The sequence below is a fragment of the Orcinus orca genome, chromosome 2, assembly GCF_937001465.1.
Source record: "Orcinus orca chromosome 2, mOrcOrc1.1, whole genome shotgun sequence".
NCBI classification, from domain to species: Eukaryota; Metazoa; Chordata; class Mammalia; order Artiodactyla; family Delphinidae; genus Orcinus; species Orcinus orca.
Genome location: NC_064560.1, coordinates 71,762,680 through 71,834,768, shown reverse-complemented (window position 1 = coordinate 71,834,768; position 72,089 = coordinate 71,762,680).

Genomic DNA, 72,089 nt, shown 5'->3' with positions numbered 1-72,089 from the left:
CTCAGACACTTCACCTAAACTCCCTGAGTCTCCATTTTTGTGTGTACAGTAGTGATGCATATATTCCCCACTTCACAGCATAGCTGGCAGATTAAGGAGTTGATATGTGTGAAGTGAGAGGCACATGGCAGGCACTCAGTAAAAGGACTATATTTCTATGATGCTCATCTATGTGATTGCAGATGTTTGTGTTGTGATTAACCCGATGATGGTGTTTAGGCTCTATAAAATATAGCCAGAGTTTAGAAACAGTTTCTGGACTTTATTAACACATAAAACCTTTTGTTAAATCTACACTAGGTAATATTAACTTTTACTTAATTAAAAACCTGGCTGGGTATTAAAATGTCTTACTGTTTGATTAACGGAAATAGATTAGAAGGCAATGTTTTGTCATACTAAAGGTGCATTCGATTGCACAACCAGAGAGAGAGCAAATGACATGGGACACCATCTAAACAAAAATCAGCAGCTACTAATGAGGCTTGTTAGTGATGCTAATCTATGTAAATGTTATTAATTGAGAACATCTATCTTTTATCTCCAACATTTGGTAATCAGGCAATTAAAAAACAATGACATTCCCGGTGGTTGTTCTTCCTGGGTTTTTTTCTTTTTTTCTTTTTTTAAGTGATCAAAGAGTTCAGAATAAGAAAAAAGAAAGTCCCTTATCAAGAGGTAGGCCTTGCCTTGGGCTACTAGGCCTCATTAAAGGCAGAAAAGCTCTGTTGATCACCAATTAACCTGATTTGTAGGAACTCTGATAAAGACCTCGAATAACAGGAGATTTCTTACTATGGTAAATGACACAGTTTGTTGACAAAAATAAAAGCAATGCATTGAAGAAAATAAAAGAAGACTATAAAGGAGTCATTGGAATTGAAAGTCATTCTACATACATGGAGAGAGGAGGTTTTGCCCCTCTGGTGGTTTAATACCACATCAAGGGAATCACTTCCACTTTTAGTCACGTAGAACCAGAGCCCAAAGATGCCTTTCCCTTTCCACCATCCTGTAAAATCTCTGCCTGCTCCTCCAGTTATAGCAGACAACAGACTCAATTTTTTTAAGGGTGGGTGGGCACCCCATTCCTGGAACAGTGGAGTTCATATCCAGGGTTGCCTTGAGAGCCAATAGTTGAAGTTTTCGGGTATTCAGTTTTGAAATCCAACACAGTTTTAAATTACACTAGACAATTGATACTGTGTTTTTGTACATTGAAGATGTAGTTAATAGTAGAAATAGCAGTAAAGATGGCAATAATAGGAACTGTTGTCTGTTGGTCACTACATACCATGCACAGTGCTAAGCACTTTGCACTGGATTCTCCCTATTGATATTGACAATATAACCTCATGATGTGTATACCATTCCAAAGACAGGTAAGTAGGGAGATAGATAGATATCCTGCATTTGGCACTTCACTCAAAAAGTTCCTAATTCATCAAATATACTTTAAAACCATTTATTTTAAGCAGCTATATTTGGCTCAGCCTTTCTCTTTTTCCAAGGCCTTAAAGGTCTTTGAGAAACCCTTAAATAGATAGAGTTAAACTCCAGTAGCAAACTGAATTTCCCAGTCGGGTGGTGAGCATGCAATGTAAATACCCAATAAGCGTGTCAGCTCTCCAGGGAGGGGTTAGGCAGCCAAAGCATAGGGTGGCTGTGTCACATGTAGGCTACGGGACTCTCTAAGGGGTATAAAGCTTTAGTGAAGTCATTGACATGGTGTTAAGAGGAAATATGTGTGACTGTGGTGTTTTGGGCTTCTTTTTCTTTCCCAAGTGATTCTCCCAGTGGTACCTTCACTATGTGGAGTGGTCCCAGGTGGCCCAACATAGGCCAGAATGCAAACAAGATAAGCACTGCCCCCTATGGGTATAAAGATGGTACATTTGCTCTATCATGATCCACTTAGAACAACATAAAAATGAACATTTTATCAGAACAGTCAGAAACCTTACTGTCATCCTTCTTAATATTAATGCTTATTATATTGTAGTTGTTGGTAGTTGTTAGCTTCAAATCAGTATACCTTTGAATGTATTGTCATTTATATATATTGTTTTTTAAAATATGAAGTCTCTATGAACTAAAAATTGTTTAAAATACTTGGTGTTGTATGCTGTTTGATTTCTTTCACTTGATGGTCAAGGATAGGATGTCAGGCTTGAAAGAGAACTAAAGATACAAGTTAGCTCACTAACAGTCTGGACCACACTGAAAGTGACTCTGATTTTATTCCTGTAATGTGACTCTGATTTTATTCCTATAATGTGAGTAATGGTGAAGATTTGGTACAAGATTAATTTCTCAGAGTCTTAGTAACTGCATACTATAGGATGTCGGTGGAGATGCAAAATGTAGGAAAAGGCTTTAATTAGATACCCATTTTATCTAAGTTGATAAATTATGAATAAAATTTATAACAGAGTACATCTGAATATTATCCTAAAGCAGTGGTTTTCAAACATTAGTGTACATAAAAATTCCTCAGCAGATGTTAAAATTCAGTAAATCTAGTGTGAAGCCCCATAGCCTGAGCTTTAACAGACGTGCCCTAAGCACACACACACAAACACACATACACACATACAATCCTTAACCAGTGATCCTGCTACTAGTAGGCCAAGGGACAAAAAAAGTTTAAAGGACGGTTCTACTTCATCCCCCAAAAATGTATTAAATGCTTACTATGTGTAAGGAAAGATGTCTAGAGGCTACTTGATATGTAAGATGAATTTCTTTCTTCCCCTTTTATCTGAGGGACAATTTGGAAACAAACTCAAAACAGGAGATGTGGTGACCCATTGTCAATTGCATTTGGAAACTAGAAAATCCATCTCAGGAGATCTGAATTCATGTTACAATAACAATTTGGTTCTTGGATCTTTTTTGACATATTTTGCAACAAGAAATTAATCACATTAGCCTCAAATCTACGGCATTGGATTCTATTTCCATTTTAAAGACTTACTGAGTAGTGGTAAGGAAACGTGCAAGAGGAGAGTGAGGACAATTGATTTATTGATTAATGATTTGGGGGAACCACCAAGTGACCTGGATAGAGTTCAGAGAATACAAATGACACCATTTGTGCTTTTTAAATCCCATTCTCTTTTGGTCACCTCTACATATTTTGAGTTCGATGGGTCCCTGAACAATTGCCCACTGACTTTCTGAATGTCCTCACGCCAGCAAAACCCAGTCATATGATTATAAAGCACCAGTAGGTAGCTGAGGTTTTCCAGAAGAGTGAAACACTAGGATGATGGAAAGGATGGCTGAAGACAGGTGGGCATAACCTGGAAAGTTTTCTCCAATAGGCTGAAGCAAGCGGCTGTTCAGAAGAAAAGAGAGACAAAGTGACAAGGATCGCTTGGTGAAGATGATTCTGACGGCCACAAAAGGAGCAGGAAGGGGAGAGATTAAAAGTAACACACAAAAGGATTGCCTGACTAAAGGTCTTGAAACCAATCGGTGATAATTTGAATATGACACAGAAGCGAATGGGAAGTCATTTGAGGGTCTTGAGAAGGGAAGAATGGAAACAGCAGGCATAAAAAATTACCTGAGGGCTTCCCTAGTGGCGCAGTGGTTGAGAGTCCGCCTGCCGATGCAGGGTACATGGGTTTGTGCCCCGGTCCGGGAGGATCTCACATGCCGCGGGGCGGCTGGGCCCGTGAGCCATGGCCTCTGAGCCTGCGCGTCCAGAGCCTGTGCTCTGCAACGGGAGAGGCCACAACGGTGACAGGCCTGTGTACCGCAAATAAAAAAAATTTTTTTAAATTAAAAATTATCTGAGGCACAAAAGATTGGGCCAACTGGAGGATGAGAGGCAGAGAACCGAGAAAGGCTGGTAGGGAAGCCCAGACCGCTGTAAGGCCCTGAGGCACCTGGGGCCTTAATTACAATGAGGAATCACAGCCAGGCAGGTTAAGTGGCATGTCCAGGGCCCTCTTGCCAGTTGTTTTGTTTTTATTTTCTTTGCTTATTTGTATTCTGTATGTATATATGTATATGTATATGTATATATATATTCTGTCTTATTCTTAACATACAATTTAATATAGTTTGTTTCTTGTGTAATTTTACTCTATCAGCTTCTGAAAGGGTTTACCAAATTAGCCAAAATTAATTAAATCAGAATGTCTGGAGGTGGATCTCAGACTTCAATATTTCTTAAAAACTGCTCAGAAAATGCTAACTTGCAGCTAGGGTCATAAACCAGCTTTCCAAAGGCAGCAAAAGAAATAGACGCTCTCACATCCTTGAGAGGCTCAGCATGGATGACAAATTAAAGATAGCTTCCTGGTAGCTGAGATCCAACAGGACATGCATTGGCCGAACCGTTTTACTTTTCTGCTAAAAGAAAAGTTAAGCATCAGTTTTCAGTGGCAAAACTTCTTCTGGAAACTAAACTCGTCAGAAAGTAGGGCTGGTTCTTTTTAAATGGTCTTTGTGAAAAAGTCACTATCTATTAGAGTTTTAATAAAGCAGTACACACACTTTGTCCAAATGTTCCCTTGTAGATATGCATGCGTGACTAGGTTCACACCATTAATGGGCAATTCAGGGAAGGTGTGACTCTAGGAAGATGGACAAAATGGCCTGGCTAATTTTATTTTTTTAATTCTAGAGGAATATGAGATGTTTGAACAAACCTCTAGCAGATGTTGAACTGCCAACATCTCATGAAATAATTCTCTAACAAGAACCTAGGGTGAGGATATTTTATGATCTTATTTAAGCTAAGAACTGTATGCTTTAAACACCAGACACAAAGAAGGAAAGATTATTAATCCATTGCTTGTGTTTGAAGGGTTAGATTTTTTCTTCAAGTTCAGCAGGAGGTTAACCCTATTCAGACAAAGACCAAGGGCTCTTTCTTCAGGGAGATTCAATATTTTCATCTGAAAGTAGGTCTAGTTCTTTTTGAGAAAAGCAGATACCTAGTTGAGACCCAAAGTAGTATGTCCCACAGCATAAAGATACAACTAACTAGAAACCCAGCCAGAACCACCACTCTGCTCAGAGCTCATTCCCACAATGGTGCTCCCCACTCTGCCCCTCCCTGCCTTCCATCCCACAATTTCATAGTAGTTGTTAGGATTGGAAGTGCAACCCGAACACAGAGAAGAAGGGGAAGAAAAACAAAGAGACTGAAAGATTGGATAACAGAGTGGAAAACAGGACAGAGGGGCGGAAGTCAGAAATTAAATGGGTTGCCTAATGCCAAACACCCTGATGAAAAATAATTGCTTTTAAGTCAGTGATCTGGATGCTCTTCCTCCATGCTACTAAACATCTGATCACCTGGGACGTCTGGAAGGTTGTCCGAATTCTTCATCTTCCATCTGAATGTTTGGTGTCACTTGGACACAACCAGACACCATTTATGGAGAGCATAGCTGAGAAGATGTCTAGAGAAAGGAAAGAGGAGACGGTTTCCTTTGTCAGAATCAAATTATTCTTATTAATAAGGTAGAAAAGTTGAAATCCAAATAAGGGTCTATCTGGTTAAATCTGGATCAACGGAAAATATGCCACGAAAAACACTAAACAAAGAACAGCAGTAATTATGCCCACATGAAAGAGAGGCATGAATTAGAATTACACCAGCAGACCAGAAAGCATGGCTTGCAATATGGCGAGATTGCTATAGTTGTATTAAGACGTCTTAATTATATGATTGATGTGGGCTTCAAAAGAAAACTCAGAAGCCACATTGACTCTGAGGGCATGAGTATTATCGAAAGGATAAAGACAGCTTCCCCAGAAAAAAACCACTCTACGAGGAAGCCTGGGAGGTTTCCATGGCAGAACTAATCAATAATGTCTTGGTTTTATCTATATTAAGTTTAATAAAATTTGATGACATCCATGATTGAAGATCACACACACAATTATGGCAACATCAAAGGTATTCAGTAGCATACGTTCAGCCTGAGAAGTATAGCAAATCAGAGCCTGAATGTATATGACACTGCACACCCCGGGGACACACAGACAAGGGGACAAGGACTGGTTGAGTGACTTCTCTTTCCATGTTTACCAAAAGAAGTATAAGCTTTCTCACCAGCCAAAACCAAGCACACTTGCCTCTCATTCTGCAGGCTTTCTGATCTCAGGATTTTTTTAAAACAATAAGCGAAAGAGCATGCCTTCCAGGGTAGTTCCTAAATCTGCCAAGTAAACAAAAGTCTACACTGGATTGGTTTTCCCTTTATCTCATTTCATGAGCCAAAGGAAACCAGAGCATTTCAAAGGAGACACAGCAGAGAGGAAAGGGGGAAATCTGGTGAAATTTCCACCTAGTCCTCTGCAAAAAAAAAAAAAAAAAAAAGTGGGAGGGAGAGAGGACTTTCTTGTCAAATTTCAAATGTGGCTCTGCAGAACAAAAGAGGAAAATGAGACCTGCAATTACCTCAGCTTTAAGAGATTAGTACAAATCACCTTAATCCCCCAGACTCTGTACCACTGTCATATTTTATTTTCTTTTCAACAGGTGTACAAATTGTTTGGACTGGAGCTGGAAAACACCATTCAGACTCTATCGGCTGAACCAAAAGCAGAGTATTTCATAACTTTAGTTGCTGTTGGTCATCTGGTATTTCCTCCAGGAAAGAGGACTTTACTTGCATCACTCTGATTTATTTTAATCAGATTGTCAGCAGAAAATACTCTGACTTTCCTCACAAAAGGGATTCAATTAGATGAGCATTCCCTTAGTTTAGATCTGAGAGGTAAAGCAACTGTTGCTAGCTTTAATTTGATTTTAACAGTTCGACTGTGGAAAATAATAAAGTTCAGCACAGTCTGTCCTATACCCATGTTGGATGCTGTTTTATACTTGAGGACCTCTTTATAAACTCGAGACCTGACATGACGCATGATGGAAGCTGGGTTTTTCTATTTTTACTTTGCTTTTTAACAAGCAACAAGTTTCAGACAAAAAAAAAGTCATAAGAAGCTATTAACAAATCAAAAAGTAACTTTGCTTCTGCAAGTAATTATTTTCCTAAAACTCTGATTTGATTCCATTTTCCTCTCCTAACTTGCAGCAGATGAAAATTTTCTACACAAATGTGAAGTGGTCTGCTTTTACCAAGTACTACAGCCTCAGTTCCCTATCAAATAAGTAGAAGTTCCAGAACTCTGAAAACAGGGCTTTTGACTCAAAAGCTGTGTTGTTTCTGTCATACCACACTACCTTTAGTTGAAGAAATCAACACAATATCATATTTGAAACACCTTCATTTTACTAGACTTATCTGTGGTATTTTCTACAGCTATTTAACAGAAACTTTCTGAGGTCGTTAAGTGACCAAGGGGAAAGGGGACCCTCTCCTACACCACAGCCATTGCCCACCCTGAGAGCCAATATTCACAGTGGTAAAAAGAATCTGCATCAGATCAGGTCCTCTGAGAAGCAGAAACTGAGACGAGATTAGCCATACAAGAGACTTGAACGGTTAAGTGTGCCAAGTCAGGGGCTACTTCAGTAGAAGCAGATCAGATCCTGAGAAGGTCACCACCAATCTGAGTGTTGCTTCACCAAGAAGACTTTGCATCTCTCTGTCCCCAAAAGAAGTCGGCTGCATATGGCATTTCCTTGGCATGTTTGAAAACTATATTTTGAACTCGCTGGAGCCGCATCCCCAGTGAAGAGGGATATGATTACCTCTGATTGACCAGGTCTGACGGTAAGAGAGTGAGAGTTAGTGCTCCATAAATTACACAGAGTGTGTATCAAGATGAAAATAAAAGCTGCAATGTGCAGACAGGAGGGGTGAAGGGTCCATTGAAAATCAGAGACATTAGCAACTCATCACATTATTTGTGGGTTATCAGGAGACAGACGTAATGAAAGTGAGACCTATATTCTTGATCAATAAGAGTTTGACTGCATTTTGAGTTCATTTTCCCCTGCCGAGAGAGACAGCAGGATTTACTATCGATCACCATGCTAATCCATAACCAGACTGGGCCTTAGCCTGGTGGAGCAAGCAGGAAAAATAAGATAATAAGCAGGAACTCTTGATCTTTTATTACGGTGTGCTAGATAAAGAGAGTGTGGGAGTTCAAGGTGGAATACTTTATAGTTAACCCTTACATTCCCTCTTAATTTGGAATGCATGAGAAGAAAAATTGCAGCCCACCTTAGTCTGACTTTTATTTGACCTTATTTTGCCTGCTTCCTAACTAACAGGCACGAAGGACCCTTTTTAAAGATTGGAGGCAGATAGTAACAGGGCCAAGGGACATTTGCAACCATTTTAGGCCCTTAGTGAGGAGGATGCACGCCCAGACCCCACTCACAAAAGTCAAATCAGATGAAGTGTTAATTGTACATTTTGGGTTATATTTTCTACATTTGTCGTGATATTTCAGAGTCACTGAATCTCAGCATCCTTATATAAGTGAATTGGTAATAATATGTTTCACTCTGCTAACTCAATAGTGAGCATAATTTAGCTTGTGTTTAAGGAAACAGGAAAAATGAAGACATTAGAGTTCTGTTGCCGTGACTCTGTGATCTCAAAGAAGTCTGCTGGGTCCCTAAAACCGGCATTATAGAGGATCTAGAACCATCTTAGAAAGATAGCAGTCCACCTTTTCTTTCAAAACCTCCGGATACACCTCCTTGATTTAACTTAAACCCCTGCTATAATTTAGGTATTTCCTGCCCTGCTTAATCTACAACAAAAATCAACTCTTTGTCAGTGACTCAATATTTACTCACAGTTGTTTTTGCTGAAATGTAGACTAGCTCTACCGCTAACCCATCTGATACCTTTGTACAAATTAGGAAAATGTGACCCCTCTCACAAGCACAGGCACAAGCAAAGGGGTAGGTTTCAGCCTTCCTTTCTCTCCTGTCTTCCCAGGATCCTTGCACACCGTCCTAAGAGGTGGCCTTGATATGCACACAACAGCAAAGAAAGCAGGCTGATGATGCGAATTTAACCAATCCTCTTGAACCTTACACAGACACCATTTAGTTTTCACTCTGTGTTCTTGTCCCAACTCGGCTGTTTCTCATTTTGATATTTCCTGTGCTTTTCCAACTGAGTTTCCAACTGCTTCTTAAAAGATACTCATCCTTCCACCTAATATGCACCTATTAAGAATGGCAGCATGTCACCCTAGAGTTAAGTACAGATTCATAACAAGAGGAGGAATGGTGTGTGTCAGCATGTCAGTATGTGAGAGAGAGGGCAGAGGAAACAAAATGTTCTACTTCAGAAGCATAATACTTAAGCTGCTCTAATTAAAATAACTGGGAGATCCATTTGATAATAACAAATTTAAGTATAAAACTTTTTAAAAATGAAATGCCTTGTGATTACTTAGCCCCTTATTGTTGGATAACCAGGGAAGTTAAACAACTTGAACAAGCTCATACCGTTATTATGTGGGGAAAATGGACCCTAACCCAGGACTTCTGAAGCTGGAACCGGAGTTATTTTTATAAGAGTAAATTAGGCGGGATAGGGAGGGTGGGAGGGAGATGCAAGAGGAAGGAGATATGGGGATATATGTTTTTGTATAGCTGATTTACTTTGTTATACAGCAGAGACTAACACATCATTATAAAGCAATTATACTCCAATAAAGATGTTAAAAAAATAAAATAAAATAAAATAGCAAGAGCTGGAAAGAAAAAGAAATTTTAACTGAAACAGCATAGGTTACTAAGGAACTCATTTTCAGAATTAAAAACACTGGCTTTGAACCACCATACTCACTGCTTATGATAAATAAGTAGGTAACTCCCTCTGAAGTGGGCAAGACACTGAAAATTCTCCTCCTGTCTGAGAGTTAGTATTAATTTACATTTTGTATGAAAAAACGATTGTTGAGGAAAGATTTCCCTCTATCTTAAAACGACAAAAGTCAGCCACTATTTACCTGAAGCCTCTACTAAACAAGCCCTTCAAGTCATGTCACATGATTTGGGGATGTGGAAATAGAGTAAATGGTTTGTGGAGTCGGTTTGGAATAACAGACGCTAGAATATCTCAGGTAGGTCAGCTGACGACTAGTCATGAGACCTTGGGCAACTTTTCTAAGCTTTTCTCTCTTCTGGAATGATTCACATGATCATTCTAGCTTTAATATTCCATCATCTCCCACAATAAAATCATCCTCCCAATAATAAAATAATCCTCTTCAGCACCATGTGTAACCACAGCACTGGTTCTTGGTCTTTGCAGCAACATGATCAAAACCATTTTGATTGCCACCAAAATAAGAAAATGAAGTTTGTTTTCTGATCCAATGGGATGTTCCTATGGGATTGAGCTGACTTTTGTTTGTGTTTTTTAATTAATTAATTTATGTTTTGGCCGCATTGGGTCCTCCTTGCTGTGCACGGGTTTTCTCTAGTTGTGGCAAGTAGGGGCTACTCTTCATTGCAGTGCTTGGGCTTCTCATTGAGGTGGCTTCTCTTATGGAGCACGGGCTCTAGGCGTGCAGGTTTCAGTAGTTATGGCACACGGGCTCAGTCATTGTGGCTCGCGGGCTCTACAGCGCAGGCTCAGTAGTTGTGGCGAATGGGCTTAGCTGCTCCACAGCATGTGGGATCTTCCTGGACCAGGGATCGAACCCATGTCCCCTGCATTGGCAGGCAGATTCTTAACCACTGCATCACCAGGGAAGTCCTGGATCTTATTTTAAGAAATCAAGAATAATTTAACAGTGTAGATGTCACCCAAAGGAGAATTTATGAAAGCAAGGGACAACTTATAATGGCTTTATTAAAATCTTTGTTTTTAATTTAATAAAAATCAGGACTCAACTTAAAATGGAAAAATAATGTGTTTGAAGATGGATGCAGAAACTGAGAAAGAAAATTCTCTTATAAACAACATTTTTTCTGGTTATAAAGAAAAAATATGTTCCTTATAGAAAATATGACAAATCCAAAAAATGTGTAAAGTATTCATCAAAGCCATGTACACATTTTGTAGCACAAACTCTCAGCTTTTCCCTCTATGCTCATATGTAAATGCAGATTCTTGACAAAATTGGAATCACATTCTAAATAATAATTAAGTTGATTTTTCCCTTAACTTATATGCTTACTTCTCCACATTCTTTAAATATTGTTTAAAAACTAAAGAATAGAGTCTTCTAAAATATAGCCTCTCCTCTAAATCAAAGATAAAGTCTACTTTCCTTATTGTAAACAGGCTAGTGTCACTGGACCAAATTCTGAAAGACAAAGAAGATTAATTGTCATGTAGCCAGCATCATTTTAGTAATTAGAACATTCATTTCTTTAAAATTAGCAATGAAATGATAATTTCCAGTTTTTTGTTTTTTTGTTTTGCAGTACGTGGGCCTCTCACTGTTGTGGCCCCTCCCGTTGTGGAGCACAGGCTCCGGACGCACAGGCTCAACGCCCATGGCTCATGGGCCTAGCCGCTCCGCAGCATGTGGGATCTTCCCAGACCAGGGCACAAGCCTGTGTCCCCTGCATCGGCAGGCGGACTCTCAACCACTGCGCCACCAGGGAAGCCCAATAATTTCCAATTTTTTAATCTAATAATAATTTCAAGTGAATCAGAATATAAGAATATATATATTCAGGCTGGAAAGATTGCTGGAAATATTGCTATATGCTCTACCTTTGGGTATTGTCTTTGTCCATTCAGAGTGATATAACAGAATTCTATAGACTTATAAACAACAGAAATTTATTTTGCACAGTTCTGGAGACTGAGAAGTAAAAGATCAAGGCACTGGCAAATTCAGTGTCTGGTGAGAGCCTGATTCCTGATTCCTATTGTATCTTTACATGGTGGAAGGGGTGAGGGAGCTCTCTGGGGTCTCTTTTATAAGGGCACTAATCCCATTCATGAGGATCCCACCCTCACAACCGAATTACCTCCCAAAGGTTCCACCTCCTAATACCATCATATTGGGGGTGAATATTTCAACATCTGAAATTTGGGAGGACAAAAACATTCAAACTATTACAGGTGTAATAAGACACTCTCTTATTCACTCCATGTAAATGTGCAGAGACACCTCCAGAGCAAATAAAATAACCCCTCTGATGGATTTTTGGCTTCTCTTTTTACTTAGCTGTTTTTCCTGGATATATAACAACCTGATTTCAAGTGCCTAATTTATTTTATTGTTTTTCCTATACCTGTAAAAAAACAAACTCAAGATTGATTAAAGTGTTCACCTTTGCATTTGATCATCCAAGCCTGGACCTGCCCTTCATCTTGTGGTACTCTTCTCCACCAGGATTCCACGATTCCTATGATGAAAAGATGTTTTATTACACTAAGCTGATTAATAAATACACATTTTCAAGTAGCCCAGGAATCCTGAAGTATATTTAAGGCTCATATCAATTGATGCATCAAAATTTGGATTGGTAATTTTCTTTTTGCAGTCTAGGGTAGCTTAGCAAGCAAGCAGAAACCCCTGTAGCAGGTTCATGAGCAAGCAGGTAAGACTTCTGCCACAAAATTTCTCCCTTAAGGATAGTGTCAGCTACCACACTCTGTGCTAAGCATTTTTTTATTCATTCCAACTCTTTAAGCAGCTCTTCACTAGCTCCATTTGACAGATGAGAAAACGAAGCCTCAGGGATCTGGAAGCCATAACTAAAATTCATGTAACCCACAAAATGGTACAACTGACACTCTTGATCTTTTACTTAGAAGGCTCAATTGAGTCAAAGAGCAAGCCCACCGCTTAGGGTATCAGGAGAGAGAAGGGCAGCCTGGAAAGGGAAATCTGTGGTTCTCACAGACAACTTTCACCTGACTATATTCAGGAATGTATTTGCACTGGAAGTCTTCAATCTCCACCCACAAAATGTCTTGGCATTCATGTGATGGATATTACCTCAGCATTTGATGGCAGCTAGGTTGGACATCTCCTAAAAGCTCCTCCCACCCTGAAATTCTAGAACCCCTAAACCATCCCACAAATGCATTTGTCACCAAGGTGGCTGATCATCCCAAATACTGCGAAAACCACATACAGCCTGTGATGTTCCAAACACTTGGGTGCCTTTGGAGAAGGCACATTGGCTCCTGAAGAGAAAGAAAGAGTGTTGTTGGGTCTGCAGTTCATTATTTCAGTAGAAAAGTTAGCATTACTTCTGAGATCAGACTTTTCACCATGGTATTTCTAGTTCTATTTCACTTGGTTCCACAATCCAGGACAGCAACCCCAATCCCATCTATTTTTGCATATTCATATGCCATGATCAGAAGAGAGAGGATGAGAGAGAGAATGGTGTGATCTGTTCCAATGCATCACACAACCAAAACAGTACTCCTCAGGACTGTAAGAATAAAATATTGTTCTTCATAAAACATCCAAGATCCCTGATTTCAGTGATGTAACAGTTCTCCAAGTTCTTTTTTCTCAACCAGAAATTGGAAAGAGGGAAATAGAACATGAGCTGAAAAGCTTATACATTCAAACAGTTTTGTTTTTTCATTAAGAAAATAGTTTTTGAATATGCTTTTAATACTACAGTTTGAATAATAAAATATTTACAATTATAATACAGCAAAAATCTAGCAGTAAGAAAATGAGGAAGCATTCCAAATTCTTAGGTAAATCTTTTTTACCTAAGTAAATAAGTATACTTATTTACTTAGTAAATAAGTATATGTAAATCATATACATATATTTTCACTCACTTCCCTAACCAACCAAATGTTAGAAAAGAATTTTTTAAAGATGTAAGCCTACAAAGACAGGGAGAATGGAAGATAACATTAGAGCAGTTAAACTTTTGAATCTAGAAAGCAGTTGGAAGACTGATAACTGAATTAGCAGATCCTAGAAAACTGAATCATAAGTCAAGCATGTGAACCAAATATGAATTATATGGCAGGATCTCCAAGAATGCAAATATGCGTCACATCAAGTATTTCTGAAAGTAAGAGAGAGGGAAGGAGAGGAGATTAAAACAGTAAAATAACAGAAATTGGCTGAAAAAACACTTTAAGAATAAGTCAGTTTTCTAGATCTTCTCCCCAGATCACATAACCAAAAATATCCCACACTAACCCTAGGAAAAAAAGGACTAGAAGTTTATTCTCTGGAGTAGTTTTCAAAAATTTTAAGGCAACTGATTTCTAACTTAGACTTCTATACCCAGCCAAACTAAGTATAAAGTTAAAGGCTAGAATAAAGACATTTTTAGATATATCTCTAAAACTTTCCTCCTGCACTCTTTCTCAGAAAGCTATCAGAGAATGTGTTCCATTGAAATGAAGGAGTAAACAAATGTAAAAGATGTGAGATAAAGGAAACAAGAAATACTCCAAACTGAAATGACTTTAAGAATGAAGATTTTTATTTCTCTTTTCCATAACAATATTGAGTGGGGGGAGGGCTGTTGAGCTCCATTTGGCCATTTGGAGACCCAAATTCCTTTCCCCTTTCATAGTCATTATTTCAAGGCCAAAGTTCAGTCACAGCTACATCAGTTTTCCAGCCCTTGGGAAGAGGAAAGAAAAATAAGAGGAGTGTAGGTACAACGTTTTAAGGCCCCAGCATGGAAGTGGCATAATATCACTTCTGTCCTACTCTGTTACTCACAAGGGCATATCTACCTGCAAAGGACCATTGGAAAATTAAGTCCCCTCTGGGCAGCCACATGCCTAATATGCTTACTAGCAAAGAAGAGGAAAATGAATTGGGGTCACATTTTGAGGCCAAGAGCAAATACCTGAGACTAAATATTCCAACAGAGAACACAGGAATACTACTCCAAAAGAACCAAATGGGAACAAAGACCACTAAGAATATAGAGGATGTCATGTAAAGCCCCCCTCCCATCCCTGGCCACCACAAAGTCATCCTAGATGCTATGTTGGAAAGGAGCAGAAGGAAAGGAAAGAAACTCAAAAGACTTGCCATTGGCCCCAAAGAGGCAGAGTTTTCCAGACAGTTCAAAAAAACGGATAAGACTACAAGTCCATTCAATGGTCCATTGAAAGTCCAATCCCCCACCACTAACCCCACTACTACCTTTGCCCTCCAATAAGTTAGGGCCTCATGAAAACATCCAATTAGCTACCAAGAAATTAAAAGCCTGCATTTTCTTTTCCTGTCAGTGGTAAGTGTATATCAGAACCAGCGCCCGTTGATGGACATTCAGTATGCTTCCAATTTATTGCTGTTTTAAACAATGCTATGATAAATACATGTGCGTGTATATGTGTGTGTACCTGTGTGTGTGCATTTCTCAGGGTATTTTTCCCCCTTGGAATAGCATCCTAGAAATGAAGCTACTGGATTGAAGAGAATGAATTTTTTAAGATTGTTGATAACTCATACTAAACCGTCTCCAATAAGGTTGTACCAGCTTATAATTCTGCAGCAGTATGTAAGAGAACTGAGCTCTCCTCATCCTGAGTGTTGGAAATACCTCATATATTTCATAGGATTCTTATCCTAAAGGAATCTACTAGATAATTTTGCTTTCATTATGCATTCTATACATTGAATCAGGGTCTAAATTGAGAAAATAGTCAGGGAGTGTTAAACTCAATAATGAGTAATACTTCTTTTCTAATCATTTAATATGTTTTGTGGTAGATGCAGTAGAAGGAATACTGAACTGAGTCCCAGAGTCACTACATTCAATAGCCACTTCAAGCAGTAGCTAGCTGTGTGATATTAGTAAATGATTCAACCTCTCTGGGTTTTGATTTCTTTGTCCTTACAAAAATAGAAGATAGAGTTAAATTTATTAATTTCTTGCCCCATAATATAACAGAAATCTTAATGAGAATAAATTCTATACTTTTCATTTGTATCAAAGACACTTGCCTAAAGACTGTGCCATGCATGACTGAAACAGAAAACTCAAAGGAGAAGGAATATTTCATTTTGTACTGTCACCAAAATAATCTCACTGAAAACATTATTAATGATTCCCCTGTGCAAGATAGCAACTGCTGGCTAAAATTCAGATGAATGTGTATAGCTAATGTGAAATTTTCAGCATATTTCACTTAAATTCAAAATTCAAATTCAACATACCTTCATTGTGCCAGGAGCTATTCCATATGAAGATTATAAAACAATGACCCTGTCCTAAAGAAGCTGACAACATAGTTAAGTCATTTTCTCCCCATAGGTTCTTCAAACTAGAATCATTTCTGCTTACATAAAAGGACCAAGACTAAGACAAAGAAATGCTAAAATAAAATAACAAACTTTCCAAACTTATCTCAAAATTGAGGCTCACTTTTAGAAGTTATTTTCAGATTTTTCTTAATATTTAATATATTTTGCATATATTGTAAATAAATGTTTTAAGAAATATGAGCTGTGTGTGTTGTGTGTATAATCTTACTAATAACCTATAGTAATTTTAGTATTAAAATTAACTAGTTATACATTTAATAATGTTTGAGTCACAGTTTCAAAATTAACAAAGAAATATGATTGACATCAGAACTGTAACATGTTATAAAATACAATTACTTAATTTTAAAACTTAACTCCATATAATTAACTAATACACCAATTAAGCAACATGTAATTAAGTAAGTTATAGTCCCTGCCACTTAGTCATTTAATCATAAAAGCGAAGCATATTTTTATAAACAAATGAAATAAATATGAAATCTATTAATTAAATGTGTGGTTGGAGCTAAGAATAAACATTAAGAATAAAATTATTTCCACAATCTGTATAATCAGAAAACAGGTCTTATGATCCAGTGCATAATTATTATATTAGTGTAGCATAGTTAGTGTATAAAGTGTGGCTTGGTACCTTACTTTGGATGCTGGCTCTGCCACATAACAGCAACTCACTTAACCTCTCTGAGTATATTTCTTCATCAGTAAAATGAAGATAATAATAGTATTTCACTGTGTTGTTTTCAGAATTAAATGAGATAATGAATGGATAGTGTTTACCATAACACTGGTTATGACACCTGGAAAATCCTAGGTACGATTATTATCTAGATGATTTGGGAAATGGTCAGTTTCATGCATTATTTGATATTAAATCAGAATTCTGGAATATCCTGTATATATACAACCTACTTCTTCTTTTTTTTTTTTTTTTTTGCGGTACGCGGACCTCTCACTGTTGTGGCCTCTCCCGTTGCGGAGCACAGGCTCCGGAAGCGCAGGCTCAGCGGCCATGGCTCACGGGCCCAGCTGCTCTGCGGCATGTGGGATCTTCCCGGACCAGGGCACGAACCCGTGTCCCCTGCATCAGCAGGCGGACTCTCAACCACTGTGCCACCAGGGAAGCCCAACCTAGTTCTTCTTTATGATTGGTAGGGAAACTTTAAGAATGGAAATGAAAATATCATTACTTTAGTAAAAATCCTAGACCCCTCTCCTCCCAACAAATTACCCCTTTCTTCTCAGGGGAATCAGGGTATTGTTATGAAAGTTCCTCTCAGTCCAACAAACAAACTACTTCCACAAACTTGATCTGGTGACTGTGGGTTCATGTTTCTAAAAGAGAACTTACATAGATGGGTCCTTTGAGGGAGGCAACAAAAAAATTACTCTGGCTAATGTCAAGTGAAAAAAATCTGTTGGAAGGAGATTAGGAGCACAGGATATTTTCAGGAGGGTTGTAGAATCAGGTTTGGAAGCAGACGGGAACAGAGGTAGCTCTGGACAGTAGAAGCAGGCCCACGAGGACCACCCTCACTGTAGGAATCACCTGGCCAGAGGCAGCCTCTGGGGAGGAAGAAGTCTTACCTCTTCTTCCATCTGTCTGCAAGGCTTGGGACACATGCCCAAGCCTGTCTGTCCTGGGACAGAGAAAAGGAAGATCTGTCCCTTTGGACTTCTCTGTCAGGATACCAGTTCCAGAACACTGCCTAGGTTGGGTACTTGAGGACTGTGAATGGATTCTGGACAACCTCAGACATGGGGTGGTCACAGTCAAATACATGAAGAATCCACAGAGCTTCATGAAGCTAAAATATAATTGTATCAATGTTACTGGGGGGAAAATGAGAATAAGCTCCCACTCAGGGGGCTTTAGCAATCACAATACTGTGAAGGATTTATATGGGGAGAAGGTACATAAAACCAGAAGATAATTATAAACTAGCAGAATTCTAACATTTTTATAGGATTGAATAATGCCGTGTCTGTGAAAATCCTTCATAAAACACAGCCCACCATGAGGATGCAAAGTGATAGCAGTGTCAGCAAACTCCTGTTAGAAAAGCAGATGCCATACTTACCTACCATCGGTGGGAGACAAGACATTCTCTTTCCTCACCTATTATTCCCTTATCTGCTAGCTCTCTTTCCTTTTAACATTATTATGTTTTAATCACAGCAAAGGTAGAATTTTAGAAATTTTAAGAATTTTTTTTTAATTTTAAGAAATTTTATTCAGAAAGAATATGTATCTTCTTGCTGTGCTAAGTGCAGGCCCCATTTCTTAAAGCTATTCATAAAGTATCCTCCTACAGGTTTAACTGGCAACGTTCAGGTATTGCAAAGAAAGAACCTAAGGACAGAAAATGCTTTCCAATGAGGCCTGTCTCAGAAGCAGCAATCAAATAGGAATTCAGAGGATGTTCTTATATCAGGATTAGAAGGACTAGTTTGTTTGCATCTGTTAAATTTATGGTGCTTAACTTTTCAACACCAAGACTGTCAAATTTCCAGGAAGTATTTTATTCTCTCAGGTTCCTTTGTCTGCAAAATGAAGCCATCACTGAAATATTTCCAAGGAAATCCCGGTGGAGATCTTTACAGACAGAGAGGTAATTGCATAGATGGAATGAACTGGCTCTGAGTCTTCTTACATGTAGAAAGGCAAATAATATTCTGATGATACTGAAGTTAGCAAATCTGGGGTTTTAGAGGTAAAAGCCACAGAGTAATGTTTATGCTTAATAGTGAAAAAGAAAGCAAAAGAGAGAAAGCAAGTTAAAGTACACCTTTTTGAAGCAAGGTTCAAAAAATTCTACATTTTGTTAAATATTAAAGAGTCCAAATTATGCCAAAGTTTTGTAAAATGGAGACCAAAAAATTCTATTCATTTTCCTAGAAATGTCTCTTGATATGCAGGCCTTATATTTTGATGAAGTAATTTATTTTTTATATTTAATTTTTATCTTTTTTAAAAGCGTTTATAGTCTAAGAAAAGTTGCCTACCCCATCTTCTTAAAGATAGTCTCTTTTTCTCTGGAAGTTCATACTTTTTGCTTTTATTGTAGATTCACAATCCATCTGGAATTATTGTTTGTATATGATGTATTACCATATTTTTACTCGGATATCCAATTGTTCCAGAACTATTCATGGAAAACACTTTCCTTTTTTTTTTTTTTTTTCCTACTGAATTGTTCTGTGTGCTTGTGTAAAATTTACTGACTTCATAAGTGTGGGTCTCTTTCTGGACTCTACTTTGTCTCATTGGTCTATTGGTCCCATTGGTTTATCCCACACAACACTGCTTAATTATTGTGATTTTATAGTAAGTCTTGAAGTCAGTAAAAATCGGTAGTATAAGCCCTCCATCTTTATTCTTCTTCCACAAAATGTGCTTGGCTATTCTAGGCTTTTTGCATTGTCATATAAATTTTAGAATCAGTATGCCAATTTCTTTTTTAAAAAAATCTGGAACAGAGCTTGCATATCAGCCCTAAACAGTCTACCTCAGGACTTTTCCATGAGGGAGAAATAAACTGTATCTTGTCGAAGCCACTCTCATTTTGGATGTCTTTCACTGAAAAACAAACAATCTTACTGATAAAAGCATTTGTTGGCTCTGATGGACCGCTTGCCAAGCCCTGGACCAACTGCCATGGACAGGAATTATGATGGAGGCAGAGCCACCATCTTGGGGCTCCACCAGAGCCCCAAGAACCGATTATGGAGAAGAGATGGATCTCCAGGGAAATCAGGGTGTAAGCTAGAATTAAAAGTGGCTGGAAGGTTAAGGGGTGGGTACCACAGGGTGTATCTACCACCCACCAACACAGCCCCCAGACTAAACAGGCTGGAGGATACATATATGCCTTGATTGGTTTTGTGTTTGATACCATCTCTTTTTGAAAAGACTCATTTTGTTTGTTTGCCTTTGAAAAAACTCATTTGGTTAAAATGTGCTTCTAGTTATTGAGTTGCTTATAAATTCTGAAATACAAACAATAGCACCCAGAACAGAGTATGTGGAAGAGCCCTAACTGCATCGTGTTCCCAGAGATACCAAAGCACGGTCTGCTGAAGAATTGGCAAGCTGCTGAGCTAGCCTATGGGAGAAGCCAGAAGTCAATCTTGTGAGAACAAACTATGGCACACAGCAAATGAGGAAGCCTCAAAAGGTACTTCGTTTGTTTCTTTGCCTGTTTTTCCTTGATTTGCACTAACCAAACAAGTTTCAACAAAAATGGGAAGGGACATATTTTCATATTGGTAAGTTACTATTGCAATCTTAATTTAAAAAGCAAGTGCTGATGGGATGGCCTCTGCCAAATATTTTCTAAAACCCAGAAGAGGGCTTCCCTGGTGGCGCAGTGGTTGAGAGTCTGCCTGCCGATGCAGGGGACACAGGTTCGTGCCCCGGTCCGGGAAGATCCCACATGCCGCGGAGCGGCTGCGCCCGTGAGCCGTGGCCACTGGGCCTGCGCGTCCGGAGCCTGTGCTCCGCAACAGGAGAGGCCACAACAGTGAGAGGCCTGCATACCACCAAAAAGAAAAAAAAAAAAAAAAACAGAAGAAGTTAGGAAACATGGATGTGGCAGATGTACAAAGCCCAGAGTAAAACCAAGGCCAGTCTCCTTATTAATGCCTGACAACACTGCATGAACGTTAGAACTGGAATGTGCTGTTGAGAGATGACTCACGTAATCCAGTTGGCAGAAGATGTAAATTCCTTGGAAATGCCTTCCAGCCTGGGTTGAACTCCTTGCTAGAAGATAGCTGGCTGAGCTTCACGGTGTACATCTACAGGATGAGAATGAGAGATGACGCCAACCTATGAAATGCAAGGCTGCTGAGGAAGATGCTTGGTTACCTCTGGGGTGGATGCTTGGCTATAGCATTCTGAGGATCATGCCCTTTGCCCATCTTTATTCCATCAAACACCAGTAGTACACCAAGCCCCTCACTTTCAGATAAGGAAACTTGCAAATAAACCCTCTGGGATTTTTTTTTTTTTTTTTTTTTTTTTGCGGTATGTGGGCCTCTCACTGTTATGGCCTCTCCCGTTGCGGAGCACAGGCTCCAGACGTGCAGGCTCAGCAGCCATGGCTCACGGGCCCAGCTGCTCCGCGGCATTGGGATCTTCCCGGACCGGGGCACGAACCCGTGTCCCCTGCATCGGCAGGCGGACTCTCAACCACTGCGCCACCAGGGAAGCCCGTTCCTCTGGGAATTTTTTTAAGTGTGAGATAACTTCCTTGCCCTTGAACAGAAAAACTTCTTGTTTTGTGTTTACCTTGTTTCTTTCCCATGGCTCTTTTTATTTCTTCCTCTTCTGAAATCATCCACCCTAATGCCCTCCCTATGTTTCAACCAACCAAATTTAATGAACCTTAAAACAAACGAAAAATCAGAGAAGGACTTTCAGTGTTGAAGTGTGTGATGGACATGATCGTACATTTGATTTAAAGCAATTAACCTGAAGCACTATCATCAATTTGATGACACTGTTTTAACTAAAACTCTGTCTATAGTGCTCTGCCAGATAAATTATACATGGAATCAAATAGACAAGATCCCAGGCTTCAGATTATAATCCCATGCAGGTTGCTTTAGGTTACGAGCAACAAGTGTTCTTCTTAGGTATCACCCATCACTTCTCCATGTCTCAGGTGCAGATAGATCTGTTAGCACCTCAGCATTCAGGAGTCACAAACCCAAAAGGACATCCTGTAGTAAGGATAGAGACAAGGTCAGGGCCTCATTTCGGAAATGAGACCGTTTCATCCACTTTGCTTCCTTTCTGCCTTCACATGGCCCATGTCACCCTGTAACACGATACCCTTAGAGCCTAAGAGACTACCTTTCCTTTATGAGCTCAGAGTCAAGTTCATAACCCAACACGAGTAGGGGAATAGGACTTTATGGAATGCTATTTTGTACTCCATCTGCCTTTCCTTCTTGCTTTATTGTATTTGCTTCTAATTTGTTTTACTTAGCAATATAATGTGTATTTTTGTTAATCCCTTTGAATCCTTTATGGAGCAAGGTATGATTTATATTATATTACATTATATTTTATTTTATTATAATGTGTGTGCATATAAATTTGGGAGTATCACCAAAAGAGGCTTTGGAATCATACCTTCTTGCTTTAAATCTCTTTTCTGCCACTTAGTGCCTGTGTGACCTGGGATGAGTTATTTAACCTCTTTGAGATTCAATTTCTTTACTTGTGAATTAGGACTGAGAATATCTGCCTCAGAAAAGGTTGTCAGGACTGAAGGTAGCATAGGTAAAATGCCTTGCACATTGCCTGGCACCCATGTATCATTAGATAAACTTATTTATGAAGCAAGTTATCTGCAAAGTATTTAGAGATGAATCTATCTTCTAAACAGGACTGAGTACAAGCAAGGAAAGCAAAAACCAAGAGGGACTACATCAAACTAAAAAGCTCTGCACAGCAAAAGAAACAACAAAATGAAAAGGCAACCTATGGAATGGGAGAAAATATTTGCACACTACATATCTGATAAAGGGTTAATATCCAAAATATATAAAAAATTCATACAACTCAATAACCAAAAAAAAGTCCCACAAATAATCCTATTTAAAAACGGGCAGAGGAACTGAATTGACATTTTTCCAAAGAAGATAACCAAATGGCTAACAGGTAGATGAAAAGTTGCTCAATATCACTAATCATCAGGGAAATACACACCTGTTAGAATAGCTATCATCAAGAAGACAAGAGATAACAAGTATTTGTGAGGATGTGGAGAAAGTGAAATCTTGTATACTGTTGGTAGGAAAATAAATTTGTTCAGCCACTATGGAAATCAGTATGGAAGTTCCTCAAAAAAATTAAAAGTACAACTACCATTCAATCCAGCAATCCCACTTTTGGATATTTATCCAAAGAAAATGAAAACACTAATTCAAAAAGATATATGTACCCCTATGTTCATTGCATGGGGGGAGATGGGCAATATAGGTAAAGGAGATTAAGAGGTGCAAACTTTCAGTTCTGAAATAAAGGTCATAAGAATATAATGTACAGCATATAAAATTTAGTCAATAATCTTGCAATAACTTTGTATGGTGACAGATGGTAACTAGACTTATTGTGGTGATTATTTTATAATGAATAAAAGTACTGAATTACTATGTTATATGCCTGAAACTAACATGTTATGTCAATTATAATTTTTTAAAAAGTTAAAAACAGAACTACCATATGACCTAGCAATCTCACTTCTAGGTGTATATACAAAGGAAATGAAATCGTGATCTCAAAGAGATGTCCACACTCCCATGTTTACTGTGGTCAATGACCAGGATATGGAAACAACCTAAGTGTCTGCTGACAGATGAATAGATAAGATAATGATATATGTATGTGTATCTATGTATGTTTGTGTGTGTGTATAAAATTCCATTGTGTGCATGTACGTATAGACATATATATATATATATATATTTATGAATATTATTCAGCCATGAGAAAGAAGGAAATCCTGCCGTTTGTGACAACATGGATGGACCTTGAGGGCATTGTGCTGAGATAAATCAGACAGCAAAGGACAAATACTGTATGATTTCACTTATATGTGAAATCTAAAAAAGCCTAACTTGTAGAGACAGAGAGAAGAATAGTGGTTACCAGGGTCTGGGGATGGTGAAGAGTGGGGGGGTTGTGAGAGAATTGAGGAGATGTTGGCAAAAGGGTACGAACTTGCAGTTAAAATATGAACAAATTCTGGAGAGTTAATCTGATTATAGTTAACAATACTATATTCTATACTTCAAAGCCGCTAAGAGACTAGATGTTAAATGTTCTCTCCACAGTAAAGAAATGAGAACTATGTGCCGTGATAGAGGTGCTAGCTAATGCTATGGTGGTAACCATGTTGCAACATATAAGTGTTGTACACCTTAAACTTATACAATGTTATATGTCGGTTATATATCAATCTTAAAATAATTGGTTCATGATTAATAGGATTGAGCATTTCCTACCAAGATAGCAAGGCTGAATCCAACAATATCAATACTGCCCTGCTTCCTCTGTCCCACTGCAGAAGTGTCAGCTACGTCCATCCCTAATATCTCATGTTGATACAGGGAGGGAGGGAAATAAAAGAAACAGAGGAAGAGGAGTCAGGGAGACTCCCTGAATTAATCCACAAGTGAATACCCAGCAATTACTAAGCCAGTGGGGGCAGCACTATGACCGGCTGCCCACTTGCACGTTCACTGGCCAAAGTCAGTCCCAGTATCAGCTGGGAACTTGTAAGAAGTGCCGATCAGAATCTCTTACCGTGGAGGCCAGAAGTCTGTGATGTAACACGTTCTCCAGGTGATTCTTAAACATGGTAAAGTTTGAGAAGCACTGCTGGAGAATATAATGACAGAAGGTACCTGTAGCTATCAGCCAGTCCGAATGGAACAAGCCAGTGACCCACAGGCTAGATCTAGCCGCCAGGATTATTTGTTTGGAACTGCAAAATAATTTTTTAAATGGCTGCTTTCGCATTTTGAAATTTTGAATTTCCATGTCACCTTGAAAATCAAAAACTGTGGTAAAGCTGAATCCTGCATTTCCACAAGGCCACATTTAACAAGCGTCAAATAGCAGTGCCACTCTTTAGAACCTCTCTCTCCATTTTACCATGGTCCCCACCACTCCCAATTATCGCACCTGGTCTATATTATCCATCTATAGTCCCCATCAGGTCCCTATGGGCATTTGGTTTGACCAATCCTGATCTAGTTCAACTCCTCCACCCCCTGTTCAGAGAAGTAAACTTAGTGTCAGAGAGTTTAAGCAAATTCAGTTTGCAATTTAGGAACAGAATACTGTATTACATAAATGGTAGCCATTATTACAATATCACTCGTTAAAAGAAAAAAAGAATTTGGGCCAGGATGCTAGCTTTGAGATGGTTTCTGTATTATGGTTCTGCATATTTTTCTCCTGTGACTTTTCTTGATATTCACTTTTATCAGATTCCTCCCATATCAGAGTGCTATTTGGAAAAGGATACACAATGTGATTTGCTGAGTTTCACAGGGAACAAAAAAAGGCCAACAATTTTGCTCTCACATTGACTGCATTTCATCTTGGTATTAGACAAAGTGTCTCATTTCTGACAAATACCATGACATTCCACTTGTAAATGCTGTGCTTATGTCTGTGCAAAAAGACATTTCTAGTATATTTGTAACGTGGATATTTAAAGTGTCCCAGGTGATTCCATTTTATGCAACCAGTTTTAGGAAGCACTGATTTGTGCGGCCCCAACATAATCCAATTATCCTCCCTCTGCCACCCCTGACCCAAATTGACGACATGGTCATTTTTTTTTAATGTTTTTAAACTGATCTAATTATTGGAGAGTCCTTCCTTACGAAACCGAAATCCACTACCTGCAATGCCTGTTTTCTACCCCTTTCCCTTTGAAAGCTCTTTGGGGACATTTTGCACATCCCACCCAATAGTACCTGAACTGATCTTTAAATCATTTTGTTTCTGAACTGAGATCTATTTTGGCCATCATCCTTAGTAGTCATAATGAGATTTGTCGTTTATGAAAACCTTATTCTGTGTCAGGTATAGGACTAGGAACTTTGGATCCCTTCTCTCACATTCTCAACAAGGCAGAGAAGTGGATTCTATCACCCATTCTTCAACTGGCAAAGCCAGAACTGGGACCGAGGCAGTCCCACTAGTAAAAACCTTACTGGCCTGGAACAATTTGGTGGCCAGATCTGGGCACAATATTTTTTAAATTGGGAGATTCCTGGTTTAGAACACTGTATTTTCAGGTTTAAAGTTAATAAGCAAAGCATTGCCTAATTTGTTTTAGACTCAGTCTCATATCTGACTGATTGGAAGATGAACCTTGGGAGATGTCAGAAGCAGCTTGCTAAATGCATAATCCTTCGCACGCATCCACCTGAAAATGCAGGGGTTGGGAGATTAGCTTGTTAGGTCCTTAAACACAAGACAAGAGTGCTGACAGAATAGGGGGAAGGACAGCTAAGTATTCATTGGTGAGAAGCCTTAATGAGGGGCTGGGTAGCAGACACTACACATGGCCTTTGACCATTAAAATGTGGGCTGTATTTGGGAATGTAAAAAAATAAAACAAAAAAAACCCAAAAAGTGGGGGAAGGGAAAAGAGCCTGGATTGTTTTGTTTGTGTTTTGGTTTGGGCTTTGATTTTGTTTTGTTTTTGGTAGTCCCTGTACCCCCTGCATTCCTCCTCCATCTTCATTTTAAAAATAACTATAACTAAAGGCAATTTTAATTTGAAAAAGAACATAGCCTATAATTCCAATGAATACCCCTCAAAATAAAGAATAAGAACTACAAGGTGGTCTGGCATGTTCAACTAACCTTCATCTTCTTTTGACATCTTATCTTATACGGGAGGTGTCATGAGACCTTATACACTCCAGGTATGTGCTTGGAGTTTTACGTCTCTTTGTTAATGTAGTGACGAGTTAATTCCAGAGACCTCACAGATTTCTGCTAGAATTTTACTTTATGGTACTGCATCTCTGGGGACAGTAATTTTATTGGAAATGCATTTCTGAGATGTGAATTTTCACTATTTAGAGAAAAGAGTCAAGCCTGTTGAACATTTACCTTCCATCGTAAATATTATTTCAAATTCTGTCCAATGACTGTTTCAAGAGAAAATTAAATGTGAACTCCAATTTATGTTTTTCTTTTTAAATGGCTTACACAAATTGATTCCTTTTTAATTGAAAGTTATTTGGCTTGATTATGCAACTTCCATAACAATAACAAAGTCAGTTCGAAATCACTTGATTTAATTCATGTTTTGCCACTCTGCCGTTATTAAATTAATTCACCTTCTAATAAAAATAATTCCTAATGTTCAGAAAATACAGACAAGTAGAGAGAAGCTTTATTAAGATCATCTGTGTTAAAGTTAAATCCTTTTTTCTCATTAAAGAAGACACTGTCAATTTAATTAATTCACATTAATCCCCAGTTGACATTAAATTCATCTAAAAATCTACACTTATATAGATTATTAACACTAAGGCATAAAAATGTTTTAAATGATTAATATATAGAAGAAACACATTTCTAAAGATTCAAGTGATTATATTTTAAAATGTTCTACAGATGAACTAACCTTTTGAGGCCATTTTTTCAGTTTTTCAAATACTTTCAATTTAGAAATATAAGAAATCAGAAACATACCTTTCCTAGAGAAAAAAAAAAATAGAAAAATTTTACTAGGATATGATTTAGAGCTTATATTTCCTCCTAAATTAACTTACAGTAATCACAGCATAAAAATTGAGCCCCGGGCTTACCTGGTGGCACAGTGCTTGAGAGTCCACCTGCCGATGCAGGAGACAAGGGTTCGTGCCCCGGTCCAGGAAGATCCCACATGCCGCGGAGCGGCTGGGCCCGTGAGCCATGGCCGCTGAGCCTGTGCTCCTCAACGGGAGAGGCCACAACAGTGAGAGGCCCGCGTACTGAAAAAAAAAAAAAAAAAAAAAAAATTGAGCCCCAAATTATCTTTATATTCACATCATTAAAATTCTTATTTTGAGAGACAGCTCTATTTTGTGAAACTTCCTGATATTTTATTCCTTTACTTTTCTAGAAAAGGGAAATTAGTATAAGGCAGTCAATAGTTCACCTCCAGCATTCTTTAATCATTCTAGATTGTAAAGCTATTTTATTTTAAAACATCTTTATGTATGAACTTATTTTAATTGGGCTTTTAGAACTGGCCTAATTATAAGTACTGGATGTCAGGCGGCATATTTTTATTCTGGCTTTATCAATCTGTTTTCAGGCTATAGGTCACTTCACAAAGAATGTCATCATGTATGTTAACACTAATTTCAAACTGAGTTCTCATCTCAAGTTTATGCAAATCAGCCTTCTAAAAGTTTAACTTCAATTCATCAACTCCTTTATACAGGGCTCAAAACTTCTACCAGGGCAAGACAAGCCAAACAAAATAACTGTCCTTCCAAAGTACACTGACTTAAAGAACTGAACTTTCACATCAAATAACAGCAAGAAATAGACTTGTATTTTATCCAGCTTTTCAATTTAATGATAAGCTCTAGACCTAATTAATAGACTACAAGATGCCAATTTTCTTTATTTACCTTTTTTGTCTCGATAAACATGAGTGTGCTTGAATGGACACCTCTATTTTCCTTAGGATTTTAAAGCTTCCTTTCATGTGTGTGAAAAATAGCTAAATATGTCAGGGTTTATCAAACAGAGCCTTGTTTTTTTGGCTGGTCCCTTTCACCTTATCTAGCAAACACATTACCCTCTCCATCAAAATGTGGCAGTGCAAACACTGCAGTAGGCCCGCACACATAACCAGAGCTACCTTTAAACAGCCTCCAGACTTTTTAAACTCAGCTAGAAAGCTGATTAGGTCCCAGATCTTGGGCATTATCTTATTTTTGATAGCTGTGCTATGAAAAGGCAGTAAAGAAAAAGCTGTCTAATAGGAAGGCAAGTTAAAGTGTCTGCTTACTTAAGAGCTGCACTTGAAAGGAACGCTAAAAAAGAGAACTGTGTAAACTAGTTTAACTATTTGCAAATCTCAAAGGGAGCAATGTTTAAAAAAGAATATATATATGAGTTAAAGGAGAGCTATGATATTCCCTTAAATGTCAGCATTCACATACAGGAAACAACAGATCACCATGTTGTGTTTTCCTTTCTGGGGACATTCTAATATCTTTATTTGACCTTTTAGGCAACTTTGAAGCTATTATTAGTCCAAATATGAGAAAGTCACAGGATCCTTCTAGATCTATGGAACAATCTTGAAAAGACATATAGGAAGTTGTGCTTATTTCTCTAAAGTTATCTTTCTCTGATCTAAGAGTAAATTAATTAAAATTTGAAAAGATATTTAACACTGAAGCTGAGTTTAAACAACAGAGATTCACTTTTTTTTAATCAAATAGATCAATGACACATGATATTTAAGAGGAAATATTTTATGCAAATCAAAATTACAATGCGATATTATCTCACACAGGTCAGAATGGCCATCATCAAAAACTCTACAAACAATAAATGCTGGAGAGGGTGTGGAGAAAAGGGAACCCTCATACACTGTTGGTGGGAATGTAAATTGATACAACCACTATGGAGAACAGTATGGAGGTTCCTTAAAAAACTAAAAATAGAACCACCATATGAACCAGCAATCCCACCACCAGGCATATACCCTGAGAAAACCATAATTCAAAAAGAGTCATGTACCACAATGTTCACTGCAGCTCTATTTACAATAGCCAGGACATGGAAGCAACCTAAGTGTCCATCAACAGATGAATGGATAAAGAAGGTGTAGCATGTATGTACAAGGGAATATTACTCAGCCATAAAGAGGAACGAAATTGAGTTATTTGTAGTGAGGTGGATGGACCTAGAGTCTGTCATACAGAGTGAAGTAAGTCAGAAGGAGAAAAACAAATACCATATGCTAACACATATATATGGAATCTAAAAAAAAAAAAGCGGTCATGAAGAAGCTAGGGGCAAGACTGGAATAAAGACGCAGACCTACTTGAGAGTGGACTTGAGGACACGGGGAGGGGGAAGGGTAAGCTGAGACGAAATGAGAGAGTGGCATGGACATATAAACACTACCACATGTAAAATAGATAGCTAACGGGAAGCAGTCGCATAGCATAGGGAGATCAGCTAGGTGCTTTGTGACCGCCTGGAGGGGTGGGATGGGGGGGTGGGATAGGGAGGGTGGGAGAGAGGGAGACGTAAGAGGGAAGAGATATGGGAACATATGTATATATATAACTGATTCACTTTGTTATAAAGCAGAAACTAACACCATTGTAAAGCAATTATACTCCAATAAAAATGTTAAGAAAAAAAAAGAAGAAAAAAAATGTTAAGGAAAAAAAATAAGAGGAAATATTTTAGTGGATGAGCAAAAACATGCCTGTTTTGGGGGATCTTAACCTTGCAAAATGTTCAGCTGCCAGAAGTTCATTGATTTTTGGTGTATGTACAGAGTGGAAACAGACTGTCTTACACCACGGAGCAGGTTGAAAAGAAAAGATGTGAAAGGGATATGGAATTTTGATTTAAAGAAATGAGAGGTGTGGTTCTAAGTGGCAAGGTCAATGTTAACACGTGTAAGAAAACACCAGCTCCTGTCCGGCCTTGTTTGCATGATTTAGTTTGGGGAGTGACATAAAATGAAAACTATTCATACCTGAGGTCCTGTGATCTAATTGTAACAAAAGCAAGTCATATTCTGTATCCATGTCGGATAACCTAAAGAGAAGGGGGAAGTGCTGTTAGCAGCCTTTCAAGCGCTCTGGTTTCACTTTAGCTGTGATCTCAAGTTACTCTCTGAAGTGGCAACAGATCAGCTCAAAAACAAAAAGAAAGATATTCCAAAGTTGAGGTAATGGTGATACTATTCCCAATTGAAACTGGTTTTGTCTAAATTTCAAAAGTCAACATGTGGACAAATCCAACCCCCCCCCAAACTTTATTATTTAATTCCATTCATTTTCACATCAAGATTCTAATTTTTAATTGATATTCTAACCTATTATCAGGAAACATTGCTTTCTGTTCGGCTTCAACAGTCTAACAGAGGGCAGTGCCTGGCACATGAAAAAAGCATATCATAAAACCCATAGGATGTTAACATATGCTATGAAGGACTTAGATACGTAAGACAAAAATGAGGAAGGGCGTGCTGGCATCCTTAGCAGAGTGGCTGGAGAGCTGTTTGCCTTTTTACAGACTTTTGGTGGAGTCTTCCTGTGATTTGATGTACAAATGCTTCAGTAGCGTACCCACAATTCCCTGGAGTGGCATTTTAGCTTGGTATTTACATAGAAGGCTACTTAGTGTGTCTGGGGCCTAGGGAGACAGGGAGAAAGATAGTAATCACTTTGCCCGTTTAGGGACAATTTTGCACTTCAGTATAATGCAGATTTGAGCACAATGCCTTAAAAGAATCACTTCAAATTTACAGTTTAAGTTTTGAGGTCTAGTCATAATAATCCAGGTGACCAAAATTAAAACTATTGTTGTCAATAGTGATATTAGTAACACAGTAATGCATACTATGGGCTATAATAATAGCAGATGCAAATCTAGATATAAGTACATGGCAGGTACTGCTTTAAGAACTTTGCACGTGTTAACACACTCCTTATGGCAACCCCTGAGGCAGGTACTATTATAATTTCACTAGATGAGGAAACTGAGGGAAGGAGAAATGAAGTAACTTGTCCAGGGTTGCACAGCTAAGAAATGACTAAACTTCAAAGAAGTTCATTTGTATATGTGTCTGGTGTGAGCATGTATTAATCACGGTAAAAAAGGAGCCCCTTGAAAAGAAATAGGACCCAATTTATTTGTCTCCTCAGGAAACAGGCAACATGTGAAAGTATTTTCTTCCTTATTAGGGGTAATGTACATTTTATTAAAGAAACCTGGTGGTGGATGGCTTTAAAAGGTTTATTTTCAATGCAAACCAATGCAAAACTAAAACATTTTGGGAAAATGGTTGCAAGTTGATTCACAAGGTATCTCAAAACTCCTTAGCTCAAGTGATTAAAATGTGTAGATTTGGTTCATCACAAACAAATTGGCCTTTTCTTCACCTTGCTTGACCTGCCTTACTACACCCTGCTGCCCATTGAGTCACAGATAAATATTTCCTTTGTCGGCCTGCCCTTTCTCTTTCTCTCTGGGTATTGTGTCTGTACTGACTTTTGATAACAGCTGTTTTTCTCAGCAGAAAGATGCATCTCCTAGAGTTTTGCAAACATTTTGGTTTTTTGTCATCAAACATCATCTAAGGGTAAATAGCAACATCTAGGGATAAAAATAAGTTGCTGAATATGATATTATTAGCAATGAAGGTTTACCATCAGGTCTCCAAAGCTGCTCCGAATATAAGGGGCATTTGATAAAAGGAAATATTAACTGGAATGGGAGGTGTTGATCACCCTGGTTAACTTATTTACCATCATTATAAAGTGCACAATCAAGCCAAAAGATACACTTTTGTGAATAAAAATACGCAAGAATGAGGAAAAATGAATGATGGATGGATGGACAGAGAAGAAAGTTTTAATTATAAATGTTGGAATCCCTGCCATCACCGGATATATAATTTTCCCCCAATATTAACCTGAGCTGAAGGGGAAAAAAACACTTTAAATGTGTTCAGTTATTGGGGGGCAACTATCCACTTAACATCTTTTTTTAAAATGCTATTAATCCCCACCTTAGTGCAGCATTTTATATATATATATGTAATTAACCACTTTGGTAAGGATCTTCCCATCTAATCTAGAATGACAAAATGAAACTCTGATGGACAAAGAGATACATAATAGTGCTAAGGTTGCCTTTCCAGGCTTCAGGAGTCATTCCAAGAGTTTCTAAAGGACAAACGTAAAAATAGCAAGCACAATAAACAGCATCTCTATTACTGGAAAATAGCACACATTTGAAACTTCACTTTTACACACACATACATACAAAAAACCATTGCTAGCCAGAATAATAATAATCCAAGAAGATGAACAAAAAATATATCCCATTTTTATTATAGCAAAAAATATATATTATTTTTCAAGCATAGTTAACTAGTACACATATATGTGTACTCTGTTGTTGTTAGTTTAAAAAAAAGTCAAGGGGAAGTCTCCTTTTTTAAAGAAATCTCATAGGAAGTAATTATTCATTGGTCCTTAAGTAGGTAATTCTTATTTCAGATCACAAATTTCAGAACCACAAGGATGCTCCCAGATCATTGAAATTATTTACTTGAAAAGACACAAATATTAAGAAGTTTATTCCACACACTGAAGAGTGTGTCACTTATTTAAAAAAAATCTTTCCTCACCCACAGGGGTATGGTGAGGGGGGTTGGGGGATAGAGAGGTAGTAAAAGTCTAGTCTACTGCCAAAGGACATTATGAACTAATTCCCAAAGCAACCCCAGGAGAGTGCAAAAGAGCCACTTCGTCTGCCTTTCTACTGCTTCCACATCTCAAACCTGTTATTGAAGGAAAGAGAGCAAAAGAGAAGAAAAGAAAAGCCCACACTATTCGACATTTTCACCACTGCCACCCCACCCCCGTGCCATCCTCAGTTAAGGAAATGTTGGTCCAGCCACAAATTAAAATGAATAATCTAATCACACTTAGGGAATCAGGGCAAATAAAGGTTGTGTGCCCTGTAATTACACAAACTGAACCATCTCAGAAGGTATTTAAAATATTTGGGGGTTGCAGGTTTCTTGGCAGTAGTTGTTCATTGAAATCTCTTACAGGATTTTTTTTTTTTTTGAAACCTAGTCTGTGATGCAAAACCTGCTGTGCTAAATTATGAACCAAAGGCTTTGGGGTGGGAACAATCAATCAAAATACCTGGGGTAGTGTGTAATGTGCATGCTCTTGTCAGCATGAACAGGCTGCCCCTGAACACAGTCCCCCAGCAGGTTAAATAAATATGATACTATAGACAAACCGACAGGATCACACGGCTGCATCAATCAGCTGTTGATAAAATACAGTCTTCCTTTAATACACGCTGAGAAAGTTATTTAACACTTACAAAACCTATATCCATTTCTTGTCCTTTTTTTTTTTTTTTAATCTTCTTTGAAAGTGCAACTCTTAAAGGGCAAGGGGGAAGAAGATGCACGATCCCGGGGGAAGGAAGAAGAGATAATGGCACCAAAGAAACAGTGAGGCACAGCTATTAACTTGGGGGGATGGGGGCTACAAGTAACAGCGGTTGAGGGTGGGAGAACTGGCCAGAGGGTCGGTGAGAATGCAAACCTCACTTGAAGCCTTTCCACGGATTTCGAAAAGGTGGATGCCTTGTTGAAACTATTCCCGCAGTGAAACCCCTGATGCAAAGCAAACCCACGTTATGGCAATTCCGTTCTTTATTCAGCTCATTTCAGCTTGGCAGTTTGCTGCATCTGGAGCACATGAGGAACTATTCTGGATTAATTGGGGGGAAAAAAATGAAGAGGAAATCATTTAAAAGTGGGGAGCCCCCAGTGAACGGAAGAGAAAAGTGATCCCGTAGAGCTGGTGGTAAGGGGGAGGTGATGGGTGACTCCACAGCGGTGACGCTTCGGGGGGTGAGTCAAAGGGAAATAGTTGCCCGGAGTTCGCAGCCAGGGAGTTTTGCCTGCGTGCTTTGTGGCTTAACAAGCTCCCCGCTCTGATCAAGCACTCCCCTCTCTCCACTTGCAAACAGGCAAAAATGACAGGGGTTGGTGCCAGGACCCAGGCTGGGCTGTCATTTCAGTCGATTTTGACTTTAACCTTTCTCTGGCGTCTCGCACGCCGTCGTCCTGCCCCAGTTTAACCCCGGTTCGTCCCCTTGTCGCGCGTGAACCTGCGACACTGCGCGCCCGTGTCGGGCCAGGCGGGGAGTGGCGGGGTGCTGGGCATGGGGATGGCGTCGTCAGAGAGTGGGAAAGCCCCGGGCCCACGCTGACAAGCTATCTCTTAACAAGTGAAGATTAATGTCCCATCTAAAACTAAGCTCTCCTAAGTGCTGTCGGTACAACATAAATACTGAAAGTGAGGAAAGGCGTCGCCTGCCACTCAAAATACCGATCTTTCCCAGCCTGTTGAAATAACTCGCCCGGGCAGCTGGAGGTGTTGACTGCCACGTTTGTCAGCGCGTCGCGCCTCCCCGGACCCTCCTCGGCGGCGACCGCAGCTCGGAAGTGATCCAACCTTGGCGGCGGCGGCCCGGGTCGCGCCACTCTTCCCGCGTCCACGCGCTCCCTCCCCTCTGGTTTTCCCAAGACCCACGCCCGGGCAGGGGCTGCACTGGCGATACAGGGCCTGGAGTCCGAGCGACCTGAGATCACTGCAAACTGCCCCCTGCGCCCCCAGCCCCACCTCGTCGCTGGATCGCCCGGGAGGCCTTTGCCACTTGAGCGCACGAGGGTACAAATCGAGACCCGAAACGCGCCGGGACGCGGCCAACCCGCCTTGGCAGGCCTCCCCGAGTCCCCTCCCAGACGCCCTACCCAGCCCCAGGTGCAATGTTGAGGCCGGTCCTTTGGGCAGGGGGCGGGGAAGGATGGAGGTGAGGACGGAAGGTACGGATCCGGCCGCCCTTGACAGTGATTTCAATCCCCAAAACTTGCTTGGGGTTCCCTCTATCCCCGGGCGAAGACCCCCTCCTGCGGTGGCTGCACCGGGGCTGCGGGGACCTGAGAAGGCGCTGGAATCCTTGTAACCCTTTTGGAGACTTTGCGCTTTCAAGAGCTCTTTACCTGAAACTGACACCCGCAAGCACTGTCCCGGGGCCTGCTGGGCAGATGGAGTGGCAGGGCCAGGCGGGGCCTGTTGGCGAGACACGGAGACATTTGTCATGGGTGACCCGGAACCTCGGCTTCTGAGCCCACGCCGGCGCAGAGAGGCCCGCGCTAATGTAATAAAGCGAGAGAGACAAGAGGAAAGGCCTCCCTTGCCCCGGGGCCGCCACTCGCCCACTCGGTTTTACTGTCAGGGCTGGTCGAGGCTGTGGCTTCATTTCATATTCCATTAATATTTACAGCAGCTATTGAATTTCCTATTACAAAGTTCACCATACACACTGCTAATATGAAATTTTAATAGTATTGTGCCCATTATGAAAAGTCCCACCATTAAGAAGGGAGGTGGGAGGGTCCTAGGGAGAAGTTGCCCTGGGAAGTTATCTGCCACTGAATGCTGGAAACGCCCCCCGAGTAGTTAAATGTATTCATTTGCAACTATTACCATAAAGATGTGAACTGGTGGGCATTTTATCAATATTGTAATCAAAAGTGAGGGAGGGAATGGAGTGGGTAAAAAAAGATCGCTGGTTAAATTGAGTTTGCAAAGTTGTGTGTGTTGGTGCTCTGCCCTCACTTGGAGATGCTTCTCCTCTTCCGCAGCTGGCGGCCTCGGGAGAAGGGAGGCAGGAACCAGCAGAACTTTGCAGATGGTACTGGGTTCTGGCTGCAGCCAGTCCTAGGTGTAGGCTGCTAGGGCTGCAGGGCTGGCAGGGGTGTGTCTAGGGGGCTTCTCCTCCCGGCTTTCCCCACCCCCAGCCCGAAGCTCCCGGAGTTCCCAAAGCTGCAGTCCGGGTGTGGGGTGGGGGAGGGGGAGGGGAGGGAGGATGGCCCCAGGGGAACAAAGTCCCGCGAAGAGCTGTGAGAATCGCCTGTCTGAAACTTTTCAGGATTGCCATCCCTAAGGTCAGGTGGTTTTCCTGGGAGACAGATTTGTCCTAGGAAACGAGGTTCCTTTTCCCTGTTAGGTGTGACACAGCCGAGGGGGAGAAATGCTAATCTGGAGTGAAAAAGGGAGGAGGGAAAGGAAGATGGAGAGAGGGAAAGTTTGGCCTGGACAGTTGGAAGTGCTGGTGCACAAACCTGACCCCAAAGTCCAGCCGCCTAAAGTGGTCCAGAGAATATCAAACCCCGAGGCTCCAGGGTGACCCACACTGATTCATGGGGCCGGGTTTCTCCCACCGGCCTCTCAAGGGCCGCGCAGTGGAGCGGAGCGGCGGGGTCAGGCGTGTGACAACAGCCAGCTTTGGCTGGAGGCGCGCCTTCCGACACCGACGCGGAGGGAAAGCATCTTCCTCTGCAGCAGCTCACAGTCACGCCTCGTCGGGGGCGCGTGGGGCGGGGTGTGGCGTGGGATACATGCCCACCTACCTGCCTGTCCAGTCCAGAACCCACCCGTGGCCCTTCCACCGCAGGTACCCAAGTGACGCGCGCGGAGGTGTGTCGGGCCTTCCGCCTTTATATAACTGTAAGGACAGTCAACTTCCTGGGAGAACCAACTGGTCTCCAAGCCTCTCACCTTTTGCACTTAACATTGTCCTAGGGTGGATAGTTAAAATGAAAGGAAAGGCATACTTACTTTATTAGTTGGGGAGGGGGCATGTGATGTAATTTGTCCAGTCTGCACCAGGCTTTCACACCCCCTGCCCACCCCCGTCACACCATCCCCTCCCCACACCCCTGGGGTGTAAATTAAGACACTATTTTGAGAGCCACAGTGGTGTCTTAATAAGCTTCATTTCTGCAACGAGAAGACAATTTCTGAATCTTTAGGTCACTTTTCAGCTAAAAGAAAGTGACAGTGCCAGAAGGTAAAGATGGGAGACATTTCCACAGAAAGATCTGGTGTTGATTTCTCTCCCTGGTTTTTAAAAATTATGACTATTATTAGTGTTCCCCCCATTTTGTCTGCGTGTGTGTGTGTGTTTTACAGCCTCTAAAATGTGTCATGCTGTGTCACATCCTCTGTGTGTGTTTTTAGAGAACATTTGAATAAAAGGCTCAATGCCAGGTATTGGTGACACAGGGGGTGGAATTTTCAGCCGTTCCACAAAGCATTGGCCGCCTCTATTTGCATAAGGTCAGAGTAGTGCTTCTGATAGAACTTTAGCAGCATCCCTGTCTCTTAGCAACACCCTTGCACTCTTGGTCCCTGCATTAAATTGACTGGTCCCTTCCTTTTCTTCCTTTCATTGGGAGGCTTACAATAAAATGTCACCCTTCCAACCTGTGCCTGTCACCCAGTAGGTCATCTGTACCTTCCCCTCCCCCTCCCCTTGCCTTCTCCTCCCCTCCTCCTCCCCTTTCTCTCCAGCTCCAATTAGACAATGAGAAGATTTATTTGGTGGATTCTCCAAACTGTTTCATTTTATTGTGTTAATTAATATTCTCCCTTTGTTATTAATAAAAAGCCCTCATAAACAGAGGCGTGATAAGGAGCAAATTGCCAACACCTGCCCAACAATGGGCCTGGAGAGGGGTAGTAAGGCGAGTGGAGATAGAGGGAGCAAGGTCTGGGTCAGCCTCTCCATCCATTTAGTTGATGCAGGGTTAGGCGCAGCCTGGAAGCCCCTGAAGCGCTTGGAATATGCCAGGCAGCCCTCTTGGCTCTGGGATGGGACACAGTGACAGGATCCAGATGCTGATAGGTGGTGTTAATGGAGGGTCACGTTTGGACAATAGTATCCATCACTTGCCTCCTGGCTCTTCTGTCACATGGAGTCATTTCTGACTACTCCATCACTCAGATTTGGGATAGATTCAATTATTGCCTTCACCCTGGCAACAGGATATACAAATCTATGCCCAAAGCACTAAATAATCATCATCATTATTATTATCATTACCATTATTATTATTATTTTGACAGCAACTTTCCTCTTTTTCATTTTAAAAGAAGAAGAAACCCCTAAGTGTTCAAAAATCCCTTCCTATTTTAGCCTAACAACTGCTGCCGAGTTACTCAAGCCCCCCAGGATAATGGCTGCTCAATTAGCACAAAGAAACTTTTGTTTGAATGCCTGAATGATTATTGCTGATTTTTATAATGTTATCAGTTACCTAAATTAAATAGTCCCTGGACGTTTTCAAAGTTTTGAAAGTTCAACTTAGAGAGGGTCTTTGAGCTATCTTTAAAAGTACATGGAAAATGTTTCTTCCCTTTTGAGAAGTGTTTGCAACAGAGTAAAAACAGGAGTTGTATCCAAAAAAAGGGGGAAGTGGAGGAGGAAGGGGAGGCAGAGAAGAGCCCTTTATATGATTATTGTTCATAAAGTTAAAAATTCATTTAAATCGGATTAAAGATGACAAGAATTAAAATCCTGAGAAGCTCTGCCGGAAGGAACTGGGAATCAGAGGGATATAAGGAGGGGCGATGCTGAAGGACCCTGAAATTCTGTCTGCTTTCTGGTACGGAGAAACTGACCCCCTTCTTAGACTAGGAGTGCTTTGTTTTCTGCAACATATTACTCATCCCCTTAAGTGGCACAAATAGGAAGGTAAAACATTCTGCTTTTCCCTGATATTTTCACAAAATCCCGGCTTTGCTTTCTCCTCTCTTCCTCCTCACTGGCACACCCTGTAATTCTGGTAATTTATTGCTAGATAAATTTGCAGGTAATGGGGTCTGAGAAAGGCAGTCGGGGTTAAAAGTCAACTAGCTCCTCTTTAATAAGTCACTTGTCATATTTCTTCCACTATGTCAAGTTTGCTAAAGAAGATGGACAGGAACTGACGGGCGGCCACTTGAGTTTATTATTCCAAGCCTCAGAAGTGAGGAAAACCGTAAAAAGAGATGCCCCTGCGCTTCTTACAAAGGGGCTGAAGCAGCCCCAGCCTTCCTCAGAGTTCCTCATTTCATCTTCCTCGCCTCACTTTCTAGTTCTTCTCCAAGCTGCCTGGAAGATTTGTAAAGATAGGGGGGCAAAAAATATTTCTAGGGACTTTGCCGAGTTTTACTTAAACTCTCTTTACAAATTTGTCCCCTTTCCCCGCTCATCAGTACCTTCCTTCTTATTCACTGCCAAGTGGTGATTCCTTTCTCTTTTTCTCTCTCTCTCTTTTTTCTTTTCTCCTCCCCCTGCCCCCGTCACAATACAGAACACCTCTGCAGGGCAATTTCACTTACAGGTGATGGCTCTGGTTTTAACTTTCTTACAGATGACTTTTCTTATGTTTACAATTTTTTTTTTCTGGGGTGTTGCTGGTGATAGCTTCACATACCTTCTCCTTAAATCCCTCTATTCTCTTTCTTTTCGGAAGGATGTACGGGAAAGTTTGAGATGTGCGATTTTTATTTACTCTCAACAATTTGCTATTTTCACCACAGGTAGAAAGGACAAGAACATGTAAAAATCCATGAATTTTAAGCATATTTGAGTTTGATTCTGGAAGACAAATTAATATATAACCCAATTCTAGAAAGGAAGAGAGAAGAAAAAAAGAAATATTGATTCTTACCTGTTAAGACTTTGCCAAAGGCAAGAATGGGCACTGAGCTCAGTTCAGTTTGCGTTTTCCTATCGCCCCAGCAGATTCGTAAGGATTCCCAATTTACACAGACCAAGCCAGGGGGGTAATTTCGTTTACAATTTCTCTCTCCCAATTTTTTTCAAAAACAAAACCTTAGAGGAAGATTTTCCATCCTGAAGGCTAAAAGTTTTTTATATTTTAATATTTTAAGAAAAGAGTCCTAGAATTCCACAAAACTTCTAGCTGATGCCTTGCCGATGGACAGGCATTTGAAGAACAATAATTTTGCTTTTTTAAAGTTCTGAAGCAGTTTAAAACAAAAATAACACAAATAAATGGATCTCTGGGGAAATATGGTTTTATCTTCAAGGTACAATTATTACAAATGGCCCATCATGACAGAAAAATAAATAACATCTCTCATTCTATTCATCTTGTAACTTCATGCCACACAAATTTTCTATTTTCCAGGGGCCTATCCCACTCATTCTCGCGGCTCTTTACATTTGATGTAAGTTTTGCAGGAGTTGCTCTGCACACGGTGAGCGCCCAGGACTTGCTTTTCAGGCTCAGTTGTTTTTCTATGAACTTTCTCCAACTTCTGTCACAAATTTGCAGTAAAGGTCTGTTTATACATCTGAAACAAGTTGTTGTGGGGAGGGGAGGGTTAACTGAGAGTTCCAGAGGGAGAGCAATTAAAGTTTATAAAAATCAGGCACACTTTGACATGAGGGGATACATAGTTCTGCAAGAAACTTCTAGTAAGAGATTGGATTGAGGTTGGGAAAACAAAATTGTGTTTGCACTAGTCTGTGGCACGGGGTGGCGGTGGAGGGGAAGGGGTCATATATGTTCAAGACCATCACTCCAAGAAACTGCCTTTCTACGAGTTTGGGAAGTTGTTACATTTATCGGATTCAACCAACAGGCAAGCACTTAAGCAACTTTTCATACACCTGGCAGGACCCAGCACTCCTTCAAAGGATGGAAATAGTGAGTGACAAACACCAGCTATATATCTGCAGTTTATCTGCTCTACCTCCTCAGTAATAGAGGTCCAGAGAGTTGTTCACTTTTTATTTCCATAGATTTTTTTTTTTTTTAACCAGGAGGGGGAAGAGGGAAGAGAAAGATCTGTAGGTTTGTTTGATTCTTTGATTGTTTTAAGTATTCGTCATAGTGTGCAAAGTATTACTGTTAGAAAGTTTCTTGTTTCTGGCTTTGATTGAGCTCAAAACCTGCAAATTAATGAATTTTGTAGGGAGGCTTGCTTCTGAAACTACTAACGATGTCTTCTCTAGATCTGAGCGATAGGAATGGAATTTGGATAAACATCTCTCCCTTTTGGGAATCCATTGCCCCCCACTCTTTTCCTCCTGCATTTCTCCAGATAATTGCCCCCCTGGAACTCAACTGGCATCCTTAGACCAAGCTCCACTTGCATTTGTGGCGCTGGTTTTGTGTTCTCTTGGGGGTCCTCCATCCCACTGCGAGTTCAGAGCAGGGCAAGGCTCTGCAGGTCTGAGCACTCACGGAGACAGAACTATTTTCCACTGGCGATGGGTGATGAAAAGCATCTGAAAAGCTGCCAGGGAGAAGGGGGATGTGTTCCCCACTCTGCAAAATCAGCTCGTCAGCGGGACCCTGAGCAGTTGTTAAGACTGCGGGACTGACTTAGCAGAAACCCCAAAAGGCGCATCTCCCACCTGGTGGAAAATAGAACTCTCTGCTTGATTTCCTTTTTTCTTTTCGGTTTTAACTAGGTGAGAAGATGTAAACTCAGAAAACCTGAAAGTGGAAGTGTGTATGGGGCACAACACAGATTATAGGAGGAACATCCCTATTCTCACAGAGGTTCAGAAAGAAACAGAACCCGGGGAGGAGAGGAAGGTGCAGATTTCCTGCAGATAATCAAAAAACGCAAAGTAGCAAATTTGGGCGGAGGGGGCTGGCGCGAATCTTCTGGGACGATCGGTCGCAGCAGTGGCTTGACTCTTGGAGGAGATGGAGGGAAGGTCGGAAGCGGGCGCGGGCGGCGCGGGGGGCGGGGGCCTGGGCGTCTCCATCCCCACGCGGCCGCTCCCACCCGGCCGAGCGCGCACATTCCATCCCGAGTCCTGCTAACACCTATCATTTGAAGCCGTCTTCGCTCTGTCTCCCAAACATCTCGGGCATTTTTTATTCCGCTCGCAGCTCTTTCTTGAGTTCTCCGTGTCTCTCGGCAACTTGTCATAACCTGTAATAAAATGCCCTTTCTGGCGGGAGTTAAAGTCCAGAGGGCAGCCGTTCTATTTCCAACTGATGGCCGAGAAAAGGAGACGCGGCCGCCTCCCTTTTGCCTGCCTCCGGGTTTAACTCCTGCGGGGCCGGCCAGGGACACCGGCCCCGCGCGGCCTCCTCTGGCCTCGGGCTCCGAGGTCTCCGGTCGGGGGATCCGCCTCCCCAGCTCCCGGACTCGGCCCCGCGGCTCTGGGAGAAGGTTCTGGGTCTGGAGGCTGCGCGAACACGTGCTGCTAAGGTGTGTTCCTCAAAATGAGAAGAGCCTCTTTGCACTTTTTAGTTAATTTTTTAAGGGGTGGGGGGCTTGGCCAAGAGGAACAGAACAGAATGGGGACAGATAGAAGAACGGTACCCAGGTCACTCCCGCCAGCACCCCATGAGCTTTTCACTAGGCTGGTTATTTAACTGGTTCAAACCATCTTTAATTAGTACCATAATTGTTTTCATAAGCCTGAAATCAAAATAGGAAGATTTATTCGAGATTTCCTACCCGGCATGTGAACGTTAAGGGTTCACACGAACTGCCATTTCATCTCACCAGGAATGAGGGAGAGCAACAGGACCGGCGTCAGCATCCCACCCCTGCAAAAAGCAGGGAGATGGTGTGTCCCATGTCCCGCAGGCCACCCAGGTGGCCAGGTACGAGGTCTTCCTAGCAACAGTGAGTGCCCCTGAACATGACCTCCGGCTTCACATCCTTCTGAGGGGTCCCTGATCCCCAGGTCTCTGGAACACCCCTCTTTGCCACCATTATGTATTTAGAAAGAGCTGCCCCATTTCTTCTTACCTGACTACCCCCAGAGAAGTCACCTTGGAATACCCCAAGGTGGCTGAGGGGAGTCAGGGTGTCCCCAGCCATTTTTCAATTTGTCTTCCACCATTTGTGACAGAGGAGAATCAATGTCTGCGATGTCACCCAGTTGGAAAGAGGGATTAGGGGAGAAGGTAAGGGGGGAGATGTAACTGTGAAAGGGGAACCAAAAACTCAGCAGCTGTCTCCCTGGCACATTATTTTGTCCTGGGTTTATTTGTTTAAACAAGGAAGTAGGGAGTCCCCTCATGAAGATGATGTCCGGTGTCATGGAGATGGTCTCCTCCCTGACCTCTAGGGCCCCATGTCCAATCCCAGAACTCCTCTTCAAAGACCCACAAAGGAAGAGTGGCTATGAGATTATTCTCATCCAGCTGTAAGGCAGAAACATCTTATTCTTAACTTACCCCTAGGCATGCTATCCTACCTCCTCAGAGCATCCCCAAGAGACAGGTGCCCTGACTCTGGCCTGTGTGACTGAGGTTCCAGACTTCCTGCACCCTTCCCTCTCCAATTCACACACTCTCTGCTAATTTCTTTCTACGCTGGGAAGTTAGTAAAACCTTAGAAACAATATTTTTAAAACCCAAACCACATTTTGTTCCTTAAAAGAAACCTGCAGAAATTGACCAGCTGAAATCTGCAGGTGATTTCCCTTTTTTTGGGGGGTGGGGGGTGGTAGAGAGTTTGTGTCATAAACTGTGATAAGAGAGGGAAAGTAGGAAGATTTGATTTGAGAGTCTGGGTTATCTGATATTCCTCCACATAAAAGTCCATTCTGTTCAGTTAAGGAAGAAAATGTATTTCTGTCTTCTGCATCAGAAAGCACTGGTGGGACATAGTGGGGAGAAGTTTAATACATCTAGGAAAACTTGAGCAGTGGAGACTCTTTATCACCCAAAGAATAAAAGTTAAGAAAAAATTAGCAAGAATATAGACAAAAATGCTTGTCTGAGCAATCATTTTAGGAATACTCTACTGCATTGTTTATTGCAATCTCCCATTTCTCTTTATTTCTCAAGGTTGATCTGTGAGTCTCTAGTATAACCTTTGATGTGGGCATCTTCAAGTGATAGTTTGCCATCAGCCATTCAGGAGCTGCTGCCTTTATGAAGGTGAAGATTATTGTCCCTTTTAATCTCTGGACAAAGCCAGAATCCTTTTCCCCGTGTGTCCTACTTTTATAGAGACTATGAGGCTGTAGATCCTAGAAACGGTATTCATTTAAACCCCTGTTCTGAAATCCTCAGGACATATTTGAGGATCCTGACAATTATAGTCCCATTCTCCCCACTTAGCTCATAGACTCTATTCAGAAGGAAGCTATTTGGGAGCATGTAAAAGCCAGTACATTTCCTGATGCACAAAAGAAAATGGTGCTTTCTGCCCACTGCCTATTTCCACTCGAAAGTGAATAATGCCCCAGTTACCACCAGGCCTGACTTGATTTATCTTGGTTAATAGGATTAACGTGTCAGCCCCTCTCAAGAATTTCCAAATGCAATCCGGAGTGTCACTGACTTGCTGGTGTCTTTTTTCCTCTCTGATGGGCATAATGACGCACCTACAAGCAGAGGGCCTTTGTCCAGTGAGAGCAGACAGATTATCTGTCTCCAGTGAAATAAGGCGTGTTGCGGGACCACCTTTGCCAAGACTCAAAGCCAGAACCCAGTCACTATAAAATAATTGTGTCACTACCTCACCAGTGCACTGTTCGTGTTTCATTTATCTTTTGACTGTAATTGAATGGTTGAAAAGCAAAAATGTAGACAAATTCCAGCTGTATTCAGATCTGTTTCTTCCTCCACTACCTCGACCCATCATTAGATACTTTCCCTCTCTGCGCAGGAGGTCAGAGTGTATAAATATAAATTGCATTTTGCATTACTTCTAGATGAGTGAAGCTGTCAAAGCAATAATATGAGCTTTCAGTTCCACATTCTACCACTTCTTTCCCATTTTTTGGCCAAGAGGTCATGTGCAAATTGAACGTGACAACCCAGAAGACATGTCCAACAGACTCATATTGTTACCCCGCTCAGCCGCCTGGCTCATAACAACATTAAACCCACATTAGTCTCCAGCCTCTGCCAGAGAGGAGCTCGTAAACTTGGGACCCAGCTTTCTCAAAAATTTCACTTCAATGGTGACATTTCATCTGAAAGTCGTAGGCAGCACTAACCTAAAATATTTTGCACCCAGGATTCATGGGGATGTCATACTTAGAAACACCAAGCCAGTGTCTTGCAAGACAAAGGACAAAGAACAAGATAAAGAGCTAAGAGCCCTCCAACACACACACACACACACACACACACACACACACACACAGGAAAATGTGCATGCTTCTATTTGAAATTATGCAAATTTTCCAGAATCCAATAGCCATGTGGTTAAAATCATTTTTGTTGTTGTTTGAGCAATGAAGATATCATTCAGGGAGTCACCTTAAAATATGGCTTGGCCTTATACCCTTATTTGCAAGTTCTGCTTAGCATTGTTTTAAAAACCCAATTCCTCAACAAAAATTAAAGTTTTAGCAGGTTATTATCACCATGATTAAAAGATAACCCTCCTCAAACTGTATTGTAATGAAAGAATCAGGAACTTTCATCAATCTGAAGGAAGCTGAATGGCTCAGAGGATTGGTAATTGGCTATCGATGTGACCCGTTCATGTCTTGCCCAGATTGCAGTTAATGGAGAGCTGTTGTTCCCTGACAGGGTGTTTGATGGTTTCTAGGAAATGAGTGGCTGTTTTCATTCCTGTTCCAAATGGACAGGTGTCTACATCAGAATTGGCAACCTGGTTGACACGCTCAAAGAGTGGCCAAAGAGCGAATTGTTTGTGGAGAATAAACTTCCCTCCCTCCTGCAATGCCTGTGCACACGTGTGCGTAGGGAGGGGGCAGAATGGAGATGCTGGAGGAAGAAAGATTGATTCAAGTCCATGAAAAGTAAGCAGGCTGAAGTCTTTTGGTTCTGAGTGGCATGGTGTGCAACTGCATCTCCCCTGCAGCTTTTTCTTGCACTTTACCGCATTGTGCTCTAAATGCACAAATAAAAATCCATGAAAGACTCTTAGACTTATCAGTCTCAACAAATAAAATGAACCAAGAGTTTTTTTACACTTTGTTAAATAAGCATTATTTTCATATATCTTTCTTTTCTCAACAAAATGGACCTTTTTTTTGTTTTTCATCCCCTCCTCTATAGGTCAGATGAATTGCATGTGTTTAGTTCTGAATGTGAGGTAATAGAAACTGCAAGAATCACACCTGGTAATACCTGGTCCAAAGTAGGAAGTATTGCTCTTCTCCTTAGTGGATAATATTATATTTTATTGTATTATACCTAAGAGAAGACCATCACACCTCTAAAAGTATTTATCTCTCCTTTCACTTTACACACAATCCCTACAACCCCAAGTTATTGTTCATGCAAATGATTTTTACTTCCTGAGTGTTATTATAAAGCAGTACACGAGTCATATTCTTAAGAAAAATATGTCATTGTAATACTCCAAAACTCTGATGTCCTTTTATTGTTTAACATTTACTTTCACAAATATTAAAGTTGTTTTAAGTTTTGGAAAAATATTATTATTTTTGTTTGTTTTTTGCGTTACGTGGGCCTCTCACTGTTGTGGCCTCTCCCGTTGCGGAGCACAGGATCCGGATGCGCAGGCTCAGCGGCCATGGCTCACGGGCCTAGTCGCTCCACGGTATGTGGGATCCTCCCAGACCGGGGCACAAACCCGTGTCCCCTGCATCGGCAGGTGGACTCTCAACCACTGTGCCACCAGGGAAGCCCAAAGATTTTTTTTTTAAAGAAAAAAAAGATAAAAGACCTCTGACTATGAGACTAAAGCAGACACTGTTGTTGACACTGAAGAGATTTGTATTTAATGTGGTATAACATTTATTAGTAAGAATGTTTAATTGTTCTAAACTTTAAAATTTAAGTTTCCAGTCGCGAGATTGTTTAATTCTCTTTTGTCCTAACTTTTCCCTTTTCTTCTTAATGAAATATTTCTGTAATTAATTTTTAGTTCATTTTTACTCCACTGCATAGCCAGAAATTGTAGCAATGAAAGTCAAAATCTTTGGAGTGAAGCTATCTCTTACACTTCTATGTGATGCATTCTATTGCCTTGGGCACATCAGTTAATTTCCTCAGCCTCAGTTTCTTCATCTGTGATATGGGGGTATTAACAGTCCTTAATTTACAAACTTGTTTGAGGATTCAGGAAATAACATGGCTCTCCATGTTTCTGAAAAAGAGTTCATCAGTGTAAATCACCGTTATTGCTATTTATGATGATGATGATTATGATGATATAACACCTCTAAGTGTTAGAATCTTCATCTGTGGAACAGAAATAATAGTACCAGTAAGACTGTAGACAAAGTTTGTAGAGCATTTGGCATGGTGGCTGAATCAGAGCAGGCCTTCAGTAAATTGGCAGTGGTTTACTGTTGCTTGAGAGCTTTGGAAATGTGTGAAATATTCACTTTGGGAAAAAAATCCATTGTTCAAGATCCTTTGTCTGGATCTAGAGGCTATGTTGGTAGAGGATGGCATGAACAAAGCCAACGCTGAGAATGATGCCCAGTTAGTTTCCTTTGTCTTGGGACCATAACTCATGCCCATTGCTCTCATGATTTCCTCCCACTGGGTGGGGGTGAGAAACCCCAGCAAGAGTGGGTAGGGGTAGACAGCCCAAGTCCACCTCTTCTGATGAAGAAAATGGATGAAATAAAACTCAGGGAAGGTGCTTCACTATCCAAAATGAGTCTCGAAATCTGAAGGAGATTGTAGAGAGTTGGAATGTATGGTTTCCTTCCTGATATAATTAATTCACTTCTAGAAATAGAATCAAACCTTTCTGGAGTTTGCTTTTAAGGACAGACTAAGGTGCCATTTAAAGATTCATCCTGAAAGAACCCAAAGGAACCCTGAAGCCAGCCTCCAGCAGCTGCAGAAACAGTCAGGCAGTTCTCAGAAAACTGCCTGGGAAGGAGCTGTAAGTCCTGGTTTTCTGGGAACATCACATTGAGACAATAATTCAACTTTATTGGGGCTTTTGGGGGTCCACATATTGAAATAAAATTTCATGTTGAAAATAATATTCCATAACTTGGGCAATTCTCTTACATATTAGAGTTCATGGGTATAATCTCCCTGGAAGATGGGGAGTCGGTAAGAACTGGAAATTTCCAGTCTTAAGTCATTTATGTGTAACACAACTAAATAAAATGCTTGTCCTAGATGATTCTGTATATAAAAGTAAACATTCCTTGAATGATTATATAGAAAACTAGTTTGTTCAGATAATTCCTATTCTTTTTTTTTTTTTTTTTTGCAGTACGCGGGCCTCTCACTGCTGTGGCCTCTCCCGTTGCGGAGCACAGGCTCCGGAAGCACAGGCTCAGCAGCCATGGCTCACGGGCCTAGCCGCTCTACAGCATGTGGGATCTTCCCAGACCGGGTCACGAACCTGTGTCCCCTGCACTGGCAGGTAGACTCCCAACCACTGTGCCACCAGGGAAGCCCAACCCCTATTCTTGATTCATTGTATGAGGTTTTGTGTGTGTGTGTTTCTACTATATCAACTGCCCAGAGATATGTAAAACCTCTCATGTCCTCAGTTCAGCAAGGAAGCCAAATGGATTTGGGTTCATTCCATTCTCTCTAAACATAACTGCCTCATTGTGCACAGTAAATTAGAAAATTTAATGAATAATGAAAATTAAAATGTAAGCAGAGAGAAGTAACTTCTCTACCCAGAGTCACCACTGAAGACCCACACAACCAAGAGTTTGGCATTTGCCTGTCATCTGCTTTTCTGACCATAGGGAGTAGCTCAAGTGACAGGCACACAGATGGACACATTGTATGATTAATGGCATCAACCAGGCCTGGTGGTGAATATGCAGGAAATGGCAACAGACATGAGCTAGTCCCCTTTTTGGTTTAATGTTCTTTCCAAGGTTTGGAGTTGAGAGCGATTAGGAAAAATTCCAGCCATCTTTGCTAGAAAATCTGAAGACACCCTTCCTTCTTTCTCCAGCATCATTTGCCAAGACCAAACCTTTAGTGGGAAGCTATATCAGCCTTCAGATTGGCCCACCAAAATTATTCTCCCTGCCTCCCTCCCTCCTTCTCTTCCTTTGTTCCTTTGTCTCTTTCTTTGTTCTTTTTTCCCCCTTGCCTTCTGCTCTTCTCTTCTTTCTCCCAAGAAAGAAGTTGTCTCATTGTCTCATCTCAGCAAGCTCAGGGTGCAAACTGGTCCGCCAGAATGGGCTCTCCGAAGGATCTCTGAGGAAGAGATGAATGTGCAGATTTGAGCAGGGTCAGAGCACGCAGCATGAAGACCTATAGCAATTCCCAACTTAACACCCTTTGCCTCTACCCCAGCCACCTTCTGACCAAACAGGTTGTTCCTGAGCATGGCTCCTCTATTCCATCAAGAACACAGGAGACCAAGACTCCATCATTTAAAATGGACCAAACTTGGGAATTCCCTGGTGGCCTAGTGGTTAGGATTCCAGGTTTTCACTGCAGTGGCCCAGGTCCAGTCCCTCGTTGGGGAACTGACATCCCACAAGCCACATAGCACAGCCAAAAAAAATAAATTAAAAACTAAAACAGTGTTTAAGAAAAAAAAAAAAGAATTACTTTACACTAAAAAAAAAAAAAAAAAAGGAACAAAACTTGAAGCCATAGCCTCAGGATCATGCCCAAAGTTCAGAATTCTTTCCTTTACTGGTTTTTAAATTTTAATTTATTTTAAATCGACATATAAAAGGTAGGAAAGGATAAAACCTCTTCCTCCAGTCCTATCTCCCAGCCCCTCCTATCCAAACTCACCAACACCCTTTCTTTAAATCAATAGACTTTTTTTTGGAGGAATTTTAGATTTATAGGAAATTTGAGTTTCTGTATATCCCCTCACACCCCTCCCCACCTTGCCCACCTAATACCATCTTGCATTGGTGTGGTACATTTGTTACAATTGATGATCCAATACTGATACATTATCATTAGCTAAAGTTCATAGTTTACATTAGGGTTCATTTGGTGTTGTATGTTCTGTGGGTTTTCGCAAATATATAATGATATGTATCCACCATTAGGGTATCATATGGAATAGCTTCACTGTCCTAAAAATTCCCTGTGTTCTACCTATTCATCCTTCTCTCCTTATGAAACCTCTGGCAACAGCTGATCTTTTTACTGTCTCTATAGTTTTGCCTTTTCCATAATGTCATATAGTTGGAATTACATGCAGTGTATGTAAGTTTCCTCCACGTCTGTTCATGGCTCACTTCTTTTTATTTTCACATAATATTCCAATGTCTGGTGTACCAAGGTTTGTTTATCCATTCACCTACTGAAGGACATCTTGACAAGTACTAAGTTTTGCCAGTTATGAATAAGGCTGCTATATACACCCATGTACAAAGTTTTGTGTGTACATAAATCTTCATCTCATATGAATACATATCAAGGAATGTGTGATTGCTAGATCATATGGGAATAGTGTGTTTAGTTTTGTAAGAAATTGCCTAACTGTCTTCTAATCCAATGTGTTTCTTGGAGTTTTAAAATACATATTAGTTAGCACAATAGGTCCCTAGCAAATATGGAGAACCAGAACAAATCTTGGGGGACACTGAGGCAAGAGCTGGGGCCATTTGGAGGAACAAAGAGTAGCTCTTAAGGACATGAACTTGATCAAGCTACAGAGGTTCATGCCTTGCCTTGGTGACTTACTTGCTCTGTGACCTCAGGCAACTTACTTAACCTTTCCATGCTTCTATTTCCTCAACTGAAATTAACTTGGTAATAGTACCCAGACTCTAGGGTTCTGAGCATTACCTGAGATATCTCATGCATGTCTTAGCACATCACTTAGTAAAAGTGCCCAGTAAAATTTCATTATTATTATATCTTATTACAAACACCAGCATCTCTTCCACCACCACCTCCCACACACGTATAGCCAGTATATTCTTTAGTGATGAATTTGTGTAACAATTCACTCAGGTACAGAATGATTTTGTACGTTGTGAAATCTGGTGAGAAAAAAATGTGCAGCAGCTAAAATAAAAGGAAGCCTAAACTAGAAAGGAAATGTCTTTAAGTGTGGAGCTTTTGGTCCACAGAATAAATTATCTCGCTCTACTCTAGCCCTTGACTCTCAATAGTGTCTTTTTGGCTCAGAATCCTCCGGGGTAAGTCCTGGATTATGAAATGCCCTCTCTCTGGTAGCCTGCCAAAGCCTGCTCCACAGACACCCCGGCTAACCTGGCACTGCTGACAGTGAGAAGCCTCCTCACTCCGAGGGCCTGACTAATGCTCATGTATTTTCCTTTCTCAGACAGTTCCACAGGCAGGCAGGACAAAGGCCATTAAGCAATCCATATGGTAATTTTTTTTTCTATTTCTTTGGGCAATTCTTCTAGGATGACATAATTATATGTGTTAACAATGAAAAATAAGTGCGCTGTACTGTATGTTTGAATTGGGTTTACTCTGGAAATTAACCAACCAACAAACAAAAATTCTCTCCTATGCTTTCCTGACTAATAATCTATGACTCCCACAATGCCTTCACACCAGTGGAAAAGGAAACATTTGAGTGTTTCGACCAGCTGATTTACCTTCATGATATCAGATAACTATAGTTTTCCTGTTTTAACTGCATGAGCAGGGTTTAGGTGTCATGAGGTCAGAGCGTATGGAATTTTTTTAAACTAAGGGTAAACAATGAAACCTGATAACTTATTCAGGGCATATGGCTCAAAAGCAAGCAGTCACTAATGTAAGTCATATTGCATGAATAAAGCACGACATTAATGGCACATTTAGATCAAAATATTTTGGAGTAACTGTAAAACTGAAATATGACAAGAGAGCTCAGAATTCTACTTAGGAATTACAAAGAGGTAGGTTAGAAAAGTTGAACTGTAGGACATGTGGATCTGCTGGAGTCTTCCAAAGGGATGGTGACAGCCAGGTATTAAGACTGTTTAGCCCATCAGTCCTGTGAGAACAGGAAGACGGCAGAGGATCAGAATGAGCAGGGTCTTTCTCGTTCCGCTCTCCCACACGCACACAAGTGTCTTGCAGTTCCTGGCACAGCTTAATAGAGTTGTGAGAAAAAGAAAGGAAGGACAAAGGAAAGAAGGAAAGAATCGGCCCCAAGGGGAGGTCTCCCACTCTAAATTTGCTTTAGATGTGCTAGGGCCCAGGGAAATCTATCTAGATTTTCTAAAACCTTCTGGGCTTTAAGGTCCAGCCTGCTGAGTTTGGATAATGATTAACAGCACAGTATCAAGAATCAGACAATAGTAACCAACCTGGACTTCTGGCTCCACCCTTTACTAGTCCTATGAAATTGAGCAGTTCCTCTCTAAGCCTGAGCTCCCTTGGTTGTAAAACAGAAATAATTATAGCAACATACCTCCTCCAGCTGCTGTAAGGATTACAGAAAATCAGTGCTTGACACAGTCTCTGATGCACAGTAAGTGCTCAGTCTAGGTCGTTACTGCACTATTGTTGTCATCATTGCTATTTTGAGTTGACTACCCCAGTTATGGATATTCTTCTATCTGGAACGGGAAATAGGCAGGAAAGAAATTAGTAGTATCAGGGTTCAGGCATGGACACTGGGGTTGAGTGTTTCAGCATCCTTAGATGCCACCAGCTGTGCTGCTCTGTTATTTAATTCAGTTCAACAAGTGTGTTTTGAGTCCCTTCTTTGTAGAAAACTCAAGAAAAGGTTCTGGGAAGTGTTCCAGGATCCAGGGGACATGGTGATGTCCCTGCCTGACAAGCACTTTGCCTGCACAAGGGGATTCCACAAATGTGGCTATTCAGTTAGTGGTGTCACATGAAGTTGGAGATAGCCTCTCAAAATATCAGATTGGCCTCTATGAATCTGAATTAGCACACACATTATCCTAACCCCTATTCTCCTTCTCCCCCAAATATAGATGATAGATAGATAGATATAGTATTTTTTTTAACTTTTTTTTTTTTTTTTTTTTTTGCGGTACACGGGCCTCTCACTGCTGTGGCCTCTCCCATTGCAGAGCACAGGCTCCAGACGCGCAGGCTCAGCAACCATGGCTCACGGGCCCAGCCGCTCCGCGGCACGTGGGATCCTCCCGGACCCGGGCACGAACCCGTGTCCCCTGCATCGGCAGGCGGACTCTCAACCACTGCGCCACCAGGGAAGCCCAGATATAGTATTTTAATAAAACAATTTCAGTTTAGAATCTCTTTTAAGTTAAAAATTTAATTATTAATACAAACTGTATTAAAATATGTCTAAGCAAAAGAGTTTTGATCTATATATCCCTTGAGGAAAACATGGTTTCAAATGTTTAAGCAACATATCAACCTAAAGAATGAAGGCACAGGTCCCGTGCTGTTTGTCTCTGCACCCAAAACATTTCCCTGCCTCTGTGAGAACGTGGGTGAGTCACGGCTCTGTAATGATTTGGCATATAACTTCTGCTTCAACTTTAATTTTTTCTGGTATAAAAGAATATTAAGGCCAGAAACTGAATGATGGTCTAGGACCCTACACTGACTCCTCAACCAAGCTCCAGAATACTTTCTTACATTTGCAAAAGAGCACCTATATCTTAGATATCTCTCCTGACCACTTGCCTTCGTTAGGCCAAACAAAAATAAAATTAGGGGATCAAATAAGATATATAAGCAGATAGACTAGTAAACTGAGATGTTAAACTCATTCATCAAGAATATTTGGAAGAAGGATGCGGGCTCAAATTGCCTTCTTGGTGTCCAGTAAATCATGACTCCATGAGGCAGAAATATGCTGGGCTCCAAGGAGCCCTATTCTAGCAAATTTTGTTCTCAACTTGAAGCTGAATGTCCCTTGCTCTCCTGTCAGTCATGGAGACGTGGATAGATGAATGGAGGGGCCCTGGGGCTTTTGCCTTCAGGTGCAGTCAGAGCCCTGCAATTATTTTTCTGTACCAGTGGGAAGATGGGCAGGGGGATCTTGACTCTGACCTTTAATTTTTACTCATTGTCAACAGAGTGATCCTCCCCCTGCATGGGGAAGCTAAAACGTTGTTTAATTTTTATGACTTTCATGGTTTTGACTAAAAAAAAAAAAGTTTTGAGAGCTAGTATTAAAAGTACTACATATCTGGGACTTCCCTGGCAGTCCAGTGGTTAAGACTTCGCCTTCCATTGCAGGGTGGGTAGGTTCAATCTCTGATCAGGGAGCTAAGATCCTACATGCCTTGTGGCCAAAAAAAACCCCAAAACATAAAACAGAGGCAATATTTTAACAAATTCAAGAAAAACTTTAATAATGATCCACATCAAAAAAAATCCTTAAAAAATATAGTACTCCATATCTGGAAAGGAGTTGTCTATGGTATCTCTAAGTTGTATGTGCCTGATGCTGAAAGGAGTACCCTTAAAGAAAAGAATCTCTCCACACCAGGTGAGCCTCTGCCAGTTTACAGATACAGTAACTGCCATTATACCCAGCTAGTCCCCCAGGGCTGCCCATATCCCATATTCTGGTCCTCATATAGGGAGGAGGTTCCAGGGATGCAGATGTTTGGTGTATTCTTGAATTTCTAATGGTCCTCTTTCTTGAAATCCTAAAGCGACTTCAAAGTATTTTACTGTAATGATTTCCAGTCTATCTAATCTTTACTAGATTTAAGGAAAAGAACACCAAACACTGTCCTTAGTTGTGTTTTCAAAGCAATAACTGGCACTCCAAGCCCTGATGTCCTCACTAGTGAACTCTTCCTTAGAACACTGCCCTTCAACCCTCCAGCCCTCCTCGACTTCCTTCAGCTTGTCTGCCACAAACCCTGTTTGCTTTATGGATGACTTTTTCTCTTCCTAACTCCTTCTTCTCCCGGCTGACTTCCACCCATCCCTCATGCATCAGCTTGAACACGGCTTCCCAAAGGAAATCTTCACAGCCCCCTCAACTAAGACGTGGGCTCTTTACCCACGCTCCACTGGTTCCTATACAATGGCTTCTAAGGCACTTCATGCAATTGCTTTTTGACTGCATGTTTCTTGCTCTGAGTTCAGAGACTATTTCTGTCTTTACACATGGTAGGTGCTCGATAATCTTTGACGGAAGCACAATCTTTACACATGGTAGGTGCTCAATAATCTTTGATGGAAGTAAAAGAGAGAGAAGATATGGAGAAAGAGAGAGAGGAAGGAAGGAAAAGAGGGAGGGAGGGAGGGAAGAACATGAGAGAAAGGGCAAAAAAAAATCACTGCAGAGGCATTCCTAATTTGTCATAGCCCCCACCATGTGGCCTCTCCCCTCCTCTTTTTCTTTCCCTCCTCTATCATCTCCTCTTCATGGAAACACCATAATTAAACAAAATTAAAACCATCCTTGCCTCAGTGTGTACCGCAATGTGTCTTTTTTTTTTTTTTTTTGGTCCTTCTGGGTCCTGCCTCCACAATTTAAATACATAATTTCAAAGCCAATTTACTAAACAAGCGCAAAGCATCATATCTCTCTCACATACATCTCAATAAATAAATCACAAAATATGTTTTGTTAAAATATAATTTTTTCACTTAAGGTTTGAAAATCTTACACAAGTTTTCTTCTCACCAAATAAGTCCAAATTGACAGTGACATTACATAACTAAGAAAGACACTAGAAATAATATTATTTGGGGGTGCAGATGGAGATGAGGTGTATCTTGGCAAAAATCTAGAGAAAAATGTGGTGTTTGTATAGTTGGACATTTTATATATAATTTGATTTCATTAGTAACTAATGCTTGAGATCTCCATTTATTTAATAAAATAGATGTCTATTCTATTAAATAAAAAGAAGGCTTCACCCCACACCCAGGGGATGTCGAAATTAGAACAATTAATGCCAAAGCCCCTTTAGGTCATTTTCTAAAGGATAAAAAATCCCCAACTGTATAATGCTGTAAAAGGGAACATTGCACTGTATGTGAATATGAACTAGAAAAAAATTTTCAAAGCAACTTTCCATTGTCTTCCATGAATTTTCCTTTTTTTGTTCAGAGAAATCAAGAAGATAAAAAAATAAGAGCGAGCATAGTACCATAGCATTATAGAGGAGAATAATCCATGTTCATCTGCATTACTGTCTCCATTTTTCACTTTCTCACCTTAAAGAATGTAGTTCAGGGATGGCAGAGCTCCAGAGCAGGGCAAGAAACCGAGTAGTGTAGATTCACTCATGACGAGAGATTTCAAAAGTTAAAATTACTAAGTCAGGGCTGGAAAATAAGAGATTTACTTAGGCATTAAAGATAGGTACTGGGCAGTGAAGCTGATAGATCCTTATTACATTGTCCCATAAGAGATTGAGCCACTCGGAGAAGTTAATGTTAAAGAAATTTAAAGCAAGTTATAGGAAATACTTCTTCACCTGGTAGAATTCATTCTGAGGAATTTGCTGCTACAGGCAGTCATAAAATCAATCACTGAGTTGCATTTTTCAAAAGGGCAGAACAATGTATGACCCACTCTTCTGACTAGTTGGAGAAGATAAAAGCAATCAATTCACCTGCTTCTAGAAGATCATAGTTGATAACAAGTGGGGTCAGCAAAAATATGTCCCCCACCCTTGATCAGGATAATTAAAAAGTGTTTGCCCGTGCTCATATGTCCTGGAAGGAAAGTGGAAATAGGATGTAAAGTTCAAATGACCTGATCTAATATGACAAACATTTGTTGACAGAGACAAAAAATTAAACAATACAAAAAAAAAAAAAAAAAAACTATTCCAGGAACTAATTATAGATGTTCCTAAAATATTTTTCATAAAAACATTTTTTCTGATAATATAAATATTACATGATGTTTTTGTTTTTGAATCTGATTTTTCTTTTTTTTTTTTTTTTTTTTTTTTTGTGGTACGCAGTCCTCTCACTGTTGTGGTCTCTCCTGCTGCGGAGCACAGGCTCCGGACACGCAGGCTCAGCGGCCATGGCTCACGGGCCCAGCTGCTCCGCGGCATGTGGGATCTTCCCGGACCGGGGCACGAACCCGTGTCCCCTGCATCGGCAGGCGGACTCTCAACCACTGCGCCACCAGGGAAGCCCTTGAATCTGATTTTGACCAGTATTCTCAGAGTAAATCTGCCAAACTTGAAAACAGTTAACAAGCATGACTTTTTCCCAATGGAAAGTAGAGTTTAGTCAGAAGTTATGCATGCACTGGAAATGTTAGCAAGGCAATGTTAATTCAGAGGTTGTCAGGTAGAAGGTCAGTAACAAACTCCCTGGATAAAGGCATCACAGTTTAAAATAAGCTTCTTTTTATTTAATCTGCCCCACCTCTTTAACTTTTTTTCTTGAAAATGTAGTGTATTCTCTAGAATTTCACTTTATGCTACTACACGTGCTTCAAAAGCCATATTGCACCTTCGATATCCTAATGTATGAGCTTCTGAAAGAGACACTCAAAAAAGGCATTTCAGGGATGGTTGGAACCTGCATTTTCATTTGGGGACAAAAGAATGTCACACCACCTACAAAAAGGAGAAATTTTGTTTTAAAAAATTACAAAGTAAAATAAAATCCTGAATAAGTCATAATAAAACCTAGTCCTTGAAGTTCAACGAAGTGTAGCAGCACTGAAAAGGCAAAGAAAAGTCATCATTGTCACCTCCTGGAAACCAGGAAGTGTTACTGACTTTAACAGACAGTGATCTCTCTAGTTTCATTACTCATGTTAAAGAAAAAGCAAAAGTAAAGAAAAGGTGTCTGGAAGTTCTTTCATGGTAAACCTCCATAACTTGTAATAGTAGTTATAAGTTGAGCTTAAGGACATCTTTATTTTCATAAGCACATTTTATTAAAACATTGTCTTGCCCCCAAATTTTTAAAACGAAAGAGTAAATGTCTTATATTAATACATTAATTTCAGGAGAATTTTCTATAGTTGCTATGGCACTGTTGGAAGCTCTACAGGCATTCCTGAATCAGCTCATGGGACACCTCACTGCTACAAGCACTCCTTGTGGAAGGGATATTACCTGGAGCCAAGCTCCCTGGGTTTCAGTCCAGGAAAGGCATCAGCTGAGTTCATTGGGCAGGTCATTTCACTCTCCTTGCCTCAATATCCTCACCTATAAAATGGGTAGAACAATAGTGCCTATACCACAGGATTGTTTAAATCAATATAAAGTAACTAAAACTGTGCCTGGTATATAGTAGTGCTCAGGCATTGTTATTTTCCTTCAATACCCAGAAAGTCTGGGTTTTAAAGGAAATCATCTTTCACCTAGGACAGAATGGGACAGCGGAGGTCATTTCCTCTTTCGTGGAGTTGGGTGTAGGAATGGGAGAAGTTTCCATTGTTACTCTCTCTCCCCATTCTCGTCCCTGCCCTTTCTTCTGCCTTCTCTCCTGCCAGGTTTCTCCTTAAATTCTGTGCTCCACAATCCAGCTAAGTTTGCTCACTCCTCACAGACCTTGCATCTGCTCTTCCCTTGGCCTGGAATAGTTGCCTCCTCTCTCCCCACACCAAACCCTGCATGGCTAATTCACAATAATCCATCAGCCCTCTCGCTGGATGTCATCATTTCTGAGAAACCCCCCCTACCAAATCTGTGCTAGGTGCTCCCCGTACACGTGCTCACAGCCTCCATCCTTCAGTCACCACCTTTCATTTCCGGCTCTCTGTCTCTACCGTTAGACCGGAAGCTCCTCTTGGCAGGGATTTGGATCTGCCCATGGGCCACTGCTCCCTATTGCTGAGCATCAATTCTGACACACTGAAATGAAAGAAACCCTCAAGACCAACAGGAAAGCCTGCCCTTTCTCAGGAACATGCTTTCTATTTCCATTTGCCTTTACTCTACAAAATCACCTGCTGATGAGGGTCTATTCAAAAGAAATGGACATTTTGGCTATTACATGCGAAGTCAGTGTTATAGAAGAACCATGTTGGGGCTGTGTGGAAATAATCGGTTTACTTTTTATAAAACAAACACTAAGAAAATCTATCATGCAGGCTGAATTGGCAAAAGTTCAAAACAAAGTAAAATGGAAGAAATACTTTCTTTGAGACTTATTTAGTCTAAAAAAAAAACCAGACTCCAATAGGTGGTGACGATATTTATATACAAGTCTAAACTTAATTGTTTAATCATATTGCAGAGTTTACACTTATCTCCTAGAATATGCAAAGTAGCATTAACCTTATAACCTTTTGAGTACAAATAATATATACTTGGCTTTATGGTGGATGATCAGAAAGGGAAAAAAATAGATCATTGGGATTGACATATATACACTAATATGTGTAAAATAGATAACTAATAAGAACTTACTGCATTCAAAAAAATAAAATCAAATTAAAAAAATAGATCAAGCAATTAGACACAAGCATAGTGAGGTAAAAGACTGATTCAGGCAATTCACTCATACCTGAAAAATGCAGTTAATAGAGGCAGAAGCATGGAACAATCCAGATGAATGATTCAGTTCTTTATTTCTCATTGTGAATGCAGGTTAAATATGCATTTAGAGATATATGATAACAACAATATCTAGACTATTGAAGCACAGTCTGCATTCAGAGTTTTTACTAAGCATTGTCCGTGAATTATTTCATTTAATCATCACAAGATTCCTATGAGGTATGGAATGATTAAAACAATACAGTTGAGGGCTTCTCTGGTGGCGCAGTGGTTGAGAGTCTGCCTGCCGATGCAGGGGACACGGGTTCGTGCCCCGGTCCAGGAGGATCCCACATGCCGCGGAGTGGCTGGGCCCATGAGCCATGGCCACTGAGCCTGCGTGTCCGGAGCCTGTGCTCTGCAACGGGAGAGGCCGCAGCAGTGAGAGGCCCGCAGACCGCAAAAAAAAAAAAAAAAAAAAAAAAAAAAACAATACAGTTGAGTAATTTGAGGTTAAATGATTAAGAAATTTGCCCAAGGTCATACAACTAACAATCAGCAGTCAGTATTCAAACGCTTGTTCATTCATTCCTGAGTTTTTCCTCTTACATTCTAGCCTACACTACAGCCCTCACCCAAACTCAGATAACAAGATGTAGTTGGAAAAACCTGAGGCCTGGACTCCAAAAACTCACATTAGTTATCAGTTTGAGTAGATCACTCCATCTCTGCTTCATCATTTTTGATAGGAGAGTAATAATATTCTTATCTGCCCTACCTGACTTCCAAAGTTCCCATGACGATCAGGTGAGATGGTTTACATGCAGGAACTTAGGAAGCAGGAATGTGCTATACAAATATCAGTTGGCAGGGTTTATTTACAAGCATAATCTGCTGATGGATCTGCATGAATTTAATTGGTATTTAGGGAATATTTTATATATGATGGTTGATACGGTAAGTGGATATGATGAATGGATGAAAATGATGGACCAGATATGATAAATGGATGAAAATGATGGACTTCGCCCACACAGATAAATGGATGTGATTTGAAGAAGGAAGTGGCTGTCCCATAACTGCACTCCAGACTTGAGGAAACAGTAATTGGCATGTATAGAAAATTAGAATATCAAAAACAAGGTTCCTCTTCTGAATGCAGTTGTGCTTTGGACCAGCACTGCTTACAAATTAAGCAAAGATAAAGCCATTTGAATAACAGGGATTTACTGGGGATTGAAAAGTGATCTTATCTAAAGAATACACCAGCATCTCCATGTTTATTTACTTGGAGAAAACTGATCATTTACAAGGTTTTAAAATCTTGTTTTATAGCCTATACACCTTCCCCCCAGTACATTTTTCTATAAGAAATGAAAATGTAAAAGATGTTATCTTCCTCTATTACGTGTGCAAAGCTCTGGGAAAATGTAGTGTTAAAGAGAGGAAGGTAACTTGAGATCCAATTTCATCTATCAGATTTTTCCACCTGTCCTTAACATCCTAACTCTCTTTGTTTTCAACATACATAACACCCTTGCCTATAATAATCTATTTTCTCTCCTGCATTTGTTGAGTACTCAAGTGTATAGTTGAGTACTATAATAGATATCTGTAATTCTTCTCTGCCCAGCATCCATTCCCTCTTTATGTAATAAAAGCTTGATTTTCTGTTGAGATACCACCCCCTTTCTGTATTCTCAGTCCTTAAGGTTTAAATAGAGCTGACTCCACCCATTGGGCCCAGCAGTTGGCAGGTAACTGAGGCCTGACCAATCAAAATGATGGTGATGTTTCCAAGCCTGGGCATGTGACCCAATCAAGACCTATGGATGTTAACCCTGAAATGTTTGATGCAACTACTGAGAAAAAAACCTAAACTATGAAGCTATAATCTTTGAGGTACTAGTAGCCATCTTTGCTGCCACTTGAAGAGAATCCACTTGAGAATGAAGCCAACACAAAGAAAAGCAGAGTCAAAAGATAAAAAAATAATTTCCTAGGGGCTTATTTACACATTTAGCTCTTTCCTGTTCTTTTCCACTGCCTGAAATAATACATTCTTTTTTGATCAAGCCAGCTTCTACTCAGGTTCTAATGGTTGCAACTGAAAGCAACCTTACTAACCCAAGGAGATGTATCAGTTGTGCAAAGTTTCTGTGTATTACATATATTGTCTATCAGTACTCTAATGGCTTCTCAGGAATAGAAAGTAGATATAGAAAGAGAATTTGTAGAGCTGGATTTACTCCTTTTGTTTCATTTTCCTCCTCTGTTCTTGATTATTCCAGAATATTGAGTAATAGTAAGAGCAAACATGCATATAGCACATGCAATATAAGAGGCACTGGTTTTGGTTGTTTTTTTTTTGTGCGGTACACAGGCCTCTCACTGTTGTGGCCTCTCCTGTTGCGGAGCACAGGCTCCGGACGCGCAGGCTCAGTGGCCGTGGCTCACGGGCCCAGCCGCTCCGCAGCATGTGGGATCCTCCCGGACCGGGGCACGAACCCGCATCCCCTGCATTGGCAGGCGGACTCTCAACCACTGAGCCATCAGGGAAGCCCAAGAGGCACTCTTTTAAACACATGTCTTAGTTATAATTATTATTCCCAGCTAAGGAAACCAAAAGGACCAAAAAATTTTTTTGTATTTCAAAAGAGCACTGGAGATATAAGTTGAGGCTCAATGTAACATCTTCCAGATGTCAACATGTGTTGTATTTTTTTCAACATAAGAATCTAGCAAAAGCATCCTAGGTTAAGAGTCAAATTAGGCTCCTCATTCTGCCACTGAAAAGCTGTTGAAGCTTGGAGAAAGTAACCTAATTATTTCTTTCACACCAGGAAATCCACAATGCCAGGAAAAAATGAAAGCAAACTAGCTTGTGCTCTAGTACTGGTTTTAAAAATCAAAGCTTTGAATTTTAGTCCCAAGGTCACCATTAACGGGCTATGTGAGCTTGGGCATATCATGTCATTGCCCTGGGTATATGTAAAATTAAGTCAGTGACACCCAACCTCTTTATTTCTGGTACATTATGTGTAAAGCACATGAGAAAAGATGCTTGAAAATGATTTGAGAAGTTTGTGTCTAAGCATCAACACATGCAGGATATCGTTACTACTTCTAGTGTAAAAAACTCGCATTTGCTTGAGTAAGAGAGGGAAGACTCCCTTCATCATGGTACTAGAAGATATGACCTGGAAATCCTCTAAGCCACAACCCGAAAATAAACTTTGTCTGAGGTAGGATAGAAAAAGATAATTTAAAATCACAGCAAGGTCATTATTCTTCATTCACACTTGACGATTTATTCTACATATTCTGTAGCTCTGCAATATTCCTGTACCATTAATTTCCATAGCGGAAAGAGTTAACTACTGTCAAAATAACAGCAGAAATAATACTTGATATCAAAAGAGCTGAGTTCTAGTATTGACTCTGCCACTAGCTTATTTTGTGACCTAGGACAAAGCCCCTTCTAGTCCTTGGTTTTCTTGAAGGGATTGAATTATGTAATGTGGTAGACATCACTGGCACTCACCAATATCTGGCTTTCCTCTCCCTTCCAAACACATAGAAGACTATATTTCCCACATTCCTTGTAGTTATGCTTTGCCAGGTGACTAGCTCTGGTCAATAGGATATGAGAAGAGAGATTACATGTTACTTCTGGTCATGAGAACTTCCAGTACTCTCTTCCCCTGCTATGGCCACAGAGGATGCCATTAATTCAAGATTATAGATGGCAGAGCCTCCATCATCTTGGGCCTCTGAGTAGGTACATGGCATAGAATCCCCTTGCCAACATGCAACTGAAATAAGCCTTTGTTCAGTTAAACCACTAATACTTTAGTGCTAATTTGTTACAGCTGCAGAACCTAGCTTATCCTGACTAATAAAATAATTTCCAAATTTTCTCTCAACTCTCACTGCTACAATTGCCATGCATATATGTTTGTTTTCTATGCCAAAATAATGGATTTAGAGCAAAAAGAAGCTATGAACCCCCCAGAACTTCTAGGATATTTTTCTTTTTAAGTTGCAAGGAGAGATAGAGATAAGGAGATGCTCAATGGAGTTTCTCTACCCCCAGGAAGGGGCATGCTACAGAATTGTCTTGACTATATCTTCCAATTCCTCCCACCAGGACTTTAAAAAAAAAAAATTAAAAGACGTGTTTTATCTTACTAAATATCAAAAAAGAATGGAAGTCAAACATGAAAGACACATGTTAATGTAAAAGTGAACAGAATAGAAATGTAGGTTTAATATAATTAACGTTACATTTAATTGTTGGTCATATTTATTTGCAGATGTGTCCCAAAGTGCTTGAATAATGAGATATTTTAATAAATCTAATAAATAACTTCATATTCCTGGCTCTGCTCATTATATTTTTACTCTCGTAATAAAGGAATATGTTCAAACTGGTTGATGAATGGTAAATTTTATGTATTCATGTTTTGTTTTGTTTTGTTTTGTTTTGTTTTGTTGGCCAGAAGGTCAGAAGACCCATTCAAGGAAAATACTAAAAAGTTGAGAATAGGAATAATGGTGTGTTTCTAGCCAAGGAGTAAGCCCAATGAGAAAGATCATTTTGTCCACTGTCCTAAGAGTCTTAAGTATGTTTAATTGACCCTCACATAGCCCTGGATTTCTATCTAAAATATAACTGGGATCTACCTAGAAACTCACTTGCTTGACAAATTCCAAAGTACCTCTGCAGCAGAAGCACACAGCATGAGTAAGGAGAAGAGAGGAAAGGAAGGAACCAGAATGACTCCAGTCTCACTCCTGGTTTTCTTCTCTCCTACCTCACTGTGAGTGGGAGGTGGATAGAAGGGAAAGAGAGAGGGGAAAAATGAGGGAGATTATGGGGATGGGTGAGAGTAGAAGAAGAAACTGGCCAAGTGAGAAGGATGAACAAGATAAAAAGAAAAGAGAAGAGAATATGAAGGGATATACAATTTCAAGTATGGCCAAGTCAAGGTGAAGCAGCCAAGTGATGAGTGAGAGAACCACTTCTTGACTTGTCTGTCACTAAACAGCCTTGAAATATTCTGGCTGAACTACCTCTGCAATGGCCCAGGTAGCTCAAACCTCAGAATTGCAGCTTAGAGGTATGCAGGCAGAACCAACCATCAAGGCTACCTTAATGGTGCAAGAGGAGCCTCTAAATGCATTTGGTCTCTTTGAAAGACCAGTCAAAAGTTAGAACAACACCTACAGAAAGCCACATGGAATAGAAAGAACAGTAGCATGAGTGTTCAGCATCTTCTCCAGAGTCCAGCCTTAAAGACTGTAAATGTGTCCATGCTACCTTTATTTCTTCTTACTAGGCTCCTGCTAGGGTAGCAGAGAAGTCCAACCATGTTCTAATTATTCTCCTTGACTCCAGATTTTCAGACAATCTCAACATATTGCACATGGGTACTGACAGGCACATGGGTACTGACAGGAAAACATGACAGTTGTGAGCAGGAAAGTGGTCTAATCATGTAGAAAACATGACAACTCATCTTAAGAAAAGGAACAAACAATTTTTGAAGTGCATTACTTCAAAAATTTAGCCAGGGAATAGCCTAAACCTTTTACACGCCTTATCTGTTTAAAAATCCTGTACCATACTATTTGCTTGCTTAATGTGTAGATGAAGAAAAAGAGGCTTCAAAGGATTAAATGAGTTCCTTAAGTTCTCACAGTTTGTAAGTGAAAGAGAGGAGATTCTGAGCCAGATTATCTGACCCAAAAGCCAGCTCCAGCCACATGTCACACCACAAAGAGAATGAGAGAGACACATTCCCCCATACTGTTCACATTCACTGTTGAATGTTTTGCACTATTTATATCCCTCAGTTCAGTGATTGGTCTCATTCTCACCTATGAATACCTTGAGTATGTCAGTGTAGAGATAATTTCTGTCCTTCCAGTAATCCTTCACTTTTCTTGGTCAGTTGTGTCTACCTAACCCCAAATATGGTTTTTAACTTCTTTAAACAGAGAGAGCTTCCATAACTACTTCTTTATGAAAGCTTGGCAGATGCTCAAATGGGCTCACAAGTATTTCACAGTGGAAGAGTGGTTCATTGACAAAAATAACAGCAATAAATATTTGTGGCATGACAGAACTTTTAATAATTAAAGAGATCCTCTCCCAGAAACACTCTTCTGTGAAGCTAGTTTTTAAAAGGTTATAAAAAAATATGGAATGATATGGAAGGACATAAATTAAACTTTTCATTTATTCATTTTAATTCATTCACTCAACAAATATTTATTAGGCTTCTAGCCAATGCCAGACACTGTGCAAGTTACTTCTTAGTGATGTACAAGTTATCTATTGTTGTATAAAATTAACCCTAAACTTGGCAAGTTAAAACAACAAACACTTGTGATCTCACAGTTTCTGAGGCTCAGGAATCTGAGAAGAGCTTAGTAAATGCTTTTGCTTCTGGATCTCTCGTGAGGTTGCAGTCAAGTTATTGGCTGGAGCTGAGGTCATCTTAATACTGACTGGGCTGCAAAATCTGGTTCCAAGTTCACTTTCTTATTGGCAGACCTCCATTCCTCACTGGTTCTTGGCAGAGACTTCAGTTCCTTGCCATGTGGACTTTTCTGTAAGGCTTCCCAGAGCCAGAGGTCCAAGAGAGAGAAAAAGAGAGCCTGCACCTAAATCAGAAGCCACAATTGCTTTTTATTACCTAGTCTCCAACATAGTTCTATGTCATTTCTGGGAATTAGACTCCACCTCTTAAAGAGAGGAGCATCAGAGAATCCATGTATACAATCTGAAAACCATGAAGGAGAGTTGATTAGAAAGGAAACTGTTAAAAAAAATTTTCATGCACTTTAATTGTTTGGCTTATTACAATTAACATGTGCCATTTTGTAACTTAATTTTCTGTTAATAAACTAGATATAGCCATGTAGTTTTGACCTCCCCATAGGAGACCCAGAAAGCATCCACCCCTCATCACCATATTTTGTATCTTTAGATGAGGAATGTCATTTTCCATTCATGTGTCAGGTATTATGTAGACCCAGAGTTCTAGTTAGGCACCTCAGTAGCTCAAAGAGAATGAGGAAAACTTAAGATGACATGGAAAAGACTATGAAGAACATTATCAGGGAACCCAGAAGCTGCCACCTAAATGCATTTCCCAATGATTTTCCACGTTGCAATTCATTTAACTTTTAATGGTCTGACTGTATTTTGACCCATTGCACTCTTTTGAAGATTCAAATTTTCACTATTGTCTTTCACATCAAATAATGAATTCTGAAGCAGAATTTCCATCTGTCAGTTTAGAGAATGCAGCATCTCATCTCCACGTTGAAATCAAGTTCCCCTCACCTTTCAACAGCCAAAGCACCACTTCATCATCAGCAATGTGGAAAGTCGCAAATCAATTAAGCTTACCTTGCATTTATGAGTACCCATGAGTTGCACTTACAGTGGTTGTACAAAAAAAGATGGTAGCACAGGGTTCTCAACTAAAGCATGTAAGTCGGGTAATGGCACATTTGGGGTCAGTGACACCTTCCCTGTTTGTCCTGTCTGTGACTCAAACGGAGTTCTTCATTTTTCTCCTCGGGCCCGCTGCCACATCAGCATTGCAATATTCCTTGTCACTTTATTTAAATCTAAGAAGCAAACCACGTGCAGGTTTCTGAAGAGCCTCGTGTGGCTAAGAAAGCCTCAGGTCGGAAGGTACCCCCTGTAATCCCCTCACAGAGGTAGAGAGGAAACAACTCCAGAGAGAGTTCCAAACACAATAAATACCCCTTCAAGTTAAATTTTGCATTTTGTTTTCTGCTTTAAAATCTCTATTGGCTGCACATCTGAGAAGGCTTAAGAACATAATTTATTCCATATAAAGTTCCCAGTAATTTATGCTCACTAAATTGGCAACACAGGAAGAACTTTTTCATTGGCTACCGTGGAAGATTATTACAGGCCATCTCGAGTGAGTAAAGATGGCACAGGCAGCCATGCTTTATTATTTTTTTAATTTATTTTATTGAAGTATAGTTGATTTACAATGTTGCATTAATTTCTGCTGTACAGCAAAGTGACTCAGTTATACACATATATATTTTCTTTTTTATATTATTTTCCATTATGGTTTATCCCAGGATATTGAATATAGTTGCCTGTGCTACACAGTAGGACCACTCTATATGTAATAGTTTTCATCTACTAATCCCAAAACCCCAGTCCCTCCACCCCTGACTCTCCCCTTGGCAACCACAAGTCTGCTCTCTATGTCTGTGAGCCTATGTCTGTTTCATAGATAGGTTCATTTGAGGCAGCCGTACTTTAAACAAAAGAAAATGTACTAGCATCCCAGGTTTTAAATTCAAATAATTTTTATCTTTTTAATCTATAAATTTATAATTTCCTTTCTTAATATTTCTTAGAAATATATGCATTGAGAATAATAAATTGATGATACATTAGTTGTAATAATATTTAGATTCCTAGTGAAGCAGGAGATAGATGGGCCCTTGGGGCAAACAGTTGGAGTTCATTCACTATGGACCAATACTCCAAGACCAGAATAACAGGACAATTGAGAGAGGAGGTTGGGCCCTGCCCAGATAGAAGATAAAAGGCCACATATCCCTCATTCTCGAAGTCAGGAGACACTCCCAACTACACATGCGCAGAAAGGCTCCTTGGAAGTCAAAAGGGGAGTGATGCTAAGTGGCTAAGTCTACTCATAGGTCTCTTCAGTAGGATCCATCTTGGTTAAGAGATGCACATGCACACATGGGAAGTTCCCAAGATATACCAAGTATGGACTTTGAACCAGGCAAATTAAAATGATTGGCCAAAGGAAACTCAGAAGAAATGCACCATATAAGTGATTTAAACTGCCACGAGGACGCCACTCTCTCTGAGCCCGCCTGTGTGTCTATCCACACATACTGTACTCTTTTTTTCTCTTAATAAATACATAACTTGTTTCATTACTTTCTGTCTTTGTGGGAATTCTTTTTCTGCAAAGTCGTAGGGCCAGAGCCTTGTCACTGACCACTGGTCTAGTGGTTAGGATTCGGTGCTCTCACCGCTGGGACCTGACCTCAATCACTGGCCGGGAACTGAAACCCTGCTTCAAGATCACTAGGTGTAGGCATGTGGGCATGAGTACAATTCTCCAAGATGGGAGAGGTTACTATATTGGTTTCCTATCAGAATCCCAAAAGTGAAGTCTCTACTTTTTATAGTCTTCACAGAGCCACTAGAATGCAGTAGGGTTGGCAATTGACCTAAAGCTGGATTCCCCATCTTTTGCATTTGTATCATCCAATCCCATTTGAATATCTCATCATGGGCTCTCTGGAAATCATATTTTGATATTGCTATAGAAGAGTTTGACTCTGTCCTTGCCTCGAGAGGCCCACAGCCCTCAAAGTTTTGCCTTTTTTTGAGTCTTGTACCCATGGTTGGCTAATATTTGTACAGTACCTCAGCTGTCTGGATACCAAGACACAGCATCTCTGAGATGATTATCAAGGTTAACATGGCCTCCTCAACTCAAAGCAAACAAAAACCATAAACTTCTTTACTGAAAAATTCTACTGCTCCCTAGAGCTAGGAACAACAATGAACACAGAACTCAAAAATGTATTCTACTTCACTTCTGAATTTCTTTGCAATTTGAATTCTAAAAAGAGAATTCACAAGAGAGAGAAGGTGGTGGGCAGGAATTGTTTTTTAAGGAATAGTGTTTTTAGAAAAGAATGAGAAGATATCTTGCCACTAAGCCAGTGGGAATTTGAAATTACTCCAAGCCAAGGAGCCAATAGACTTGCTAAAACATAAGGTAAAATTCAGAGGGAGCTGATCATGTTTTGATCTCATTTTATGCTTTTCTTCATGCTTGTTTCCAAGATCTAATTGGTGCCTATGTTGGAAAATGTTAACACAGAGCAGTGGTGCAAAAGAAGGGCATCAAAACATCTTAGATTAATCCCTCTTCCAACATAGATCTTGTCCTCTCCCTGGGTAAGTGGCCATAAGATACTGACTTTTAAGAACCCAGATTATTGCCATTCCTTAGGTCATCCAAAAGTTACATAGAAGTCTTAGGAAGAAGAAGGTATCTTCTTAACCTCACTTTAGTCCAACTAAGAAAGTATCTTGGCCAATGTCTAAATTATACATAAAATGACAACAACAACAGCAAAACGTATGCAAAAAGTGAGTTTTGGTTGTATGAAATTTTACTATGGTTCTGAATGGTAGGAAGACTACAATAGGAAGCACAGTTAAGCCTAACAATCATGCTGAGAATAACTAGAGCAGCAAATTGGACAACATTGATTTGAAGCTTCTAGTATGATGGTTTTCAAACTTGTGGCTCTTGAGTGTCTTGGAGGTGACTGCTCAAGGTCAAGGCAGGGGATACAGTTTAAAAACTATTGTGCTTATGCCTTTCACTTAAACAGGCTAGTCCCACCATGAATAAGAACTAGATTTTATGAGAACTAGTTGTAACTGTGATTACTCTATGCAATCACAATTAAAAACCCAAAATTATAAACATAAAGAGATGTTCTCTAACAATCATGAACACAAACTAAAAGCCAACATTCTTACACTTGCAGCACTCAGTCATTGAGAATGGACTGAGCTCTTATTATGTGCCTGGCACTGTGCCAGGAACCGGGAACATAAATGATACAGTTCTACTCTCAGCCTCCGAGGGGCTTCCAGCCCCAAGGGAGAGAGAGAGATGCATAGCACTAACCAAAACAGCAGGTTTCATCTGTTCTGAGAGAAGCATAAGCACTGAAGAGGAAGCCAATGGTACCCATACTTCTGGCACTCGTACAAAGTTAAGAATACATTCTGAAATGGGACCTAATGAAACTTCAAAGCTTTTGCACAGCAAAGGAAGCCATAAACAAGACCAAAAGACAACCCTCAGAATGGGAGAAAATATTTGCAGATGAAGCAACTGACAAAGGATTAATCTCCAAAATTTACAAGCAGCTCATGCAGCTCAATAACAAAAAAACAAACAGCCCAATCCAAAAATGGGCAGAAGACCTAAATAGACATTTCTCCAAAGAAGATATACAGACTGCCAACAAACACATGAAAGAATGCTCAACATCATTAATCATTAGAGAAATGCAAATCAAAACTACAATGAGATATCATCTCACACCAGTCAGAATGGCCATCATCAAAAAATCTAGAAACAATAGATGCTGGGGAGGGTGTGGAGAAAAGGGAAAACTCTTGCACTGCTGGTGGGAATGTAAATTGATACAGCCACTATGGAGAACAGCATGGAGGTTCCTTAAAAAACTACAAATAGAACTACCATATGACCCAGCAATCCCACTACTGGGCATATACCCTGAGAAAACCATAATTCAAAAAGAGTCATGCACCAAAAAAAAAAAAAAAAAGAGTCATGTACCAAAATGTTTATTGCAGCTCTATTTACAATAGCCAGGAGATGGAAACAACCTAAGTGTCCATCATTGGATGAATGGATAAAGAAGATGTGGCACATATATACAATGGAATATTACTCAGCCATAAAAAGAAATGAAATTGAGCTATTTGTAATGAAGTGAATGGACCTAGAGTCTGTCATACAGAGTGAAGTAAGTCAGAAAGAGAAAGACAAATACCGTATGCTAACACATATATATGGAATTTAAGGGGAAAAAATGTCATGAAGAACCTAGGGGTAAGACAGGAATAAAGACACAGACCTACTAGAGAATGGACTTGAGGATATGGGGAGGGGGAAGGGTAAGCTGTGACAAAGCGAGAGAGTGGCATGGACATATATACACTACCAAACGTAAAATAGATAGCTAGTGGAAAGCAGCCGCATAGCACAGGGAGATCAGCTCCGTGCTTTGTGACCACCTAGAGGGGTGGGATAGAGAGGGAGGGAGGGAGATGCAAGAGGGAAGAGATATGGGAACATATGTATATGTATAACCGATTCACTTTGTTATAAAGCAGAAACTAATACACCATTGTAAAGCAATTATACTCCAATAAAGATGTAAAAAAAAAAAAAAAAAAACTATGTGAGTAACCTCCGTCTTCTTTACACAAGCCCCAATAATCCAGGGAACAATGAACTTGATTGTCCCCCCAGAGGCATAAGAACCTGGTCTGACCTTCCCTACCTTTACTCTGTGCCCCCTCCAGCTAGAGTTCCCATTTCTCTCTCCTCCTCACCTTTCTCTGCCCCACCTCCCACACCTTCTGAGTCCCAGATCAAATCACCTTCTCTCTGACATCTTTCCCAAGCAGTTCTCCGAGGCAGAAAGAACCACCCTCTTTCAAGCTTCCAAAGCGCCTTGTACCCGTTATCAGAGAGTAGTATGTCATGTTTGCTTGCCTCTCTCCCACAGACTTAAAAACTCTTAGAGGCCAGGGCCCATGACTTACTAATCTTTGTGTCCACAAGTGCCTTGTACCATGCTGGGAACATCCTACCTACTCAATAAGTGGGTGTTAAATAAATGCATAAGTGAGAAAGTTTCCATGGAGAGCAGGAATATAATCACTCTTCCCCCTCTTACT